The sequence below is a fragment of the Bubalus bubalis genome, chromosome 12, assembly GCF_019923935.1.
Source record: "Bubalus bubalis isolate 160015118507 breed Murrah chromosome 12, NDDB_SH_1, whole genome shotgun sequence".
Taxonomy (NCBI): domain Eukaryota; kingdom Metazoa; phylum Chordata; class Mammalia; order Artiodactyla; family Bovidae; genus Bubalus; species Bubalus bubalis.
In genome coordinates this window covers 60,218,189-60,290,277 of record NC_059168.1, presented here as the reverse complement: position 1 = coordinate 60,290,277, position 72,089 = coordinate 60,218,189, and the positions used below count along the sequence as shown (strand labels likewise).

General features: G+C 45.0%; 1 protein-coding gene and 2 long non-coding RNA genes across 4 annotated transcripts; 1 reads left to right on the top strand and 2 right to left on the bottom strand.

The window, feature by feature from the left end:
- Nucleotides 1–14,556: 14,556 nt before the first annotated feature.
- B3GNT2 (UDP-GlcNAc:betaGal beta-1,3-N-acetylglucosaminyltransferase 2) lies at nt 14,557–47,431 on the bottom strand. Of its 2 annotated transcripts, XM_044926036.2 has the most exons (3): nt 47,297–47,431; nt 46,268–46,393; nt 14,557–17,259 (listed from the first exon to the last, which is right to left on the bottom strand). In XM_044926036.2, the coding sequence occupies exon 3, from the start codon at nt 17,248–17,250 to the stop codon at nt 16,057–16,059; it is 1,194 nt and encodes a 397-aa protein (XP_044781971.1). In that variant the 5' UTR covers nt 17,251–17,259; nt 46,268–46,393; nt 47,297–47,431; the 3' UTR covers nt 14,557–16,056. The 2 variants fall into 2 exon arrangements, with proteins under 2 accessions (XP_044781971.1, XP_006049458.2); XM_006049396.4 differs by lacking the exon at nt 46,268–46,393 and having other exon boundaries at nt 47,297–47,430.
- A 7,874-nt stretch (nt 47,432–55,305) lies between these two features.
- Nucleotides 55,306–60,759, top strand: LOC123328539. The gene is made up of 3 exons (XR_006543423.2): nt 55,306–55,440; nt 59,048–59,245; nt 60,623–60,759. It is a non-coding gene; the product is annotated as an uncharacterized LOC123328539 (long non-coding RNA).
- LOC102398329 lies at nt 57,287–67,576 on the bottom strand. The gene is made up of 3 exons (XR_006543424.2): nt 65,289–67,576; nt 62,684–62,759; nt 57,287–58,081 (listed from the first exon to the last, which is right to left on the bottom strand). It is a non-coding gene; the product is annotated as an uncharacterized LOC102398329 (long non-coding RNA).
- Between the last annotated feature and the right edge of the window lie 4,513 nt (nt 67,577–72,089).

Here is a 72,089-nt window from a genome sequence, read left to right as displayed (position 1 = left end):
TTTATCTGGTGAAAGATGGTAACTAGATTTATGTAATATATAGAAACAGCAAATTACTATGCTGTGCACCAGGAACAAATATAGTATTATAGTTCAATTATACTTCAAAAAACAAACACACAAATAAACTCAGAAAAAGGGATGAAATTTGTGGTTACCAGAGGTAGGGGGTGGGGAAAGAGAGAGCTGGATGAGATGGTCAAAAGATATAAACTTTGGGTTATAAGATAAATAAGTACGAGGGGTATAATGTACAACATAATTTTTATAATTAACTGCTGTATGTTATGTATGAAAATTTTTAAGAGAGTAAATTCTAAGAGTTTTCATCACAAGGAAAAATATTTTTTTCTTTTTATTTTTTATATATATGAGGTGATGAATATTCAGTAAACTTACTGTAGTAATCATTTCATGATGTATGTAAATCAAATCATTATGCTGTACACCTTAAATTTATATGGTCGCTGCTGCTGCTGCTGCTGCTAAGTTGCTTCGGTCGTGTCCGACTCTGTGCGACCCCATAGACGGCAGCCCACCAGGCTCTCCTGTCCCTGGGATTCTCCAGGCAAGAACACTGGAGTGGGTTGCCATTTCCTTCTCCAGTGCATAAAAGTGAAAGTGAAGTCGCTCAGTCGTGTCCGACCCTCAGCCACCCCATGGACTGCAGCCTTCCAGGCTCCTTCATCCATGGGATTTTCCAGGCAAGAGTGCTGGAGTGGGGTGCCATTGCCTTATATGGTGCTGTATGTTAATTACAGGGCTTCCCTGACAGCTCAGTTGGTAAAGAATCCACCTGCAAGGCAGGAGACTCTGGTTCAATTCCTGGATCAGGAAGATCCCCTGGAGAAGGCATAGGCTACCCACTCCAGTATTCTTGGGCTTCCCTTGTGGCTCAGCTGGTAAAGAATCCGCCTGAAATGTGGGAGACCTGGGTTTGATCCCTGCATTGGGAAGATCCCCTGGAGGAGGGAAAGGTACCCACTCCAGTATTTTGGCCTGGAGAATTCCATGGACTGTATAGACCATGAGGTCGCAAAGAGTCAGACACGACTGAGCAACTTTCACTCTTTCAATTATAATCTCAACAAAACTAGGGAAAAGTCAAGTGCCACCCCCTCCCAAATAAAATAAAAAGTGAAGAGTCAGCAACTGTGTGGAAAGAGAAAGGCAAATACCACAAGACAGCTCTTATAATGTGGAATTTCAAATACGATGCAAATAAACTTTTTGGTAAAACAGTAACAGACTCACAGAGATAGAAAACAAATTTATAATTACCAAAGGGGAAAGAGGGTGGGGGTGATAAATTAGGAATTTAGGATTGGCAGATACAAACTCCTATACATTAAAATAAACAACAACAAAAAATAAAATAAAATAAACAACAAAGTCCTACTTATAGCACAGGGAACTATATTCAGTATTGTGTAATAATCCACATGGAAAAGAATATGAAAAAGAATAAAAGTATATATACGTGTGTATATTATGTATGTATATGTGCTGTGTGTGGTTAGTCACTCAGTTGTGTCCAACTCTTTGTGACCCCATGGACTGTAGCCCACCAGGTTCCTCCATCCATGGGAATTCTTCAGGCAAGAATACTGGAGTGGGTTGCCATGCCCTCCTCAAGGGGATCTTCCCAACCCCGGGATCAAACCCAGGTCTCCCACATTGCTGGTGGATTTTTTACTGTCTGAGCCACCAAGGAAGCCTAATATGTGTGTGTGTGTTTGTGTGTGTGTGTGTGTATAACTGAATCACTTTGCTGTACACCAGAAACTAACACAACATTGTAAATCAACTATATTTCAACTTAAAAAAAGAAAAAAAAAAGTTAGCAACTGTGTGGAATAAACACTTCCCTATTCTTCTTCCTTTCCTCTCTGGAGACTTTTTGTTTGTCTCACTACCTTTTCCTCCTTCAACAAATATTACCTGTTCATCTGTGCATTCATTCGGACAACTCTCTATTAAGCTCCTTTATGGACAAGATACACAGATAAACACAACAGAGATCTGCCTCATAGAACTTTGTACTAACTTTCACTAGAAAACTGAGGGGAAGAGAACAAAGATTGAACTCAAATCCATTAATCTGGTTAGTAAAAAAAAGAAACTTAGGAAAAACTTGGGAAATCTGAAACTATTGCCTATTCACTCACATACGTCTTCCTTCGGCAAATATTATTAGTTCGCATATTCATTCATTCAACATCCACCTCTTGAACTCCAGTCACGTGCAGGTTCAGAGGCAATTACGACGGACGCACCTCTATCCTGTGGGTGTGGATAGGAGACAACGTGCAGACAAAGAAACCAGTTCTCCAAAGTCAGTAAAGGGGAGGAACAGGACAGTAGGCACCTGAGACTCAAGGACAAACAAGACGGCACCAGCCTCCTCCTGGGTGAGCACCTAGTCTAACAGCAGGAAGGATGCGAGGTCAGCGAAGCAACTGAGCCCAGAGGCCGACAGCCTTTGCCCTGACTGTACCCCTGATTCCAAGCAACCAGCTCACGGAAAGACAGGGATCTCGTGGCCTCATGAAATCAGAACTATAGAATTTCAGGATCAGAAAAAGTCTTAGGCCTTTGTCTACAGAATTGGGAAGGAGTGTATGGACAACTAGGGTGCGTTTGCATGCTTAAGCCACTCAGTCATGTATGATTCTTAGAGACCCATTGGACTGTAGCCCACCAGACTCCTCTGTCTATGGCATTTTTCAGGCAAGAGTATTGGAGTGAGTTGCCATTTCCTTCTCCCCAGTGGCTCCGTGGTAAAGAACCCGCCTGCAGTTTAGGAGCAGCAGGAGACGTGGGTTCAATCCATGGATCAGGAAGATCCCCTGGAGGAGGAAATGGCAACCCAGTCCAGTATTCTTGCCTAGAGTCACAAAGAGTTTAGATGTGACTAAGCATGCATAGGTGTTAAGAGCCCAGTGGACAAGTGGGCAGGAAGCATTAAAAGGACACACCTAATAGGCAGTAACTATCATAGAGTCTAACGTGTCCGATACTGGTACTGGGGCAACAGTCTGAATCAACTGATTTGCTCTGTTTTTGTGCAAGATTTGGAACCTTTTTTTTTTTTGGAACCTTACCTTTTTTTTCCCCTTAGATTTGGTGAAATTTAATTTTTTTTAGCAGCAACGCTATTGAGATATAACTCACGTGCCACACAATTCACTTTTCTGAAGTGTGCAATTCAGTGGTTTTAGTATATTCACTGAGTTGTGCAACCATCACCACAATGAATTCAATGGTTTTCATCTAAAGAAATCGTATACTCCTTAACAGTCACTGCCCGGTTTCCCCCTCCATCACCTCTAAGCCCCAGGCAGTCACTAACCTGTGCGGCCTTTAACTACCTATTTGAAATGAAAAGGTCACATGCTCTATGAGCCTCAGTTTTCTCACCAACTAACACATCTTCATCAACAAACACTGTGGGTCTTCAAGTAGAGCCCCAGTATCTGCACAGTGGGACACCAAGGTGGGGCTGTGTCAGATCCTCAAATGACAAAACCTGAGCACGGAGGCTGATGGACGCGGAAAAAAATCTCTGGACAGAGGTGTTAAAGTTCAAAGGGCAAACAGAAGCTCTTCCAGGCTGGGGACCTAGACAGGGATGTCACAGTGCTGGTGGCATTTGCTGGGGACAGTGATAGCCTTACACACCCTCCTCTGGAAGGCCAAGGGAGACAGTCTCACAGCACAGTAAAGCCCTTACACTTTGAAGTCAGATACCCCAGGTATAAGTTCTAGGTCCCGAACTTGGGTTGACATAACTTAAGCCTCACTTTCCTCATCTGTAAAATGAAGGAGGAAACCAGGACTCAGTGGAGGATCAATGGATCCATGGCTTAATGGGTTACATCCCACTCAATGGGCTCAAAGGATCATATCCCACAGAGGCACTGAACTTCCCTCCCTACAGCCAGAGTGCTCCCCACAAAACCAGACTCCTAACACTCCTTCCAGCAAGACCTGGAGGTCTCACCTCCCCACATCTGACAACACCAAGCACGCTTTCAAGAATGATCACATCGATTGGAACGATCGATTATTCCAACCTCAGCAGCTGAGACTCTGCTCACTTGGGTCCCGGAAAGCCCCATGCAGTTTGGAGCACAGAACTTCCTAACGAGCGGCCACCCACCTTCTCCTCCCAGCTGGACCCAGCTGCTTGCTAACCCCTGAGGAGCTGCCAGGGTCTCCCTCCGTTGACTGAGATCCCGATATGGGAGGGACCTGCATCCCGCGCCCTGGTTGTAGAGGCAGTAAGCACCTCCCCCTCAATCTTCTCCCAGCCCACCAGCATCTTCTCACAAGGAACTCGATTTTACACGTGCAAACACACATGCTTGCTCACACACATATCTTCCTTTTATTTTTCTGGCTTTTCACATGTCACCAGACCTCTCACTTAAAAACTGAGCTGTTAAACTTGACCCTGAAAGAGAAGTTATAAACTATCTCATCCAGGGATCTCCAGACTGATGCTTGAACACATCCTGGGAGAAAAGAAAGATTACTTCCTATTCCCCACTGCCTGATTCCTAAATTTTTTCACCTGGATTCTTTGGCCTAAGACAAGGACATCAACTCCCACCCCCAGATGCCTCCTGGGAGCCATTGACTTGCAATTGGGAGGCATGGACTTGCCTTGGAGTAAGCGCCTGGAGGCATCCACAGCTGGACTCAACCTAGAACTCAGGGAAGGAACTAGGCTTCATCGTTATCAGCCTTGACCATGAAGCCCAGCTCCAGTGAGCTCGAGAGGAAAGGGAATGCACTGGCTCTCAGAGCCGGGGAGGCCAGTGGTGGGTGTGCACCCATGGCTCAAAGTCTCCCGTGTGTCACCACCGCTCCCTCCACACGTCTTCCTGCTTCACATAAGTCACCCTTATCCTTTTCCTCTACTGGTGGAAAGATTCCAGGGGAGTCAGGGAGCCAGCCAGGCAACTCCACTAGCCACGAAGAAGAACACCCTTCTCCCAGTCCAGGGAGGATGCCCACGGGCCCTGATTGGTCATGTGCTCAACATTCCAGTCCTGGGGCTCAGTCTACCTCCAAAAAGAGGAGAATGGAGGAAAGTGTGCTACAGACATAAACAGTAGCTGCAACGTCCTCCACATGGCAGCTATTTTCAAACATGGAAACTTCATCTCTGCATCAAAATAGAGTTCAAGTGCTCTAAAGTAGGGGAAGAGTCTGGGAGGTCCAAAAGACTGCCAAGGAAAGCCATTCTGTACACAAAGCTGTGTGTGTTAGAAGGACAAGGAACTTCTGGGACAGCACTTTGTAGCAGGCAACCTTGAGTGCACTGGCATCTCCTGACCTTGGCCAAAGACCCCCTGCTCTCATCCAGTGGGAACCAGCATTGCTTTACTTGGGCGTCCTTGTCCCATGCAGGAAGGGAGGGCGGCTCAGGGCTCCCTCCAGCCCTGACCAGACCGTCCACTCTGGGATGACCCTTGAAGATGGCTCAGTGCCGGGAGCAGGAGCTCTGCCCCTGGCAAAGGTCATGAGGAAGGAGGCTCGGCATACGCAAAGGCGGGATCGAGCCTCAGGAGTCCCACTGGAAATTCTCGAGCATCTACCCCCAAAACCAGAGTCTGCCTACTTTCTGCTTTGTGCTCTCACCTACACCTCTGACTTTAAGGGGGGCTGTCCCCCACTACCTCTCTCTGAAAAAAGAATTAACTTACAGCTCCAGTTAATAATTCCTGGGTGTGACAGTGTTTCAACCTACAAACTCCTTTGGAAGTCCTCTAGCCTGCCTGAATAGGTTTTTCCGGCCACATGTGATTGTTCAGAGCCTCCCAACTGTGAGAGGCATGAGATGTTCTAAACTGTCTGAATACAGATTCCTTTGAGCAGTTAAAAGATTGATTAGAAATTGTATTGGTGAAGGGTTTTTCACTTGTTGGGCCGATGTTTGCTGCTAAGTTTCCATATCCCTTACCTGCTGTGTCTCTGGCAGTGTATTGATTAATATAATTGGTGTAAGTAGTAGCTTTAATGTTTGTAATCTTGGACCCTTGAGTTCTTTTTCTTGTTATAGCCCACCACACCTTTGCCTTATAGGAATGCAACTTTATCTAATGCTTTTGGAGGATGGCGCCTGACTTTAGAATAATCACCTTTAGAGAAAAATAAGTTTCTTAAAATGTTAACAGGCCTCCAGGCCAGAAGATGATGCAAATCACCTAAACTTTTGCATATGGTAAGTTTGCAGGAAGAAAGCCTGGCTTACTGCATGACTCTACCCCTTCCCCCATTATCCTCTATGCATAACTTAAGGTATAAAAACTACTTTGGAAAATAAAGTGCGGGCCTTGTTCACCGAAACTTAGTCTCCCCATGTCGTTCTTTCTCTCACCTTCTGGCTGAATTATTCAGCCTCTTTTCTCCACTGAATTTCCTCACTGAGCTATCCTTATTTCAGCCTCTTTTCTCCACTGAATTTCCTCACTGAGCTATCCTTATTTAACCACTCTTTATATCCCTAATTAACGTTTAATTAAGCAATTGTTTCCTGATCCTCGCCGACGCAGTCCCCACTTCGAATTCCCTGGATCCACCGGGGCTGGACCCCGGCAGCTCAGTGCAGCACCCCACTGCTTCACTGTGGTAAACTTCACTGACTTCTATAGCAGGAATCTGCTTCTAGCTCACTCCTACTTCAAGCCTCTGCCAGGTGGGCCCTCCATCATCCTGTCCCTCCAGGTCCACAAGGAGTGTGACCGTGGGTCCTCAGGTTCTGGCCCAGACCTCTACCACGAGGGATATGGGCCAGCTGAGCACCCCTCAGCCAAGGCCACTTCTATAAGCACGTATTATAGAACATTCTATAAGTTCTGTAAGCACTTCCCATAAAGAGAGACACACCCTACTGTTAGCAAGGCTTTCCCCTTGCCCTGGAGTAACAAGAGGCTCTTGGATCACCCCAACCCCGTGAGCCGAGACACCGCCAGCTCTTCCCTGCCACAGATATTTTGAGAGCCAGCCCTAGTGTGAGGAAGTAACCAGTGCGGGTTGGATCGGCAGGGGATGCAGAGGATAATGAAGGGAACAGTAAAGGTAGCCAAGACCAGAGGAAAACCAGGGATAGACCTGGGACAGAGGCAGCAATAATAGTGATGATGAAAAAAACAAGAGCTATCTTCATTAAGCACTTACTACACACCAGGCTTTAAGTGCTTTACATGCACTAACTCAGATATTTGTTCGTTTTAAATGTATAAACTTTTCAATGTACAAATGTCCTCTGAGGCATTTCTTAACTACAAAGGTAAAGAACCTTACAGAGAAGAAATCCAGTGAACAAGGTTAAAATTGCCAGGAATGGGACATCTTGACACCAGGAGCCCCAACAGGATGCACTGAGGACGAAACATCACTTCTGTGGTGTTATTGCCAAAAATGCAAAACCTCACGCTAACCGTGAGTAAACAATCGTGAGACAAGTCCAAGCTGAAGGTCACTGTACAAATATCAAGTTCTCTTCAAAAGGATTTAAGTCAGGAAAGGGAAGGAGAGGTTTAGAAACTAATAGATTGGAGAAGGTCAAAGAAAAACAACAAAATGTAACGTGGGACACTGAATAGGACCCCAGTGGACATTAGTGGAAACAACTGGTAAAGTTCCCATAAGGTCTGTAGCGTAGGAAGTAGAATTAGAGCAGTGTGGATTTTCTGTTGTTGGCTGGCTCAGTGTTCATTTTGATCACTCTGATGTGGTCATGTCAGAAGCTGGGCTTCCCCGGTGGCTCAGATGGTAAAGAATCTGCCTACAACGTGTGAGAGCTGGGTTTGATCCCTGGGTCGGGAAAAACTCCTAGAGAAGGAAATGGCTACCCACTCCAGTATTACCTGAAGAATCCTCATGAACAGAGGAGCCTGGTGGGCTGCAGTCCATGGGGTCCCAAAGAGTCGGACACGACTGAGCCAACTAACGCACACACACACACACCCAAGATGTTAACATGATGGAAAGTTGGGTGGAAATATACAAGTACTCTCTGCTCTACGTTTCTTTAAATAAAAAATTAATTCAAATTTTTATTTTTAAAATTATTTTTGAATCTCAAGTTTTCTAAGTGCAAGAGTCTCCAAACAAGTCAATCCCATCTCAGAAGAGTAACTTATGGGGTTGGTCTAGCAGCAATGAAAAATGCCCATGCTTTGAATAAAGCAGACAATATTTTGTTTGCAATATTATTAAAAATCTGCCACAGCTGGGGTTTTTAGTGGCTCTAATAGGCCCTCTTTGTTGAACAAGTACTCAGTTGCACGGGCCATGCCAGCTCATTCCGCAGTTTCTGGAGGTGTGACCAGCAAGACAGAACATGAAACGCCCCTCCCTGCCTCACAGGCCAATGGGCTCTCCACGGGGTTGTTCTGCATCTTCTGTTCATCTTGTTCTTCAATCTAGTAGGACTCAGTGAAACAGAAGCTTCTCTAGCTTTTCTGACTGTGCATCACACCCCCTCCTTCTTCATTCCTTCCACAGTGACTCACTCTGGGAAGCTTTTGCAATCAAATAAATAAAGGCATTTCCCACCAACTTTAAATGCGACAACTCTACCCCGCAATGCTCATGTCTCACATCCCACAGGAGGAAAGTCACATGTGAGATCACTGCTATTTAAGAGGTTCGGGTTTGTCCAGGTTTGATCAGTTTCTTGGTTCTTTTCTCTTTGTGCCTCTCGGGGGTTCTCCCATCTCACTGGCCGGGAGGATAAGAGCAGATCTGAGGCTGGGGAATCTGGGGCTCTGGCTTCTGGCTGCTTGCCGCTCCAGGTATGTTGGGCCTCAAGGTTTCAACGGGCAGAACAGGCAGGACTTAAGCCTGGTCGCTCTGCTGGACCTCAGTACCTGTTGTCTGACCCTGCGTTTCTGCACAGTGAAGTTCCTGCCAGGCCCCTCCAAGGCTCCCCGAGGCTAACTCATCAGTGTGCCAACAAAGCTCTGTTTCCATTCTCTTCTCTAACCACAGACTGGAAAAAAATCACCCAATGATTAGTTAACATCTCATGACTGTATCCCATTTTGCAATGAGGTAGGACAAGTAGGAAAAGGCATTCTGAACCCAAGGCCTTGAACCTTTGAACAAGAGGAAGAGTTCAGAGAGCCACTGACACAGAGGAGGTGAGGGCCAGGCCTTTGTCCAGGGAGATCTCGATTAGGGCCAGACTCTTGCCTAGAAAATCCATGGATGGAGGAGCCTGGTAGGCTGCAGTCCATGGGGTCGCTAAGAGTCGGACACGACTGAGCAACTTCACCTTCACTTTCACGCATTTAGAGAAGGAAATGGCAACCCACCCCAGTGTCCTTGCCTGGAGAATCCCAGGGACGGGGAAGCCTGGTGGGCTGCCGTCTATGGGGTCGCACAGAGTTGGACACGACTGAAGCGACTTAGCAGCAGCAGCAGCAAGGCTAGGGAAGGCCTAGCCACTTCTCCCCTACTCAGGAATTTCTGGCAGCTGAGGGGGTGCTGTCTGGGTAGGGTCGGGTGTCTGTGAACAAGTCCCCTTCCCCAGGCCACCCCCACCCCTACCCCACCCCTACCCCACCCCTCAGCAGCTTCAAGGGACAGCGTGGAGGACAGGGCAGGGGGAGACAGCTCTGTCCCAGGCCCTCTTGGGCCAGTTCCAGTTGTGACCCTCAGGAGAATACAGACAAATGAAGGAGGGAAGGAGAGGCCTGACATGAAGGCAGTTGGGGGTGCTCTGAAGGGAGCACAGGGCGGATATCAACAAAGACAGGGCAAGGCAGCAAGTGCTCCGACCCCAACAACAAAGGAACTGACCTTCCATACTGATCTTCTTGATCCCAGGGGCATTCACAAGTCTACCACACTCGTGGGCAACTGAAGGTCTCTGCATACCACCCTACCTGCCCCAGAGGTAAGAGCATTCAGAGAGACCAGAAGCCAAGACATAGTCCTTTTAAATCTGGGGGATATTCACTTAGAAACCATAAAATGGAATGCCTTCCATTTCATAAGTCCTCTTCCAGACCTGACAACACAGAGACCCCTTTCCCTAGGATGGCAGTGGGTGCTGGGAGGACATCTGTGGGGCCTGACTGTGACCCTAAGCTACAAAGTCGACAAGTGTGACCCCGAGAGTCTGTCCCAGGTCTCAAGGCAGATCTGTCCCTACAGGGAGAAACAAGGCATGCAGGTTCTGCAGAAGAAGAAGGAGCGAAGGAGAGGAGGGTGGCAGAGGAGAGGTGAGTGAGAAATGAACTTGGAAAGGTTTCCCACTGGTTTCTTCACTAGACTGAAGAGTGGGGCTCAGGGATGGAAATACTGGGGAGGGGGACAGAAGGGAGGAGGCTGTGGGGGCAGTATGGGAAGCTCAGAACCAGGGAGCTGGCAGGACTAAGGGGCAGGAGGACTTCATGATGGCACACACGGGTGAGGAGCGCCTGTCGCACAGGGCGGGAGGGACAGCGTGGAGCGAGATGCTGCAGAGGTCGGGGAGGGGAGGGAGTCAGGGGACCCTGGTTCAGAATAGTGCACAGGCAGAAGTGTTAGCCTCCTCCCACTACTAAAATCACCTTGAAATAACAATAAGGGAGACAAAAGGGAAGAAAGAAACCCCAGCAGCGAGGAAGAGAAAGTTTTCGTCTCTGAAAAATAGAAAATATACAGAGTTGTATTAGTGAGCAAACCAGGAGAGCAGAGTCCAGAACATGAATGACAAAGGCTGCAGGGCATGTGTGGCCGGCCCTCCCAAGGGAGCCCCACAGAAGCTCTCAGCATGGAGGAGGGAATAGGGGTGATCTGACTGAGGGCCCGGCTGTACAACAGCTGGATCAACATCGCCCCACAACCACAACCATAACCACACACACACAAGTTCGGTGAGCATGAGCTCAGCTTACAGGCTAGGAAATGTTCCCTCAACTGAGCAGAGATGCAGGAAAGGCAGCTTCAGCATCTGGGGTCCAATCTTCCTGCTTCCCACCTGCTCAGTCCCTGAAAGGACACCAGCCTAAACCGGGACACACACTCATTATAGATCCTCACTCCAAATGCAGCGAAGTGGCCTTTTGGATGAACAGCCCTGAAAAAGACATCCTTCTCAGGAACTTATACAAGTCAGTTCAGTCCTTCATTCATAAAAACGGCAAGTAATCACTTTACTATTCTCTTCATAACCAAGCCCTGAGAAAATCCATGAATTACCAAAAGTCTATTTTCTTATAAGAAGTCATAGCATCCATAAAGAACAGCCAGCTACAGAAAGACGAGTAATTAGAGAACAAGATACTGTTTTGGAAATTTAAAGAAAAGGAAAAATACAGAGCCAAAATTTAAAAATTCATTAATGGGCTAAGTAATAGAATGGTTACCACTGAAAACCTAATTGTTTCCGTCACGGGCCATGCCGATAGTTACAGCACAGCCCTACTCAAAATCATTGTACACTTGGGTGTCTCAACAGAGCTGTTACCAAAAGACAGCCGAGCCCCTTCAAGCCTGAGAAGTGCTCCTTCAGAGGCAAGCTTTCTGGACTATTCTTTAGAGATGCCCCAGGGACTTAACTCCAGTTCTGTAGTGCCAGTTGGCTTAACACACATTATTGTTGGCTGTCTGCCTTCCCAACATCACTTCACCATGAACCATGCACCTACACTTCCCTAAACAACTTGAGCTGGAATCCTCCTAAGATCTGTTTCTGGAAGAGCCCCAACCAAGAGCAAGATAATACTTTTTTCATTTTGATAAAATTATTTTAAAAGAAGAGGTGGTTGAAGTTGGTACCAGGATCAGGGTTACTGAAGCCAACCTGGGGGAGGACTTGGATGATGAGATGGAAAGTGTCAGTTAAAGACAGGCTAGGGATGGGCTCTATACACGATGGTAGGATTCGAGAGTCACGAGCAAGCCCATGCTGACACTGAGGAGGCAAGCTCCTGGTGCAGTCCGCTTACTGCTTGTGTAAGATGAAAGAGCGTTTTCCTGATACAGGGCAGCTGTTGGGAAGCTGCAAGCACCATTGTTCAACCGCCTGGCCCCTGACTTCAAAATAAGCCCTTGGATTACAATCAAATTAAAAACTCTACTTCTGCTGCTTCAGCACAATCAATACATCCCCTTGCACAATGCACAATGGACAGGAAGAAAACAACTGCCAAAGCTCAGAAGCCACTACTATGATTGCTTGGGTGAAAAATCCTAAACACAGATCAAAGTGAGAGAAGCAGGAAATAAACCTAAATGGGCTCCACCTTTCAAATAAACCTAAACAAGTCTCCATCTTTCAATTTAAGGGCACACACACACACTAATGCGGTACTTCAGTTATCCTAAAATGTAGTAGTTCACATTTTAACACCTCCCACAACTGAGGCATATCATACAATTGATACAATGAGTTTTTTAGTGGTGTATAAATAGTACTGCACCTTATAATTAATAAGTATGGAATTTCATATGTAATGTGAACAAGTAAGATTTTAGGGACTCCTTAAAGACAAAAGGGCCTAATTTTTGGCCTCTACCTTCTGAGATGATATTAAGGGGTGAAAAGACTTTCCTTTCAAATTACTTTGAGACCTGAATACATCATGATAAATACTTTAATTTTTCAGATTTATTGTTAACGCTAATTAGAGGTAAAGTTCGGTTTCAAAGTTATTTGGCAGGTGACCCAGGCATCAGAAAAGTAAAGCCAATACAGAATATTAACATAAAGGAAAAATCAATGTATCCTATACTCTACACAGTCCAGCACATGAACTATTTATTTTCCTGGTCTAAACAAGAATTCTTACTTCTTCTGACATATTTCTTAAGGCAAATCACAGAGAAGTTAACTTTTGGCCCAAATAAAGACTTCATTTCAGCTTTCCTGGAAGTGAAAATAAGCCATCCTTTACTTTAGTAAGGGCAGCCTTCCTTTCTGCATCTGAGAGAAAACAAGATAAGCCAGTACGTATCAGACATTCCAGACCATACCAATCAGAGGTAGAAAAGTAGGAGGTGGTCACACTTTGGGTGTCTTTATTTCTGAATTCAACTTCAAGTGTGACTCAAACATCCTGCCCTTCTTTTCCATTCTTCCCCTCAACCAACTCAAGACAGGAAACCAGGGTCAGGGATGGAAATGAGCCATTCTGGTCTCCTTCATCCTTTTCCTCTTAAAGCCTGGTTGGGTTGATGAAAAGTCCAAACTTTGGCAATGCTCATTTAGCCTTTTTGACCTTCAAACTCAAAATCATCATGACTTGTGAATAACCATGAAAAAGGTTCAAACACCAGTTTCCATTGAGGCCACAGTTATTGAATGTTTCTCTAAGAATGAATTAGATCTGGTACTTACATCCGAGATGGACACTCAGGTAAGAGTCTATCTCAAGGGCACCAAAAGTGCTTCCTGGGTTTAGGATCAGCCAGTACCAATGGTGAGCCCAATACTTAGGATCCCTTTGCTGAAAAAGGGTCATCCCATGAGGTCAATGACCTGTGTTGTGGGCTCAGGTAACGACTGCATGAGAACCTCGGCCAAATAAAGAAGATCTGGAGAGCATTTCACCCACCAAACATCATCAGCACCCAGGACTGATGTTCAAACGAAGCTACATGTGATGAGGAGGCTCACCAAAGGCCCTCTGTGGCTTTTCAAAACATGGTTCAAAACTTGCTGCATCTCTTCTTTCTCTGCAGACTTGAAATCTCAGTGAAGGAGAATCCCTATAAGAAAAAAAATTAAAAGACATCTTCCTCAGGAGAGAAATCTGCTTCTTGAGAACACATGGTCAAGGAACCACATGCTTGTATATGGACACAAGCAATTTGTGAACCAACTGCATATGAATGTTCTGAGAGCTTTATTATTCTTCTCTAAACCTGACGTGGTGGTGTGCGCCACCACCCTTTACTCACAAGCACTGGAGCCGAGAGGTCAGACGCCAGCACGTGAGCCCTTGAGAAGGACCAAACTTACAAGCCTGCAAACCCCACCGTGGGTGAGTATCTGTGTCCTCACATCCACTCACACGTATGCCTCGGCATTCCCAGTAGGAGAGGACAGTGTGCTGTGTTCTCACAATAAGCCTTCTGTTTTTTGAGTTTCATCCAATGCCTACTTGTTTTTAACTGGACGTTAGCAGTTTCTTCTCAACACAAGCCCAGGAAAATGAGTGGTCAAGGCTGCTCTGTTATCACAGATGGAACATACATCTAAGTTTCACAGAAACACACAAATCCCAAAATGGATATGGCTTAGGATGATATAATCTTTAAGATGCTGCTCCATTTCATAAGTTAAATTCTTCATACTACCAGGAAGTGGAAGCATAAATAAATATTCATGCTCCTCTCTAAAGACATTACATGGGGAAGCACTTTTAAAAATATTAAATGCAAAGACAAATGACCCACGGAGACAGAGAAAAAGGTATAGCCCAATATTACTACTGCAGTCAATAGTTTCTGGGGGGAAAAGGCGGCCTTTTTGGGAAAGGCCTTTTGGGGAAAAATGTAATTAAATACAGGAAATAGAGATTATAGATGACACGTTACACATGACAATTAAAAATATGGTGACTTTATTTCCCTCTTCTTACAGTTTCCACTATCACATCTGTAAGAATCTTCATCTCTACAACACAAAAATATCTCAAGAAAGCATGTCACAAGATAGTATATATAAGCAACAGTTTGGCAGAATCCTAGTTTATAGTCCCCCAAAAAAGAACAGATTTTAAAATTCAAAAATAACCATTAGTTTTATTTAACATGTTACTTTACTATTTAAAATACCATGCTCTAGTTAAATAAGTCAACACTGTATACAAATAAAATATTACACAAAATATATTTAAGAAAATGTTTGGTATTTGATCTGAACAATAAATAAAAACACAGGCACTTCTACACTGAAACAGGAAAGCAGTCACTACTTCAGATAATAATTTTGTATAAGTAACATGTAACCATATGGTAAGAATAGAATCCTGCGTTTTAAACTGACAAACCATTCATGAAAAGGTCTGCAATTTCAATCTTTTCACTTAAAGTTCAAAAGTTACATATGCTTTCCTGGTCCACAATGAAAAATTATAAATACAATATGGTTGCCAGGGACAATTCAATCTTCAGTTTGAAGATTATGGAATCATACTCATTATTTTCAAATACTAAAAAAGAGAACTATCATGATACCACCCAGGAGACCAAATGCAAGATAGTTAAGCTTTCTCATGATGATCATAAGACTATAACATGATAAACTGGATAAATGTCACCCAACGATGCTCATTTTGCAAAACTGATTGATTAGGTTAACACAAGGGAATACTGTTGGGGTGGCAGGGCAATTCGGACAAAAGTCAATTTTTTCTAGATGATTTTAAAACTTCATCTAAATTTCATGAAAACAAATTTAATTGCATTTCACTAAAACCATTGAGTCATATAGAACAATGTCTCTCTTGCCAATAGGTTTATGAATACCTAAACTGATAATTTACTCATTATAATGGGAAATAGGATTATCATCGTATGCGGGCAAAACAAAAATATGGTCAAATTCTAGAAACATGATTTCAAATGATGAGGGGGACAAGTTAGAAAATAATGACCACTGGCTAACAGGAAGAGTCAGAATCATTCATTTTGTCATATTCTACATCAAAAATTAGCATCTTCTGCTTTCCCTCTTCAGGAAGTACCACACTGAAGGGTTTGAGTGAATGAGTGAAATCGCTCAGCTGTGTCTAACTCTTTGCGACCCCGTGGACTGTAGCCCCCCAGGCTCCTCCATCCATGGGATTCTCCAGGCAAGAATACTGGAGTGGGTTGTCATTTCCTTCTCCAGGGGATCTTCCCAACCCAGGGATCGAACCCAGGTCTCTCGCATTGCAGGCAGACGCTTTACCGTCTGAACTGAAGGGTTTAGAGGCCGTCAAATGGACATGATCTATAAAGGCAATTCTGATGGTTTTACATAGAAATGACCTCTAATGGAAGAGAACACAAATGGGAACTATTTGAGATACATTTCTATGTAAAATATAGTTTGCACATAATTCAGCATTTTAAATGAGCACTCTGCAACCGAGACCAAATATCAATCATCTCTTGAGGTTTTCTACTATGTACCAACATCAAATCTACATAGGAACAAATGTTACTCCTGCTTTTCTCTTCTATATCAAATGTCCTGAAGCCTTTGTGTCTCTCTGGAGCAAGGCCGAGTTTCTGAAGGCACATTCCAGTATAAACATCATCAATGGGGTAGAGAAGGACCCGGTCAGTCACATTGTACAGTCTCAGGGCCAGGTGGCCGGAGTAGAGGAATCCGCCTCCTCCTGCATAAGGCGGGTAGACGCCAGTGTAAACAACTTCCGGGATGTAGTACTTGAGTTTCTTATCCCGATGAGGTCCAGCATTATGAATCACATCACCAATAAACAAATCTTTGGCTTTGTTCCCGGATAAGCTATTCAAGTAATTCAGGAGATGATGGGTGTTCACAAAAACATCATCATCGCCCTTGAACACGAACTCAGCATTTGGGCAGGAAGTGCTCACCCACCTGAGAAAGAGTACTTCTTTCAGAGACAAGTTGAAGAATGTATCTCTGTAGTTCCACAAAAGAATGTCTTGGTGCTTCTCACTCTCAAATTTCAGCATATCTGAAAGGTCAGGATGGTTGTCCTCTGCGGGGGTCTGGCCCAGTAAGAAGACTCGCACCACTGTTTGGTTCCCCACATGGGTTTCTTTGCCCCAAGATTCCCGAATCGCTTGCCTTCTATCGAAATGTGAAGTTAGGGACTTAATCGCCAGCAATAAGAAGGGCTTCTTTGCACACTTATCTGGTTGGTCTATGAGCAGTGAATAATTTCGACATCTCAAATATAGCAGAAAATCTTTAAATCTGTCTGGCAAACTGTCGAAACCTGAAACCACTGACATGACCCTCAGGTCAGGTTCACAGTAATTGAGATGGCTTATATTGGAGAATCCGGATGCTTCTCCTGTCTGGTTGGCTAACGTGTTCAAAATGGGATTGAACCTCCTGTTCAGCTTTTCTTGTTCCTTGTTCCAATATGCCTGAGGAAGGTCAGAGATCTTCCAGAACCTTTCTTTGGGTATTATTACTTCCCCCTTTCCATTTTTTTCTTGGCTACTGCTTTTGGAGACTTCCACAATCAAATAAATGAAGACATTTACCATCATCAGGATTCCCAACAACTTTATTCTTCGACGTCCAACACTCATTTCTCATATCTGAAATAAAAGAGAGAACCATGGTACTGATTAGATTATTATTCACTGCATTTGCTCACATGTCACTTGTCTCTTTCATGTCCCCTTGTCTCTTTCATGTCCCCCAGAACAGTAGTTTAGAGCACAGTTTCAGGACTTGCAGTACCTGGGTTCAAATCATGGCTCTACCATCCTCGATTTGAGCTCTCTGACCTCAGACAAGTTGTATAACAACTGATGTCTAAACAGCTTCTCCATTTATAAAATGGTGATAATAACCCACTTAAGTCAGGAAGCAACAGTTAGAACTGGACATGGAACAACAGACTGGTTCCAAATAGGAAAAGGAGTACGTCAAGGTTGTATATTGTTACCCTGCTTATTTAACTTATATGAAGAGTACATCATGAGAAACGCTGGGCTGGAGGAAGCACAAGCTGGAATCAAGATCGCCAGGAGAAATATCAATAACCTCAGATATGCAGATGACACCACCCTCACGGCACAAAGTGAAGAAGAACTAAAGAGCCTCTTGATGAAAGTGAAAGAGGAGAGTGAAAAAGTTGGCTTAAAGCTCAACATTCAGAAAACTAAGATCATGGCATCTGGTCCCATCACTTCATGGCAAATTAGATGGGGAAACAGTGGAAACAGTGGCTGACTTTATTTTGGGGGGCTCCAAAATCACTGCAGATGGTGACTGCAGCCATGAAATTAAAAGACACTTACTCCTTGGAAGGAAAGTTATGACCAACCTAGACAGTATATTAAAAAGCAGAGACATTACTTTGCCAACAAAGGTCCATCTAGTCAAGGCTATGGTTTTTCCAGTAGTCATGTATGGATGTGAGAGTTGGACTATAAAGAGGGCTGAGCGCCGAAGAATTGATGCTTTTGAACTGTGGGGTTGGAGAAGACTCTTGAGAGTCCCTTGGACTGCAAGGAGATCCAACCAGTCCATCCTAAAGGAGATCAGTCCTGGGTGTTCATTGGAAGGACTGATGTTGAAGCTGAAACTCCAATACTTTGGCCACCTGATGCGAAGAGCTGACTCATTTGAAAAGACCCTGATGCTGGGAAAGATTGAGCGCAGAAGGGATGGTTGGATAAGATCCAAGATGAGATGGTCGGATGATATCACCGACTCAATGGACACGGATTTGGTAAACTCCGGGAGTTGGTGATGGACAGGCAGGCCTGGCGTGCTGCAGTTCATGGGGTCGCAGAGTCGGATGTGACTGAACTGAACTGAATAGGAAAGTTTCGAGGGCTGTAAGCTTTTGTTCGTAAGCTTTTAAAGTACTGGCTGGTCCACAGTGAGGTGTGAGTAAGTGACCCTTAACACTGTGGCTGTTTTAGACACCTGAGGGCAGAGATACACATTAACTAGACAACTCACAGGTGCTTCAACTTCCTTGCTTATACAAGGACATATACAAACTAGTGTGCTGCAAACAGATGTGCTCACAATTCAAAATAACGAATACAATTTATATTTGTTATTATGTACACACCTGTACACACATAACTATATATATGTGGCCTGCAGCATGTGCAGTTCCATGTCATTCACCATAATCACCTATTTTATTCTATTTCCTTTTTTTTTTTAATAAAAAAATGATGGCCACAACTTTGAACTATTTCCCAACCTACCATTTCACAGATGAAGAAACCAATGTACAAAGATTAAGACACTTGCCCAAGGCTGCAGGGCTAAGAGGAGACACTAACCACACCGAGTGTTCAGAGAGATAAAAAGACACACACCAGCTTCATCCGAATCGCCCACAACTGAGACCAACCCAAATGCCATCAAGAGAAGAATGGATTATGAAGCTGTGGTACATTCATACACTGGAACAACTCCCAGCTATAAAAGGGAAAACTACTGCTAGAGCAGAAAGAGTATAGTGAGGGAGAGGACAGGCCTCATGCTCCCTTTATGTTAGTTCAAGAAGGCAAAAATTAATTTAGGCCCTAGAAATCTGAATGTGATAAGGGTGGGGGTTTTGAATGGAGAGGGTCGGGAGGGGCTTTCTGGGGCACAGAAATGTACTTTGTATCTCTTAATCTAGATGATCGTTTCATGCATGTATACATTTGTCAAAACTCAAACTGTATCCTTGAGAACTCTACTATTTATAGCAAGAAGGAAAAGAGAAATGAAAATGACATGTTAGTGAAATATCAAAGACCAAGAACAGACTTCAGGCTGTGGGCAACGCAACAAAGAAAGAGTACTGAGACAATTTGCGGGTGCTATAACTGCAGAGTTCTGACACTACTGAGATGGATGACCTACCCAAGAACCACCAGTTAGATAAGCCTGACATTAAAAGAGAATCCTCAAAAGTGGAATGGCAATACCCAGTAAAGAATTTTCTTATCAGGTTAATTCTACAGCTGAGAACTCATCCTTGAAAAGAATCCTGAAGAAGGATTGCTTCTCAGGTGCCAGGGCATTATCTTGCTACAGTGAACCTTTGAGGTAGATACTGTTACTTTTATTCCCATTTTACACTTGAGGAAACAGATTTAAAGAAGTAACTATGTTAAGAGCAGAGCTGGAACCCTAACCAAGGTGATGGGGTTTCAAGACCACCATGTCAAATGGTAGCACTCTTCTCTGACCTCTAGAACAAAGTGGGTTTGGGCGGGTTGCAGTTAATAAACATTGATTCTTCTAAAATTTCAATATGAAGCATGGAAATTCAAAAGGAATGACCTAGGACTTCCCTGATGGTCCAGTGGTTGGGAGGCTGCCTGTCAACGAGAGGAAACACAGGTTTGATCCCTGGACCGGGAGGATTCCATAAGTCATGTGGCAACTAAGCCCGCATGCCACAACTACTGGGCCCAGGGTCTACAGTCCATGTTCCGCAACGAGAGAGCCCACCACAGTGAGAAGCCACTCGCCACAACTAGAGAGCAGCCCCCACTCGCCACAACTAGAGAGCAGCCCCCGCTCGCCACAACTAGAGAGTAGCCCCCACCCGCCACAACTAGAGAAAAGCCCCCACTCACCAAACTAGAGAGTAGCCCCCACTCGCCACAACTAGAGAGCAGCCCCCACTCGCCACAACTAGAGAGCAGCCCCCACTCGCCACAACTAGAGAGTAGCCCCCACTCGCCACAACTACAGAAAAGCCCCCACTCACCAAACTAGAGAGTAGCCCACACTCGTCACAACTAGAGAGTAGCCCCTACTCACCACAACTAGAGAAAAGCCCCCACTCACCAAACTAGAGAGTAGCCCCCGCTCGTCACAACTAGAGAAAAGCCCCCGCTCGCCACAACTAGAGAAAAGCCCCCACTCGCCACAACTAGAGAGTAGCCCACGCACAGCAACGAAGACCCAGCACAACCAAAACCAAAAACTTAAAAACTAAACTAGTAATAAAAAAAAAAGAAAGGTGTAAAGGAAACAAATTTAGTATTATTGGAGGAGCACTGGATTTTATTTTTGTTTTTTTAACTGAAGCATAGTTGACTTATAATGTATTGGTTTCAGATATACAGCATAGTGATTTGATGTTTTTATAGATCATACTACATACAAAGTTATAATACAATATTGACTATATTCCCTGTGCTGTCCATTACATCTTTGTAACTTATTTATTATTTACTATATATTTTAATCAAGAGTAGTATTTACTTTTTACTGTAAGATTTTAAAATTCCCTCATTCTAAGAAATAGCCCCACGGTAGAAGAGGTATTTGTCATGCTGAGAATTCTGTGAAGTTATCAGTATATTGAACATCCCAGAAGAGATCGATGGGGATTCACAAACTTTTTGTGTCTCTTAAAATCTGTCCAGTAGATTCTAATCTAGTTATTTGTATTTATTACTGCTGGATAGTTTTGGCTAAGGACATATAAGTGAAAATGTTTTTATAAAGCCAGTCCCTACATCATACCTTCACTCCCCCAGAGCTTTTACACATCTAGAGAACATGGCAGATATAAAGGTATGTGCGTGGTCTCAGCTCACCTGGTAAGCAGTGTCCCATCACCTCATTCTTCCCTCCCTTCTCAAACACTACCCACCCTCCAGCCCTCAAGAATCCCACTACTGAGCTACCAAGGGCCTTCTTAAACTTCCTCCAAAGAAAGTGATTTTAAAAAAACCCAAAAAACCCACAAGGTATTTCCTACTCCTTAATTATAGTTTCAAAGGGTGCCAAATCACATACAACCTGAACAATTCAAAATATCCACACTAAGCCTATGGTCCATGCCCTCCTCCTTAGGTCAGCTCCTTTCAAAGAGCCTTTGAACACACCTATGAGCAAACCTCCAATGGCACCCCACTCCAGTCCTCTTGCCTGGAAAATCCCATGGACGGAGGAGCCTGGTGGGCTGCAGTCCACGGGGTTGCTAAGAGTCGGACGCGACTCAGCGACTTCACTTTCACTTTTCACTTCATGCATTGGAGAAGGAAATGGCAACCCGCTCCAGTGTTCTTGCCTGGAGAATCCCAGGGACGGCGGAGCCTGGTGGGCTGCCGTCTATTGGGTCCTACAGAGTCGGACACGACTGAAGTGACTTAGCAGCAGCAGCATGAGCAAACTGAAGGTCTCAGTCCCACACATCTTTGACAATCTAAACCTCTTTGCTATGGGACTGACTTGCAAGGACAGGAGAGCGTGAATGTGTCTGTGTGGGTACCTGATACAGTTAAAGAATCAGTCATCCTATTAGTAAATAAATCATGGTCTCATTCTGTCTTTTTTTTTTTTTTTTTTTTATCTCCAGATTCCAGACAATATGCTTTCTAGAAACAAACCATTCCTCTAAGTCAGGATAACTCTCCTAAAGTTAAAGTAGCATGTGACCCAATATCTCTGATCTGGAGGGTTGCCCTTCACGTGGACAGGCTGAAAGGAGGACAAGGAAAGGTACGAGGGGGAACAGAGAAACCCTACAATGAGGAAGATCTGGGAGGAAAACAGCACATGCCACGAACAGCTAACTACTTGACAGAAATTTTCAACTCAGAAAAGGAATATGGATATTCCTGAAATTTCTAGAGTAGAAGAGGACAGCTTAAGGAAGAAAAAAAGAGAAGCACAGTACTTTTTGCACAGACTGTGAACCTCTAAGTTAATTTTCCTAGAAAAAGATTCAGGGTGAATAATATGACTCCAAATAAAAAAGCCAGTTATGCATCCTGACCTACAGATACCTGCAATTCAACTGGAACCATCTTTAGTGATGATGTGGGGTTTATCACAGAAAGTACCAATACTTCTTTTGGGAATACTCTGAGGAATACTGATCCTGGCCAAGGTTTCCAGCTTCACTGATGCAACTCAGGCTTTTCCATCTCTGATCAAGAACCAGGCAGGCAGGACGTCCTATCCCCTCAGCCAAGACAGGGCTTCATGGTTGTCAAAGGAACACCATCCTCCCCTTGTTTCAAGGATTCCAGTCCTCGATTCAAGGATTCCAGAACATTTTCCTGTCCATTTCTCATTTGTGCTCCCTAAGAGAAGCTGAGAGGATACCACTTTACCAGGGAGAAAAGTGGAAGCTCAAAGAGGGTTAACTGGGCAAATGAGGGCTTCCCAGGTGGTGAAGTAGTAAAGAATTCGCCTGCAAGGCAGGAGATATGGATTTGATCCCTGGGTCTAGAAGATTCCCTGGAGAAGGAAATGGCAGAACATTTTATTCTTACCTGAAAAATTCCATGAACAGAGGAGCCTGGCAGGCTACAGTACATGGGGTCATAGAGTCAGACACGACTGATCGACTGATCGCACAAATGTTACAGAGTTAGGTGATAAGGCTGAGATGAAACAGTTTTCTGGCTCCAGCCAGCGCTCTTTGGAGCTCCTCCTTTTTCTATAAGGCATGGCCACAGTATTGTAACCTGGTCCAGTTCAACAGTGAAGTCTCAAAGCCTGGTTCAAGACTGAAAAGACCCAAGGCACTGGATCATGGTACATTTGGTGGTTACCAAGACTTTCCAAAGAAAGGGAAATGGGAGGCTAGAAATGCCTGGCCCTGCTTCTGACAAGCGGCCAGTCTTCCTTTCCTAAATTCCCCAAAGTGCAGCTTGGGCCAACTCTTACCACTATTTCTAAAGGGCATTTATTCCAAACCAACCTGAGCAGGAAGGGTGGGAAAACCACCCAGATTCCCAATTTGACATTTCTATCAAGTTTAAATGTCATCTTTCATTTGTGACCAAGGCACAGTCCCTCACATGAGAACTAGACTGTTACAACAAACCAGAGTTCATGGAAAGGAGGAAAAAGCAGTGACCTCCATAAAAATATCTGTGGGAAAAAGCTCTCTGAATATCTGACTAAATATTCCCATTACAGACATAAAACCAATTCCGTGTCCTTTTTTGAGCAGGAAGTTACACTGCTCACAAAGAATTTGAGTAAGAAAATCTACCCTGCAGCTAGGGAAGATGTTATACAACCCTCACTGTGACACACAGAATTTTCACTGTGAGCAACAGAAACAGAAAATCCCACGTGCAAACAAAGAACAGCCTTAGCTTTCACCTTGTACTTTGGAGTAAATTCTCCCCAACAAAGACTGAACAGTATTGAAATTTCTAAAACACTACAGCTGATTTTGTTTGGCAACAATTTCCTTCTTTGCTTCCCTTGTGGCTCAGCTGGTAAAGAATCTGCCTGAAATGTAGGAGATCTGGGTTCGATTTCTGGGTTGAGAAGATACCCTGGAGAAGGGAAAGGCTACCCAATCCAGTATTCTGCCCTGGAGAATTCCATGGACTGTATTAGTCCATGGGGTCACAAAGACTCAAACATGACTGAGCAACTTTCACTTCCACTTTCCTTTATTTTGCAATTAAAATATTTAGAAAAGTAGAGACACACACAAATTTATGTTAGCTGAAGATGGATTACAAAATAGTACAGATGCCATGCTTAAACTATGTGAAAATCCAGATAAAACACCACACAAAACCAAAACCAGTGTAATTAGGGTGGCAGGATTATAGGTAATTTAATTCTTTAATGCTGCCGCACCACCTTTTCCCTTCAACATCCTCTACTGCACACATCCAGACTGCTGGGATGGGGGTGGGGAACATGTCACACACAAATCCTAATGCGAGGTCCCCATTTCTGCAGCCCACATCACTAGCGTGGGCCACGGTCCCACAGTCCCAGACACGCCAACCTTGTACTGGACCCTGCAGTACTCAGCACAAGTTCTGTCACTACATCCACCCACAGATCATTGCACATCTTTCCCTGGGTCCATCCTCTCTGCCTGAAGCCATGTATTAGAGAGGACTCTTAAAAATAATAGCAAAATATGAACATATCGGCTTCATTTTAATAAATACTTAAGTACCACTGGCTATATGCTGGGCACCAATGATGTTATGAGGCAGATACTCAGAGAGGTGACTGAACTTGTCCAAGGTCACACAGCTGGCAGATAGCAGAACCAGGATTCAAATCTAAGCAGTTCAGCTCCATTGTCTGAGTTTTAAAGCATGATACAAGCGAACACTGCAGCACAGGCTTATGACGAAAAGGACTAAAAAAATGATGGTCTGGTTTTCAATGGTTTATCTTCTTAAAAGATTATTTTAAAATGTTAAAGCTTTATATGTATACATTTGAACCCTCAAAACTACCATCAAAGTCAGATATGGGAGGTAGGGTGGTGTCATAAGTAACCCTTACTGAATGATTATGCTATAATCATTTTATTCCCCTAAATGCAGTTTAAATAATCCCAGTGTTTCATTCCTGGATGCCAGACTGGCACCACAAAAGAGGATGATTCTCAAAGGTTCCCTCCAGTTCTGAAAGCGAAGCACTGGCCAGAAGACATTTTAATGTGGCCATCGCCAGCCACAAGGACTTATTCTCACAAAACTCTAAGTCAGGGACTCACTCACCCATCCCAAGGGGTTCAGGTATGTTAGCTAGATGGTCACCAATAGCTAGTCAGGGACAAAGCCAGCAACCACACTGAGACCAAATCCAAAACCTTTGTCTATGCTCTCCCATCCCTAGAACCAATGTAAAGGATAAAAGAAAGGCAGGACCTTCTTGTAATCATGAAATGAAATGACCAGCCATCAATCCAGTCAGGCTGAGGCTTGGAGGCTGGAAATCCAAAGTTGCTGATTCAGTCACAAGAGTTTGATCTAGCAGCCTCCGTGTCTAGGGAGGATCCTGCTTCCTGCTCATTCTCCTGCCCAAACAGGATACACAAATCCTTCAAGGATCTAGAGCCCAAGCCTGCTGCCATATCACACGGAGACAGGGGACTTGGACGTTAATCGGCCCGCCCAACCTCCTCTGTCCTCACTCCAGAAGCCGGACAAAAGTGGCTTTCCTAAATCCTTACCTCCCAGGCTGCTAACATCTGTTGCTTGGTCCTTGCCAGACCTTTTCAGAGAGAGGGATAGCTTGCAGCTAAGTGGTTCTGGGGGAGACGGGGAATACCTTCCAGTGCTCAGGGCAGATGGTTGAGTGATAAGGGTGTAAGTGAAGCATCTTGGTGGGACCAGAAGAGTGAGGCCATACCTAGAGCTTGTTCCTTAATGGGAGCAAGAAGCCTGGCTGCAGTTCTTGTCAGGACTGGAGTTGGGGAGCCCCAAGATGCCCTCAACAACCTCACCTAGAGAGAACGTATGTCTGACATTTTCTGGTCTGTAAGTCAGAACAACGATCAATTGAATTCAAGGAATTTGGTTCATAAGTCAGCAGTAGTACCTTCACGTTCAAAATTTAAAGGGAAAAGTATAAATGATGAATCTATTCACCTATATGTCCCCACAGGCGACATTATACATCTAAGTGTCTGCAGGACATGCTCTGATCCCCACTGATTACAGTTCCCCCAAAGCCCAATGTGGCTGATTTTCTCAAAATGGTGTGTATTTAGCTGCTCAGTAATGTCTGACTCTTTGTGACCCCACAGACCGTAGCCCATCAGGCTCCTCTGCCCATGGAATTCTCCAGGCAAAAGAACTGGAGTGGATAGCCATGCTCTTCTCCAGGGGATCTTCCTGACCTGGGGATCAAACCCAGGTCTTGCACATTGCAGGCAGATCCTTTCCATCTAAGCCACCAGGGAAGCTCCAGGGAAGTCTCAAGTGGTACTTACCATTTAAAATAAAATCAAACACTAAGATCATTCTTCACATAAACATGTTCAGATTTTCAGGAAAGAAGAAAATTTAGTAAACAATGATAGGGATTAACCTTTCCAGAGGCCATCTTGCCCCTGCCTTTACTAAAACTGGTAAGGGTTAGAGATCTTCAGTGTACAAGATTGTGTCATTATAAAACAAAGCTGGTAGATGTTTGAGGACAGGTATGTTCCAGACCCACCTGCACTTTGGAAAATTAGTATAGCACCTGGAGCCAAACAACCCAGAGTTAAATTCTGGTAATGCTACCCTACTACTAGCTGTGTGACCTCAAAGTTACTTGACTTGTCTGAGCCTCAGTTTCCTCACCTGTGAAGTGATGATATAACCTGCCACACCAGGGTGTTGCCTAGTGTACAATAGGCATTCAATAGTTTTCTTTGATGGGTTTGGTTCCTCCACCAAACACTGAGCACATTTCTCAAGTTCTGTCGTTCACTGCCTCTTTATAAATATTCTCCGTCTAGAAACCCTTCTATCCATCACCTTAAATGTTACTCTAAAAGGAGGACCCCCTCCCCAAAACACCCAAACAAACAGGGCTTCCCTGGTGGCTCAGCGATAAAGAATCCGTCGGCCAATGCAGGAGAGACACGGGTTCGACTCCTGATCCAGGAAGACCCCATGTTCCCTGGAGTGACCGAGCTTGTGTGCCACAACTACTGAAGCCTGTGCACCCCAGAGCCTGTGCTCCGCAACAGGAGACCACTGCAGTGAGAGGTCCACACACCGCACGTGAAGAGCAGCCCCCACTCGCCACAACTAGAGGAAAGCCCGCACAGCAGAGAAGACCCAGCACAGACAAAAGTAAATAAACAACAACGGCAACAAAACAAGAAACCAAGGATCACAAGTTGAGCCAGCTAACTCCAGATATTCAATGTGTGTGCAGTCTCTCTTCCTGGGTCCCGCGTTCGCCATGGACCGACGGCCCACGTGCACTCCCCAGCAGCAGTGAGCTGCTTCTTCCTCTGCTCTCCACATCTGTGTTCCCACCTCAGTAATGTCACCGGCACCTCCTCCTCCTCAGCTCTCCTCTATTCCAATCAGGCTCTGCGGCTGGCGACTGTAGGAGCCCAAGGCCTTACTTCCTGCAGCTCCCAAATATCCCTGTTTCCCAACAACTCAGCCTTCAGCCCTTGTACACACACCCCTGCTTGTGCTGTTCCTGGTGTGGTCACCACCACCACCATGGCACTGCTTCCCCACAGCCTAAATATAACTGTGTTGTCTTCTAAAACGCCTCTTTCCTCCACTCCCAGAGCTCAGGGCCTCATGGCCTCTGCCCCTCTTCTGTGAGACCTCTTGCCCAGGGATATGCCCCAGCCTCAACACCAGCCTCACCCTCCACCTTCTCACTCACATGCCCTCTAGTCCCTTTATGATGCTCTGTGCTTCCTCCGCAGCCCCTTCTGCCAGCATCCCCCACCGCCACACCATGGACACTTTCACCTCCGACCACAGCAAACACAGTCCCTTCCAGACAGTCCCAGTTTCCCTCTGCCATCCGCAGAGTGCCTTCTGTCTGCCATGCCTTCCTGAAGAGCTTCTTCTACTCTTCAATTTGGTCAAGTGTCACTCCTGAAGCACCCAGGAGCAAGGGTACCCTCTGTGGTCAGGGTCTTCACCCTGCAACACTAGTACCCCAGGCTGTAGCATCTGAAAGTTATCCCACATTTGTTGAACAAACAGGTATTTTGGTCATCTGGTTGAGTTCACTGAATATAGCTGTTTCAGTAGAAATTAAATAAATATACATGACCCTTCTCCAAAGAGATGACATTGGGAACCATATGTGTGCTGCTCAATGACCTATGTATTTATAGAAACCTGTCTCACTTTTTTAAGTACTAGAGTAGAAAAAATGTAAAGGCTTTTCTAGAGTTATAGGCGATAAGACTATTAGTAGTGAGTCCATACTAGACCTGGGAGGGTAGGGGCTAGATCTGAAGAGGTAAACTGTGGTAAAAGCCCCACCTAGGCCCACAGGCAGCCCTGAACCCACCTGAGTGGGAATGCAGGCATGTGGGATCCAGCAGAGCGTCTATGAAGGCTTCCTCCCTCCACTAGCAGAGCATCCAGGCAATCCCCTCCATTCCAGTCCCAAACAGAGGGACCTCCACACTCCTTTCTGATAGGGGGGTGGACCTCCAGCAATTGCTAGTTCCACCAAGGCCATAATAGCAGAGGGACAAAGTGAACGTGCCTAAATAAAGGCCCCTGGTACAGACTGAAAGCTTAGGGGCACCTATTTACCCAGGCGGGAAACCGTTAGAAATGAAATGTTGCAATGCAGGCAGTCACTTCCTGGGGCGCTTAACATGTTTTGGAGTCCTTGTTAAGAGCCTGTACATGGGTATGGCTTGGGAAGTTTTTCCACGTCAAGCTCTAGAACCTATGTACAAACCAATACAGTCTGGCAGGCTCTCAACAAGTCCTCAGAGAAATTCCTAGACTTCTCTCTGGCTCATCCATCTGTTTGCTGAGTTGGGTTACATGGGATGTATTTCAGTCTGGGTCCAACCAAGAGGCAGAAACCACACCATAATTCAAGCAGGGGAAGTTTAAAAATATGATAATTGAGTAACTATAAAGACAGAACTATAAAATATTATAATTGAGAACTATAAAGGGCTTCCCTGGTGGCTCAGTGGTAATGAATCTCCTGCCAATGCAAGAGACGCAGAAGACCAGGGTTCAATCCCCAGGTTGGGAAGATCCCCTGGAAGAGGGCATGGTAATCCACTCCAGTATTCTTGCCTGGAGAATCCCACGGACAGAGAAGCCTGATGGGCTATAGTCGATAAGGTTGCAAAAAAGTCAGACATGATTTAGTGATTAAACAACAAAGATGGAATAGAACTCTAAAGGGTGCCCTATACTAGATGAAAGTATATGACCCCAAACAGGACAAACACAGAAGCAAGGTTTGTATCTTGTTGAAGAAGGTACAGGAGGCAGTTCCTGGATGCCCAGGATGGTCCAGTCACCAGAAAAGCAGGAATAACCCTCTAGGGTGCCGGTACAAAGCCTGAAATACAAGAATCCCCATGCGGAAGGAGACAGGAAGCAAACCTTGGAGACTGCTGGGAGCTAGGCGGAGAGAACAGGGTGCAGAGGCAGTCAAGTCCACACAGGAAGTCCAGCTACGACTGGACCCAGGAGCTGGAGAGACCTCACTCTTCAGGAGCTTAGCATGACAATGCATGGCCTGGACAGGAAGTGCTCAGGGCCACTGCTCAGGACAAACATACGTGGCCAGCTCTCTAGATGGTCAGGACCACCAGGCTCCCATATATACACGTGGGGACTGAGGAGAAGCAGCAACCTGGGCTGGGCTCAGGCTCCCCAGTCTATCACAGCCATGAGAGCTGCAGACAGGACAAGGTGGGCACACACTGGGGAAAGCTGCAGACTGCAAGCCCATGGGAAAACCAGCAGGCTGTGTAAGAGCCTGGTTTTAGACTCTGGAAAGCAGGAAGGAAAACCTCCTTCTCCTGCAACATCCTCTTCAGAGCCCTCAACTTGAAAGAAGGCAAAGAAAAAATATTTGAAGAGCTCTGATCCATTATCATAGATCAGACAACAAAGGGTGGACTGGGAGCTGACAGACATTAGTTAAAAACTGGTACAAGTTAGAGATCTCTCTATCACCAACCTGAAGTCATTTCCAACCATGAACATCATTATTTGAGTCTGAAGTTAGGTGGAAAGTGTATAAAACATGGGTCCTGTACAGCGATCTCATAAAGAAGTAAGAAACACGTGACAGTACACTTGTCACCAGCAGAGGATGAGGCAGGACCTGAGTGGAGCTTCAAACAGGGTAGATTTCAGAGAAGTGAGGAGAAGCAGGGCAGGCAAGCGGTGGGGTGGGGCTACAGACTGTCTGCTTGCAGAGCAGCAGCCAGTCTGTGGCCAGATAGGTTCTGAGGCGACTGGAGAAAGCAGATAAGCCCAAGGACTCTCCATGGGATAAGCGTGCACCATGCCTATATCTAAGTAACAAGTGCTGTTTCCAAAGAGATAGCCGCAATGTGCTTTCACAGCCCCTCTATTTAAAACAAAACAAAACAAAACAAAAAACCTGACTAAATCACACAGGAATATGAAATAAGGGAAAAAATGAAGAACGGCTCCAAATCTGACCTCCAAGTTCATTACAAACACAATTGGCTATTGTGTTCAGAGATTTAATTTTTGTAAAGCAGATTTGGACCGGGGAAGGCAGCATGATCTGAGTGACTCACCTTCTATCACGCATGCATGCTCAGTTGCTTCAGTCATGTCCGACTCTTTGTGATCCCATGGACTGTAGCCTGCCAGGCTCCTGTGTCCATGGGATTCTCCAGGCAAGAATACCTGAGTGGGTTGCCATGCCCTCCTCCAGGGCATCTTCCCGACCCAGAGACTGAACCTGCATCTCCTGCACTGCAGGAGGATTCTTTACCCATTAAGCCACCAACAGATCTCTAAAGTACCTCTGACGGAGTACAGGCTTTGGCCTGTCTTCCCTGTAGCTCAAACGGTAAAGAATCTGCCTGCAACGCAGGAGACCCAGGTTCTATCCCTGGATCAGGAAGATCCTCTGGAGGAGGGCATGGAAATCCACTCCAGTCAGTATTCTTGCCTGGAGAATCCCATGGACACAGGAGCCTGGCAGGCTACAGTCCATGGGACTGCAAAGAATCAGACACAACTGAGCGAGTAACACTACTACTACCCAATCACTAACCCATGAGTTGTTTCTGACTTTCCCTGCTGCTGCTGCTGCTAAGTCGCTTCAGTCGTGTCTGACTCTGTGCGACCCCATAGATGGCAGCCCACCAGGCTCCCCCGTCCCTGGGATTCTCCAGGTAGGAGTACTGGAGTGGGGTGCCATTGCCTTCTCTGGACTTTCCCTATAATTGGGGGGAAAAAAATCTGATGAACAACCTCATTTGTGTGTCTTTGTACACTGTCTTATTATTCCCTTTGAAAAAATTACAAAGAGAACAATCAAGTTATTCCATGTCCTTCCTCATCAAAAAAAAAAAGCCAGACTGTATAACACCAGAGAGCACAGAGGTCTCCACACTGACTGTGGACCTTGTCCTTCTTTTAAATCTTCACACCAAAACAACCTCTGCATGTTTTAACTGACCCCTCATCATTACTGTACTTCCCTCCTGACTTCCCACTCCTCACACCCTTTGCCCATTTTTTACGTCAGGATATTCTCAACTAACCGTAACAAGCTCAAAAACGTGAAACCATTAGCCTGAGTAGAGCTAATCTGAGTAGAGCCAGGACTTGGACCTTGGACCCTGACCCTGAGTCTAAACTCTTACTCTTTCTACCACACAACCTTGTTGCTCAGAAAATTTCAAGAATCCTCAAATAAAGCTACAATTAAAAAAAAAAAAGACTTAGGAAGTGAAGTCACTGCATTTGTGGATACCCGGGAACATGCAGGTAGTTCCAAAGAAAGCCAGGCGGTCAAGTTTTTTGAGAAGCATGAGAAAGGAATAATGTAGATAAAATCTCCAGCTGGGAGCCCGTCCCTGGTTGAAGGTGCCCAGAGATCCTGGTCCGCTCGGGCGGGCACCACCCCTGCTGAGGGTGGAGTCCCTGCCGCCTGCGTGGCAGGTGTTAATCCACACTGAGGAACGGGAGCCTGGCAACGCTTGCACCGCCTTGTCTAACAAACCTGCTGGGCAAACCCTTCTGTCAAGAGCTTTTACAGAAAGAAAATGCTATCTTTCCTCGCCTTTCCCTTCACTCTCGCACCACAGCCAGAAACGGCAGGGATTCTAGCCTGGTCCTCCCACTGGCCACCTTCTAGATGTGAGCTCCCAGCCGGCCAGCAGCCCAGCTCCCCAGGCTCTGTGAGGAAGGGACACTAGTCTGCATCAAAAAAAAAAAAAAAAAAAAAAAAAGGGTGATGGAAGAGCAATGTTGGTCACAAACTGTACCCTCTCTCCAGAATGTGCACATGGATTCCGCACACAGACCCTATCCTGAGTTTGTTGCCCACGGAAGCTATAAGCATTTCTTTTCCAGGGCCTTAGAGCTCAGGGACTCCAGCCTTCTCCTGTAGAGAAGAAGAAACCAAAGCACAGGAAGGCACACAGCCTCACCCGAGGTCAGCATAGGGAGGAGGCGCACTGAGAATCACCATCACTGACAAAGTCTTCTCACAGCTTTGATTCTGGGCTAGCAACATAAAAAACAAGGCGAGCACCACCTCCTGTGGCGCCTTCCCTGAACAGAAACACCCCCACACCCCACACCCCGCCGCCTGTGGTTTTCTTACTTCCTTTTTGTGTCTTAACACTAAATACACATTTACCTGACTTATCACACCTCGTGGGGAAGGAGTCTGACACACCTCACAGGGCACGTGGGCATTCAGAGCAGGAGCTGAGCCATTCCATTTCTGTCTCTCGAGTGTCTGGCTGACGACAGTAAAACTTGAGGACAAGAAGGACATAACCGGGGAGGGGCAGTAAAGGAACAAGGACTAAATAAAAGTTTTATTCTTTCACCGTTTTCCTCTTTTGCTCCACACAAAGCATTGTTGAGTCATTTCACACACAGGCCATGTAACTCCAGGTCCCCCAGAGACCCTCCCTGGCCCCTGACTGTCTATATGCCAGGCCAGGCCACTTTTCTCCACAACTATCATCCTGGGGTTTCCCTTCCGTGCCTCGTCCACGAGGACAACATCACTGGGTGTCATCTCAACGCAGGACATCACCTAAAAATCCCAGGAGGACTTCCCTGGAGGGCCAGCCATTAGGAATCCACCTGCCAAGGCAGGGGACATGGGTTCGATCCCTAGTCCAGGAAGATTCCATGTGCCACGGAGCAACTAAGCCCAAGTGCCACAATTACTGAGCCTGCGAGCCCTGGAGTTTGTGCTCTGCAACGAGAAGCCACCACAATGAGAAGCCGCGCACACAACTAGAGAGTAGCCCCGGCTCATCCCAGCTAGAGAAAGGCCACACACAGTGACAAAGACCCAGTGTAGTCAAAAGTAAAGAAATAATAATTTAAAAATTGTTTTTAATTAAAAAAAAATCTCTGGAAACATTTGTCTCATATGATTAAACAAATCTGTAAACAAACACAGGTCCAAGGGATGGAAGATGGGAAAAAGGTAATTAAAAATTAATAAAAATACTGGACTGGAAACTAAGTTATCATTATTTAATATAAAGTATATAAACTAAGTTATCAATCTGACCTTGTGTAAGTGCTTCTGGAAACAAGCAGGCTGTTGTCAGCCATGGCCTGGTGATGTAGATGGACAGAGATGGGGAGGGGAGGAGAGAATCTGGTGCTTGCTATGTGGGCTCCTGTCTACAGGTACATATAGAGAAAAGCTGGTGAAATCAACTGAGAAAGAATATTTTCACCTATCACTGAAAAGAGATTATTGTTATTTTACGTAGTAAAATACATGAAAAACTCACAGACTAATTTAACAAAATCAAAAGTTGACGCTCCTCAAAGTTTCTGGACTGACTTTCAAAATCATATCATTCCTCACCACTTAATTTCACAGACAGTAATAAATGACCATAAAGTAAAACTTTTAGATTTTTAAGACAATCACTTTAATGTTAAGCATTTGAGCAGCCAAATTTAATCTAACCATCACAGAGATTCACCTATATCACTTCCAAAAGGTACTCTGTGCTGTGCTGTGCTTAGTCACTCAGTCGTGTCTGACTTTTTGCAACCCCAAGGACTGCAGCCCGCCAGGCTCTTTGGTCCACTGGGATTCTCCAGGCAAGAATACTGGAGTGGGTTGCCATGCTCTCCCCCAGGCAAAAAGTACTCTACAAACTTTCAAATCAACCAATGCCCTTCCCAATTCTATTAAATTTGATAATTCTTGCCCCCATGAATTGTAGGGTTTGAAAACATCTCCATCAACTCTTGCAAAACCAAAGTTTACATCTATGTACATTTATCTCCAAAATAAAAATATAATCTCCCAAAATAAATATTGTTTGAACATGCTGCAAGTTGGGACTGCATTAATACTAGTGATATTCACTGTGTTTAACTTAAGTAATTTAATAAATTGCCTTGGGAAGTCTCAATTTCTTGGCTGTTTGTATGAATGTTTCCCAGTGACAAATTTCCTTAAAGAGTATTTCCCCTTAGGTACAATGAAGGGGACACCAAGGAGCATAAAGTACACCAAGGAGCATAAAGTACCATGCTTCAGGCTCCAGGACTCCCTGCTTAAACATTTGGAGTCTCTTAAAGCAGCAGCTTTGAGATAACTGCCTGAATCACTCAGAATTGTGATTGTCATGTAGTGAACAGTACAAGCTTGGACTCAGTAACACTGGTCCATTTGCCCGGAAGTGTGCCCAAGGCCCAAGAGTAAGACACAACTTTGCAATTAAACCACAACAAAAAGAATGTTGCCTATAGCCTGAAATATACAGGATAGCCCGTTCTCAAAGCTCTAACCCTTAAAGGTATAACACTTCCTAATGATACAAAGATAAAAAGTTGCAGAACAGAGAATACATTTGTCTTGCTGAAGGTGTGCAGGAGCACCATGAACTTTAAGACACCTATGTGGACAGCTGCAAGAACAAAGGATTCTGACACCAAGAAGTCTGCAATAACCTACCACACCCTCTCCCCTTTTACTATGAAAGAAGCCCAAATTCTAACTTGGGTAAGATGATCCTCTGGGACACTAGTCCACCATCTTCTCTGTCTGCTGACTTTCCATATAAAGTCACTCCCCTGCCTCAGCATCTTGCCTCTCAAGATGCCCTATCATGTAGTGAACAGTACAAGCTTGGACTCAGTAACACTGGTTCATGTGCCTGGATGCGTGCCAAAGACCCAAGGGGTATACGGTGGTTACTGAGGTATCCTTATTTTACAGATAAATGATCTGCTTCCAGAAACTTATTCAAGGTTCCCAAGATAGAGAGTGGAGGGAGGGGGCATGAACAGGGACCCCAGATGGGCTGCTCCCAGCCTGCAAGTCCACCTAAGCTACCGCCAAACTTGAGTTCAGGCACAGAGCTGCAGGGTTGGCACAGCCAGGACAGAGGAGCGTGACGCACCCCTTCCTCCTTAAGCACTCTCACAAAGACCCCATCCGAGATCCAAGCATGCCATCCTCAAAACCTCCTGGGACACAGCACCCCTTAAAAACAACCGTGGTCCTCATCCACACCACAACTCATGCTGGCTTCCGGAAACATCCATTCTCTTACTTCTTAATCCTGCCCCCAGGCTTAAAGGTACAGGTTCAAATCCCACCTCCTCCTCCATGAGGACAGGCTCAGTTTCCCCAGTGCACTGTATTTAATCTACTCTCCTTCTAGCATTTGGGATTCCCCAAAACTAAAGCCCCTCAAACGGAGTACCAAGAGCTAGTTATCCAGAACCACCCCACCTACAGCAATACGTCCCAACCTGAACAGTGCCAGGTGAGCTGAGAGCCATTCTCCTCAACCCTGAGGGAGGCATGAACAAGAGGCTCCCCAACCTACAGGCTGTAACTATTAGGTCAAAGCACCCCAAATGGTGAGTGCCAGGCTCTGCGGCTTGCACACAGCACATCCAATTAAAATGCAAGCCCCCTGGGATTCCACTTCTCCTGAGTCAGGGGCAGTCTCGCCCCAGAAGACAACCTTTCTAGTGATAAGTGGCCCTGGGGTGGCAACTTCAGGACAGGATACCAAACAAGCAGAGTGGTTCCCCTCTCTCCCAGCCTCCATCTCCCAGATTTCTTTCCTGCCTCTTCATTTCTCAAATGTTGGTTAATTGTCAACAAGTTACTAACAGGTGCCTGAGGACTGTTTTTAGGTTTTTTAAAAATATCAAAATAAATCATATGGATTTAAAATATACATCCTCAAAACAGTGACATTTTGGCCTTTTGTCCAAATGTTCTATTAAAGGAAAAGCTGTTCAACCAAGACAATGTCTACATATTTAAAGAAGGGATGAAATAGTAACATCGCTTTTTCTGGCCACCTGCCAAGAAAAATTTGTGTTGCCAAAATAAAAGAGAACATGTTGTTTGCTCAGTATATGAGCACACTGCTGAGCAGCTTAGAAATTGGGCCTCTTTAACCAAGCAGTTTAAATCACTCCATTTTATTGTATTTCTATTGGAATATAGTTGATTTACAATGTTGTGTTTCAGGTGTACAGCAAGGAGAATCAGTTATACATATATCCACTCTTTTCTTATCTTCTTTTCCCCTATAGGTCATCACAGAATGTCAAATAGAGCTCCCTGTGCTATATACACAGTAGGTCCTTATTAGTTACCTATTTTGTATCTGCTGCTGCTGCTCAGTCGCTTCAGTCGTGTCCGACTCTATGCGACCCCATAAATGGCAGCCTACCAGGCTCCCCCATCCCTGGGATTCTCCAGGCAAGAACACTGGAGTGGGTTGCCGTTTCCTTCTAGTAGTGTGTATATTATTTCCCTGTAGCTCAAATGGTAAAGAATCTGCCTGTGATGCAGGAGATGAGGGTTCAATCCCTGGGTCAGGAAGATCCTCTGGAGAAGGGCATGGCAACCCACTCCAGTATTCTTGCCTGGAGAATTCCATGGGCGGAGAAGCCTGGCGGGCTACAGTCCGTGGGGTCGCAAAGAGTCAGACACAAGTGAGCGACTACACACACACACAGTGTGTATATGTCAATCCTGATCTCTCAGTTTATCCCTCCACCCCCTTACCCCTTGGGAAACATAAGTTTGTTTTCTTCAATCACCTAATCACCTAATTTTAAGTGTCTCTGTGAATGTCACCTTCATATACCATAGATTACCACCACCTCCTTGAAAACATCTTGGACACAGCAATCCAGGTATTTCTCAGTGCCATATGTACCCCCTGCTCACTCCTTGCTCCCTCGAGGTGTCCAGTCACTCCCAGAACGTCCACCATCTCTACACCGATGACTCCCAACTCCACCATCTCTACACCAATGACTCCAGTTCCACCATCATCTACACTGATGACTCCCACACCCACACCTGGAGGTCCACATGAGCCTGCCCTCTCACTCTCGGTGGTGCCCACACAGCATCTCAGTCACCTATGGGGCAGGGACCAAAAAGGGGAGACCACCTTGCTGAAACCAGTGATGGCTCTGTGGGGCTTCATTACGTCACTCTCTGTATCTGCATTTGTTTAAAAATTTCTGTTATAAAGAGGCTTTTTTTTTTAAGAGGATCCATCAGAACCTTCAAAAAATTCAAAAGAGAGAAGCAGTCAGTTAAAAATAGGAGTATTCATGAGAGATATTTTAAGTTCATTTGAAGAAAAATAACTCCTTATGTCATGAAGGGAGAAGAAAAATAAAAGGGATGCATCTCATTACTTTAAAGAATAAAACCTACATTAAGTTCCTTATAAACAAGCATCAAATTTAGCCATAAAATAAAAAATGTAAAATACATGTTATTAGTTCCAAATGTTAAATAATATAGAGAGGATGGTATTTGTAACAAACCCACTTTGGCCCTTTCATTGTTAGGTACATAGACTTGATCCTGAAAACAACACCAGGTTTCCCACTGAACAATCTACACCCAGACATGAAGCTGGTTTTTGTTTTGCCTTTTTTAAAAAACAACTGTGTTACTTCCTGATCAGGATTCAAAAAAACAAGAAGCACTTTAAGAAGCATTTGGATGTTAAGTGCTTTTCAAAGAAAATAAACAACAACAGAATTCTGAAGCACAAATTATAAGCCTTAGCAAGTTTATGGTCCATGGAAATAACCTTACTGGAGTGATAACACTTTCATATTGGTGGCTGCATAGGATTCAAACAATCCACACATAAGCCTGGCTGCGCAGGTTTTCTCCTATTATGCAGGAGGTGGGGATGAGGAGGGAACAAGCTAAGTGGGTTGCCATGGATACAAAGATACTTAATATCAGCTCAGGGACCGAAACCTACTTCTAGTTCTCCACATGGACCAGTCTCCCTTTTCAGTAAGTCACTCCCCAGCCCCCACAAGACCGCCCTCCCCTGCAACAGCCCTTGCTGCTGCCTGGGCTCCTGTATCAGTGACAATCTCCACTTCATCCCCCACCTCAACGTGCTCCCTCTCCAGTGGCTCCAGGCACAGGCTGCGCTTTCCCTTCTCCATCAACTTCCGCTTTCCCTTCTCCATCAACTTCCGGAAAATGTTCTCCGCCTCACCACACCCCTTTGTTGTGCCTTGACTTTCCCATCCCCTTCACCCTCTAGAAACTTCAAAGTCCGCAGCCTCTCCTGACTTCCCAGAGCACCCAACACTGCTGGCCACCACCCCTACCCCACCACAAGTTCAAGACCATCTCCTATCCCCAATTCTCTAATGGTTCTTGCGCATCTTGGCAGCCTCTGATCCTGACCCCATCGCCTCAAGTGGGCCCTCTCCAGTTCTGGGCTCAAGCCTACACTGGGTCTTCCTTCACCTTACACTCCTGTCCTCCAGACCCTCTGCCACACACTGCTGCCTCCAGTGTCCCGCTAAGAAACGTCCAGATGTACTCGGATATGCAGCCCACTTCCTTCACATCTGCCTTCCAAATCTCCAGCCATCCACTATGAGAATCTTTTCCTTTCTCACTTTCAAATAAATCTCTCTCTCTCACACACACACACACACACACACACACTTTAATACTGTACCATCCCTGACCTGGTTTGGGCCCTCAGTTTTCCCCCAGCAGGTCTGATGAAGTGACCTAATTCAACACATATCAAGCACCTACTTAAACCAAGCAATGTTTCAAACAGACCAAGAAGAATGAAGTTATGTGGCTGATTATCACAAGGTTGATAATGCTTAGACGAAATAGAAGGCACAATATGGGGGAAAGGAAGGAAAGGGTTAGAGATAGCCTCTCTTTTCAGCGAGTAGGTTGCAGGGCAGGAGCGAGGGGAGGCAATTCCAAGAAGAGGGGACAGCTGATGTAAAGGCCAGAGACAGGAGAGCCCGAAGGCCAGCATGGCTGCAGAGACTTGAGTCGGGGGAGAGCTAATGTCATCAAGTCCAAGTTTGTTCTCCTCGCCACTACAAACGCCAATAAATCCAAGAGACGAGGTGTTGGGCCAAGGAACACGACTTTATTCAGAGAGCCGGCTGACCAAGAAGATGGCAGACTAAAGTCTCAAATAACCACCTCGTCAGTTTGGATGCCAGGTTCTTTTATGGATCAGAGATGGGAGGAGGGAGGGGAGGAAACAAAGTTGAAAGGCAAATATCTTCTAGAATGGCAAGCCTCGGACAGGGTGGGTGGGGGGGGTTTGTTAATTTCTTTCTTCCTGCCATCTCCAGGAGGACAGGGTTCTGAACAAAGGCACTTTAGCTTAACAGTCAGGCAGAGGGCAGGTTTCTCTGAGACAGGCCATCATGTATGACTACAATAACAAAAGCAACAGAAAGCAAGTCAAAGAAACAGTTTCAACGTGGAGTCAGAATTGACTTCCAGCTGCAACACTAGAAGAGGAGGTGAACTGAACCAAGGGCCCAAAAGGTGGCAGAGAGTGTTGGCTTTACTGAGGGAGACTTGGGGCCACTGGAGGGTTCCGAGTAAAGAAGTTATGTAATGCAGTTTCCGTTTTTAAAGATGCCCCCAGCTTCTTCCTGAGAACAGACTGTTGTGGGGCAAACAGGAAGCAGGGAGCCCCATTAGGAGACCATGAAATGACCTGGGCCCACAATCACAACTCCCTCACCCCCACCTCTCTGGCTCAAGCTCATCTTCCTAATAAATGCAAGCCTGACCATGACATGTCATCATGTCCTCTCCTCAAGGACTCTTCATGGCTCCCCTCGACCTTCCTGACCAGGCACCACTTCTTCACACAGTCATCAAGGCTGCATGGTGTCCTATGACCTCTCTCTAAAGGACCCTGCCCTCCAAACCCACGGGATCACCTACTACTTCCCTGAAAAAGGGCCACAAGCCTGCGATCCCCACCGCCTCTGCCCTCCTTTCTCTGCCCCTAAGTTATTTATTCATCCATCAAGGCTAAGCCCAAACTCAACTTCCTCCGGAGCCTTTCTTGGCTGCCCCCAACTCTGCACTCTTCTTGCACCTCTCTCTATCAGAGTACTCCTTCAACAGTTTCTGGTTAGAGTTCCAACCAGATTGCTAACTCCTTAATGGCAAGCACTGTGCCTGGCCCATTGAGGAATACACAAGGAGCCAAGCATCATGCTAGACATCCACTAAGTGCTCATTCACTGCATGCTGGCTAAGTGAACGAAGCGACCCTTTTGTTATAAATCATCTTGAGATCTTGGGTGACAGGTTTTCCCCCTTGGCCACTGTAATCTGGAGGCCAGGGGTCTCCATGATGGAGCCTCTGGGGACTGCATGGTCCAGACACAAGTAGGGCCAGAGTGAGGATGAACCTGAATCCAGGCCTTCAAAACCTCCTGTCCTCTCAGCCAGGCACCACTAGCAAGACCCATAAAATCTGCTTTATATTTGACTAAAGCATTGGCAACGGGCTTTTCCTAGTCTCATTCTGCAAGTATACAGATGTAGAAAAAAAGCACCTAGAAGGATCTCAACCAATTAACAGCAATTACAGTATTAAGAGATGGAATTAACTTTATTCTCTTCACTTGATCTTGATTGCTTCCCTAAATAAACATAACAAAAAAAGTCTTTTAGAAAGAATGCCATAGTACCCCAAGATACACTTAAAAAACGGTTCCAAAAATACAAAGTATATATATATTTTTAAAAAGCACAAACACTGGCAACATGAGACCACTGAATATACAATATCATTTATAAAGGAAGACTATAAAACTTGAAACTGTTTCAAATGGGCTGTCTGAAGCATGTAATTAACTGGCCCTGTGCTTTCACTCTGAAATAATTATTTTACAAAACATAAGGCAGTAAAATATTGTTCTGGATACCCTGGGCACTTAATGATGTCTCTTATCCAAATCAAACTCTTCCACGGGTTTCATAGACATGTGTGAACCAGCTGTCATCACTGCATCTTAGCTCACATCACACAGGTGACTAGTCAGCTCTAAAAGGAACATTTCAAAGACTGGTATTTTATGACTTACAGAGGAAATATCAAAAATGATAGGTGATCAACTATCAACAAATAATAGGTCCTATTTAAGCTGAATGCTACAACAGCAAAGTGTTGACTCGACAAAGATGTGGCTTCTAATTTTCAATAGAAGACCTACACAGCTTTTATTTAGTGAAACAGTACATTAAAACACAGACGATATAGTTGCTTTAGTTACCATCTTTTTAAAGAAATAAAAGGACAAAGAAAACTGTATGTCAGGCACAGTGCTAGGTATTTTAGGTGTATCATCAAATTAATTTTCTTAGCCAATCTGAGATAATCTCTGCTATTTCTCTAATGAGGAAACTGAGGCTTAGAGTAATCATCACACAGTAATCACATCAGAGTAAGTGGCAAAAATGAAACTCAAATCCAGGTCTGTCTCACAAGACTACACACTGTATGAGTCTGGAAATGCCACTTAAATGGAGTTTAGCTAAGGTAAGTCACTTCAGTCGTGTCCAACTCTGTGTGACCCCATAGACGGCAGCCCACCAGGCTCTCCGTCCCTGGGATTCTCCAGGCAAGAACACTGGAGTGGGTTGCCATTTCCTTCTCCAATGCATGAAAGTGAAAAGTGAAAGTGAAGTCGCTCAGTCATGTTCGACTTAGCAACCCCATGGACGGCAGCCTACCAGGCTCCTCCATCCATGGGATATTCCAGGCAAGAGTACTGGAGTGGGGTGCCATCGCCTTCTCCCAAAATGGAGTTTAAGAACAGGCAAAACCAACATATGATGATATGCATAACACCTAAGATGATGTAAGTCAGAATAATGGTTCCCTCTAGGGGCTGGAGACTGACTAGAAAGTGGCACCGGGACCTTTTGGGCTACTGAAATAATTTTCTTGATTTAGCAGTGGACACCCATGAGCTGCACACTTAATATTAGAGCACTTTACATACTTTAAGGGTTTCCCAGGTGGCTCAGCAGTAAAGAATCCATCTGTCAATTCAGGAGACACGGGTTCAATCCCTGAGTGGGGAAGATCCCCTGGAGACAGAAATGGCAATCCATTCCAGTATTCTTGTCTAGGAAATCCCATGGACAGAGGAGCCTGGAGGGCTACAGTCCATGGGGTCCCAGAAAGTTGCACATGATTTAGCAACTAAACATCACCACCACCTCCAAGTTCATGCTCTTTAACCACTAAATATCACACAACCACTCGACAGAACTGACCACACTCTAGAATTGACTCCCTTGGACAGTCGGTTTTTCAAAACATTTTGGTAAATGAAGTACATTCTAATTCCACCAGAGTGGAGGCATTAGAACAATAAATCTATTTTTTAATGTTACAGAATTAAAAGTATAAAGTATCAATTTCCTTACTACTGGGAATTTCCCCTCTGTAGCCACATCAGAATGAATATAATTTTAAACCTTGCTCTAAAGGAATGTTCATAGATGCAGAGAAAGTAATTTGTAACAAAATCCTTAGAGTTATCTATGGAAGTACCTAAATAAAACTACACAAAATATTTCAAGACATATGTTGTAACTTTATCAACAGTGCCGACCCCCACCCAAGAGAAGTTTGGATTTTGCTACAAAAATTAAGGCAAGGCAAGAAGACAAAGTTGGTGGGCAAAGAGCATAAAACTCACAGTAGCGGCATTAAGGCAGTGAGTGTAAAATCTCAATGCAAGTTGTAACAGAAAACTCAAACAACTTTTCCCAGCAGTAAAGTCATTGTGCCGCATATGGCCGATTAATAAACTCTCCATCAAGTAACAAGTTCTTCCCACGAAAGCTTTGTTCAGACTAGCAAAATCTCATCATCACCTGGTGATGATGAAATTGTTACATCAATTGCTCCAAGCCTTACCCCACACATCCATGTTCCTCTTCAGTCAAGAGGTAATTGCCTCTCCTGAGAGAGGAATTTATTCACCCACAATTTGGAGACAGTTTGGCAAGCGTCTAGTTACAGTTATCCCATCTCGGGGGAAGTGGTGAGGGACAGCTGACTCCACACATGTTGGGTGTATGTCTTTACTAGGTGCCGTGGATTATGCAAGCCAGGAAACCCAACTTTCAAATTCAGAGCCCAGTTTAATTCATGTTTTAACAACCTGTACACACCAAAAAGGCCAGGCAATTGACTGAAATGATTTTAATTCCTCCTGAGTATTTGCAAATAAGACCAAAAGGACTTTATGAGAATTTTTCAGCATTGGTAACTCATGCACCACTGTTGGGCATGCTGCAAGATTACATAACCCAATATTATCTCAGATGCAAGAGTTGCAACATTTCTAAAAGTAACCATTTGCATGTATTAATTTTTAAAGTATTTAAGAACCTGCCTAATAAAACTGTTAAAAAAAAATAAATAAAACCTAAGTCGAGTCAAATATGGCCAATTAAGCCTGGGTTCGATGCCTGGGTTGGGAGGATACCCTGGAAGAGGGCAAGGCAACCCACGAAGATGGCAAGGCAACCCACTCCAGTATTCTACCTGGAGAATCCCTGGGACAGAGGAGTCTGGAGGGATGCAGTTCATGGGGTCGCGGAGAGTTGGAAACTGAGCAACTAAGCACAGCCAACAGGCCAGCTATATTGAATGGAAAGCACTGACCTAGTATGTTATGAACAGGGTGTGCCTTAAATACATTCACAGCCCTGGTTCAGCATTCCTAAATTATGCAGTTCATGGGGTCCCAAAGAGTCGGACACGACTGAGCAAATGAACTGAAATTATGATTGGGGGAAACCCCCCCAAAAACAGCATTGTCAGAAAACATTAAAACTTTGAAGTTTTGAAGGGGAACAGAATATGCCACCCTTAAATATGTCAGTTTGACACAATGATTATTTTGAATTAATTCCTAGTTACTTGAGAGACCAGCCAGTATAATGACACTCTGACTCCCTCTGTTCCCTTGAAAGCAGATCAATCTTCCACAAGAAGGTACCCTCCCTGCACCAGGAGGGCAGAAGGCATCCTTATCACCAGAGATAGGGAATTCAGGGCTGAGAAGGTTGCACAAACAAACCTTGTTACTCCTTTGCTGATTAGTTACCCTAAACCCAAACCCCTTTGTTTTATCAATTCTTCACAAATTTGTTTCCTTGTAGAAAAGGTATGAAAAAGCTGTGGTCACTTCTTTGGGTTGCATGTTTTTAATCCCCGTACATAGAAATGTTTTTCTCCAATTAATCTGTCTGAGATCAATTTAATTATTAGATCAGCCAAAGAACTTAGAAAGGAAAAAAAATTTTCCTCTCCTACAGTTTAAAAGTTTGTGAAACAAAGGATTCACTTTTTCGCTTAACCCTGCATCAGCTGAAAAAGTTCTGGTAGAAACCCAGAACATCTTAGTTTTATACCAACAATGCATCAGGTAAGATAAAGCAAAATAATATTAACTTTTTTGGATTTCATTCATTTCCTAGTGTAACCTTTAAAAAAAAAATAGCCACACATCTGAGTAAATTGTACAATGAAAAATCAACCATGAATTATCAGTTTCACTTTCTTATTTTTAGCAAACCTTTAGCATCTCAGAGAAATCTAAATTGTGGGCTTTAAAAAGCAAAAAACAAGGAAATCTTTAAAATTACAAGCCACCTATATACACTCAACTCTCCATCAGAAACCCAGGAAAAAATTTATAACTTTTACAAGCATATTATGCTTATTTTCCTCAAAAGATTACCTCATTCCCTGGATTTCAAAAACTATCTGCCATCTGCCAAATTTGGCTGATTTCAGTCTCCAACAAATCTAAATGGTTACTGTTTTTGTTAAGGGGAAGTTGCCGCCTGGAGAAACTTCTGTACTGATTATACAATGACCACCACTTACTAAGCATTTCTTAACCCCCCCATGATGGGTTTCCCAAGTGGCTCAGTGATAAAAGAATCTGTCTGCCAATGCAGAAGCCACAGGAGACATAAGTTTGATCCCTGGGTTGGGAGGATCACTTGGAGGAGGAAATGGCAACCCAATCCAGTATTCTTGCTGGGATAATCCCATGGACAGAGGAGCCTGGTGGGCTACACGCAGTCCATGGCTTCCATTGACTCTCATAAAGAATCAGACAACACTGAGCAACTGAGAACGCACACAACCCCCCATGATGTAGAGCAAGGAGTCTGGCAAACATCATCCTGTTGTTGTTTAGTTGCTAAATAGTGTGGGACTCTTCCCTGGTCTTAAAATCTAATCTGGTTTAAGAGCCCTGGGACTCTGTGTGACACTCTCCCAAATTCTACCAAGCTTATTAATAACTTCTATTAAAAAGAAGGTGGCTTCCCTGGTGGCTCAGATGCTAAAGAATTGGCCGGCAATTCAAAAGAAACAGAAGAGGGAACTAGGACTGAGGGAAGAAGTGACGGCCCAGCCCTACCCTCCCTCTGGGTCAGCTGTCAGATCCACAGGGGAGAAACCAGGAGACGGCTCCCGGTTGAGAGCCTCAGGGCTGAGCTGGGCTGGGTCTCCGCCTTCCCAGTTGGTCCAGGCCCTGTCGGCCACTTCTTTAACTATCCCCTTACCTCCCGGGGCTACATTACACTGGAAGGATTTGTTATAACAAGTAGAAGCCCATATTCACCAATTGGCTTTACAATCTGAAAATTTACAGCAAGGCTACAACAAGAGAGCGGCAGGTGACTGGTAGAATTGCTCCAAACTACCATTCTGCGAAGTTAGGGAGGTTCAGGAGGCCATGGGTGGAGAGCAGGGGAGAAAAGACAATCACCCCTCTATTTTAAGGAGAAGGAGCCTCCTCTTTAGTCCAGGTTTAAAATACATACATTATTTTCAGAGATCTGGTTTCATGCCGTGACACTCGTGCTGAGTTATCTCGGCCGCTCCTCCTCACTTGATGGGGAGACAGTGGGTTCTGGGGCTCCCCAGACCTGAGTGGAAAATACCGTGGCCTGGAAATTAAGGTAACTCGGTTATACAGGCTCCGGAAGGGTCCGCCTGGCGTCGCGGGGCAGCCTCCAGGACCTGCGGTCGCGGCCTTCGCAGAGTCCGCACCCCTCCATGCCCACACCCCCACGCAAGGTGGTTCGCAGAGGCCGGCTAGACCCGCTCCCGCAGCACCCACCCTTCCCCCCATCCCAGGTTTCGGTCAAGTAGCCTGGTTAATCATTCAACGCCGGCGGCGTGGAATATTTCTGTAGAGGTCAACGCGAAAGGTTTCTCCTAAGTTTCACAGAAACCAGCCTTTAGGGACCCAGAGGTTGGCCGTGGCGGGTGGATGGGGGTGGGGAGCGACTGCTCGCGGCTCTCGGAACACCTGATCTCCCCATGCGGCACCGGAGGCAGCGCAGTACGAGGGTGGGGTGCGGGGGTGCAGCGTGAGATCAAGCAGGGCCCCCTCCCCAAAACACCTGTGCAACCCAGATGAGGACGCCAGGGCCTCTGACGCCCCCCTTTCCCAACGCCTGCATCACCCCGGCAAGGGCTCCCCCGGAAGTTGGGGTGCAGCGGGGAGGAGGGGGGATGTTCCCGAGTCCTAGGAGGGGAGGAGTGGAATGAGGCAAGAGGCTCGAAAGACACGCTACCGCGGGTTTCGTTAACCTCTTCCTCTAGGACCAGGAAGGTAGCGGGAGGTGGGGGGGGTGCGAGGGAGAGGACCCGGACGCCAAGATGCGGCAGGAAGACACCTAGAGTCTGATTCCTCCGCTGGGGCGCCGGTACGAAGCCGGCACCCTCGAGGAAGCGGATGGTGGAGGGAGAGAGGAGGGTCCCGTGGCGGGGAAACCGGGGACCACAGAGAAGACGGCGCGGGGCCGGCCTGCGGAGGTAAGGCGTGCACACCCGCCCGGCCATACCTTGTCCGGGAGCAGCTCCTGCTCGGCGGGGCGGGGGCGGGAGATCGCGGCTGCATCCACGTCCCGGCCGCTCCGCGCGGCTCAGCCCGGCGACCACCGCCGCTCTCGCTCCATGCGTGGCGCCCGCTATGGGGCAGCCCGGCGGCGTCGGCGGCGGGGTGGCTCCGCCTCGACTCGGCTCGGCCCCAGCCTCGGCTCAGCGCCGGCACTTGTTGCCTCCTCAGCCGCTGCCTGGCTCCCGGCTCTGGCTCCAGCTCCCGGCTCCGTCGCCGCCGCTGCGGAGCTCTCCTGGCCCCACCCCCATCCAACGCACCAATCAGGCCCGGCACCGCCCCTCACGTCGCCGCCCCGCCCGGCCCGAGGCCCGGCGCCCGGAGTTTGGGTAAGGCTCAGCTCCAGCCTGTCTAGCTGTGCGCGCCCACTGTCAGCCGGAGCTCGGCGTTCCTGCTGATTTCCGGGGAACCTCGGCGCCCTCACCTGGAAAGCAGTCTTAAGCTGGGGGGAGGGAGACTCCCCCCAACCCCGCCAAGAACTAGACCCTCAGTGGGGAAAGGGCAGCTCTCAGTTCAAAAGAACTATTTTCTGACTCCAGTCTAACCCAAATCCCTCGTGTTGTCGCCCCTCTTGTAATACATCCGGTGTTGGGAAACTGAGCACCTGAGCGAGGACTCCAGTGGTGTCTTCTGGCCGGAATCAGTTCGTGACAGGTCCTAGACCGAACCCCGGCGGCCCAAACGCCTGGGCTGAACTTGGGGTTCCACTATGGAAGATGGGGGTAGGGAGAAACAAGGCCAAAAGGGGACTTGACAATTGCTCTCTGCCCATCCAGTACCTGCCACCATCTCTTAGGTGCCCGAATGACGCCTACTTGGCACCGGCACCGGATCTTCGGTTTTATGAAAGCGGCCCAGGACGTGGGGAGAGGAGTTTTGGTGGTTCCTCCAGGTCCCACGGGAGACTCGGGAAGCCAGAAACACAAGATGTCCAGACGCTGGGCCTCGAACCCGCGCCGCGGCCCCAGAGGGCAGGGCGGACACCTAGGTGCAGCCTTAATGGCTGAACTGTGACACACATCCCTCCGGCAAGATGGGGTTTTGGCGCTAACCGCAAGCACCCGCCGGAATTCCGGGGACCACTGACCCACCCTCCTATCCCAGCGCCCCCGCCGGCTTGCCAGCGCATTGCATTCTTACGTGAGTCTAAGTTGTTATTGACACAAGTTTGAGGGCCCCAGATAAACCCGGCGCGACCGGATGGAGAGGTTGCGCTGGTTTGAAAGGGCCAGCGCAGGCAACTCGTCCCCTTGCACAACGCCAGGAGGTAAGCCTGGCCAGAGGCGCACCTGAAAGCCCCCTCCTCCCCCAGGTATTTATCTCTCCAGAAAGAAAGCAACCCCCCCTTAGATAATCAGACTAAGAAATTAAGAACACCACACCCGCAATTATGTGCATTTTTCAGGAGACCTTCAGAAGCTAAATTACCTGAAAGTGAAGAAATTGCGAAAGTAGTCATTTCAAGAACCTTTGAGCTCGGCCAGCTCAACTGTGGGCCCTTACTCTTAATCCAAACTCAGAGCAAAAGGGCACCTGGTTGCTGCTGGATGCACAGAGGCTCACCTCATGGGTGCGGTCCTCCACAAACAGGAATTCTGAGTCAGATCTGGGAAAGCTTTGATTTGCAGCCTTCAGTCCTTTTTGCTTTTACGTTGATCACATGATTCTCCTAAGACTGGGACATAAAGTCCAAACAGTCAGACTTTTGATAATTCATAGAAAAACATCTGGAAGCATGCAGACAAGCAGTCAACCACCATTACTCCAGATGTGGGGTTGGGGTGTCAGAAGGAAGGGAGATGAGTTCTATAACCTTACTGACTCTGAATTTTTTTTTTTTTCCCCAGTTATATTAACTTTCATGGGGCTTCCCTGGTGGTAAAGAATCTGCCTTCATTGTGGAAGACCCAGGTTCAATCCCCGGGTGGGGAAGATCCCCTGGAGAAGGAAATGACAACCCACTCCAGTTTTCTTACGTGGAAAATCTCATGGAGAGAGGAGCCTGGTGGACTACAGTCCACAGGGTTGAAATGAGTCGGGCATGACTGAGGGACTAACACACATATTAACTTTCATAATTTAGAAAACTAATAAAACATTTTTAAAGAATTCAAGATATTAGAAAAAATTTTAAGAGCTCTACAGAATATATAAATTAATAAACAAATGAGCCTGTGTCTTTCATTCTGTGTCAAAATACTTAATTCCAAGTCCATGTTCCTGGGAAAGAAATATGTCAAGGCTGTCTATTGTCACCCTGTTTATTTAACTTCTATGCAGAGTACATCATGTGAAATGCTGGGCTGGATGACTCACAAGCTGGAATCAAGATATCCCGGAGAAATATCAACTACCTCAGATATGCAGATACCGCTTTAATGGCAGAAACTGAATTGGAACTAAAGAGCCTCTTGATGAAAGTGAAAGAGGAGAGGGGAAAAGCTGGCTTAAAACTTAACATTCAAAAAACTAAGCTCATGGCATCTGGTCCCATCACTTCATGGCAAATAGATGGGGGGAAAGTGGAAACTGTGATAAATTTTATTTTCTTGGACTCCAAAATCACTGTGGATGATGACTGCAGCCATGAAATTAAAAGACACTTGCTCCTTGGAAGAAAAGCTATGACAAACCTAGAGAGCATATTAAAAAGCAGAGACTTCACTTTGCTGACAAAGGCCTATAGTCAAAGCTCAAAGCTATGGTTTTTCCAGTAGTCATGTATGGATGTGAGAGGTAGACCATAAAGAAGGCTGAGCACCAAAGAATTGATGCTTTTTGTGGTGTTGGAGAAGACTCCTGAGAGTCCCTTGGACAGCAAGGAGATCAAACCAGTCAATCCTAAAGGAAATCAGCCCTGCATTCATTGGAAGGACTGATGCTGAAGCTGAAGCTCCAATACTTTGGCCATCTGATGTGAAGAGCTGACTCATTGGAAGAGACCCTGATGCTGGGAAAGATTAAGGGCAGAAGGAGAAGAGGGCAGCAGAGGATGAAATGGTTGGATGGTATCACTGACTCAATGCACATGAGTTTGAGCAAACTCCAGGGGATAGTGAAGGATAGGGAAGCCTGGCGTCCTGCAGTTCATGTAGTCGCAAAGAGTCAGACACAAGTTAGCAACTGAACAACAACCATGTTTATGGTTTAAATAAAAATATCTCTACGCTGCTTTTCTGATCTTTAAAGGCTGTGATCGGACAAGACTGACATCTGAAGATTTTTTTCTGCCATCAGATCATTATATTGTTTCTACACATATGCCTTCCCTTTAAATCCACTCTTAGTAGTCACAAACGTATTTCCAGAGACTGTCAGCCAAGGGGTTTTAGTAAAGGAGCTACTACAATGTCAGCTGGCAACCAACAGGAAATTAAGCAGTATCCTCTGCAGCTGCCAAAAGCTGCCCAGGCCCTGAAATTTAAAAAATAAGCACATTCTCTCCATAGTGCCATTAATTAACGCAGCTGGGAGTGTATCTGTAACTATTATAGTGTGTCTTGGGGGAAATTACTCAATGCTGAATTCCACTCTTCCGCTAAATTACTCAATGCTAAATGCCCATTTGGCTGCAGTCTCTGCCCTAGGGTTGGGGCTTGGGTCCATCATGAGTAGGTAAATATGTATTATTCATTTATTTAACAAATATGAGCTGACCACCTACCAGGTGCATGACACAGGGCTAGTCACTGTGTGACTAGCGGAACACAGACACACTCTTCCATTTTGGAGCTCACAGTCTAGCAGGAGAAAGAGGAACTTAACAATTAAATGCACTACTAATTGTATGATTACAATGGTGATATTGGTCAAAGGGAGTGCAAGGTGGAGGGACCACTTGTCTGGGGAACCCAAAAGGAGGTAACATTTGAGTTGAGCTCTGAAGGGCGAGCTGGATTTACTCAGGCAAAGAGGAGAAGAGAGTGGAGAAGAGTTCCTGGCAGGTTCAGGCTACATAAGGGGTGTGGTTGAGGAGGAGGCTGGAGAAGTAAGCAGAGACCGGTAGACAGATCATCCACGGCCTACTATACCATTTTCAGGGGGATCACTCTGACTTAGATGTGAAGAAGGAGCAGGGAAGAGGGAGAAGTTCTGTGGAGGAACTGTTTAGGGGCTGCTGCTATAAAGCAAAGGGCTGTTTGTCTTTGCCGGAGAACAAATAGAAAGAAGTAGATAACAGACAAGACCACAAGACGTGGCAACTGCTCAGCTAGGGAAGAAGCAAGAAGTTCCAGGTCTCTGCTTCTTCAAACAGATGGGTGGTGGTGCCATGTTCTGAGTTGGGGGACCTTCGAGAAAGGAGGATTGAGAAAACCTTCCAAAGGTTCACATTTGGTCAAGGTGGGTTTGAGGTGCCTATAACATGTCCAAGTGGAGACCTTGAGTAGGTGGTTGGCTGTACGGTCTGGTTCTCTGTGGAGAGGCTGGGGATGAAATGGCTATTAGAGAGGTGGCAGTGAAGTCCCAAGAATGAGATGGCATCCTGGAAATGTATAGAGCCTACCAGAAGAGGACCTACAACTGAGCCTGAGAAACCCTTATCTAAAAGGCTCGTGCGCATGCTCAGTCGTTAAGTCATGTCTTTGCAACTCCTTGCAGCTCCATAGACTGTAGCCTGCCAGGCCTCTCTGTCCGTGGGATTTTCCAGGCAAGAATACTGGAGTGGGTTGCCATTTCCTCCTCCAGGGGATCTTCCCAACCCAGGGATCAAACCCACCTCTCCTGCATTAGCAGGTGGATTCTTTACCGCTGAGCCACCAGGGCTTCCCTATCTAAAGGCTGGCCAGAGGCCAGAGGTGGAGGAGCATCCAGAGAGGCAGGGGGAAAAAAAAAATAGGAGTTTGCAGAAGTGGGGCCATGGAGCCCAAGGAAAGAATGTGTCATAAAGAGGCAGTAGCCAGCAACACTCAAAATGGCTGAGAGACCCAAGGAAGTGAAACCTGAATATATCCACTGGATTGAGTGTCCTTGGTGTCACTGGGACTTTTACAAGCAACATCTGGTGGGGTGAAGGGATGAGAGATAAACTGGAGTGGATTGAGAAGTGAGTGAGAGGTGAAGAAATGGAGAAAGGGGCTAACTACAGGCAAATCTTCAAAGGTTTGACTGTGAAGGTTCAGAGATGGAAATAACTGGGGAAGAATGTTATGCCAACAATGGGTTTATTTTAGTTTATTTTAAGGTAGAATAAATTGAATGTGTTTAAATGCTGATGGGAAAGACCTTATAGAGAAGAAGAAGATGAAGGTACAGCAGAGAGAGGACAATGAATAAAGGTGGTCCCTGTGACCACGGGAGAGGGTGAAACAGAGTCTGAGTGGAAAGGCTGACCTCATGCAGTAGGCTGCCTCCTCTATTATAACAGGAGCGGGGAGGTTGGAGACCAACTGGACCAGCAGGTTTGGTATATGACGATGCATCTTTCCACCACATACCTTTCTCTCAGTTTGGGGAGGAGGTTGGGAGCAGGGCAAGGAGGGATCTGAAGAGAGTGGAGAACATTTGACATTGTCAGTGCAGAAGGTGGGAGGGCTGAGGTGACCAGAGATACCGCTGGATGGCAAGGGAGCATGGCAACCCTCCTAAGATTGGTGGTTTGAACTTGTGAGGCACCCTTTGGCCCTCCTCTGTGATTTCCTCCAGCAGAGCTCAGCTGTCTGCTCTGGTGCAGGCTCACATGAAGGAATTGCTAGTGCAGAGGAGCAAATTCTTTTTGCCAAGGAATTGAGAACCTTGGCAAAAGTAGGGCTGACATGATGTGTGACCAGAGAGAAAGGACAGAAGTGAATGGGCTGGAAGGACCAAAGCGGGCAAGGCTCAGTCATGCTGGAAGGAGAGGGGATGGAGTCAGAGTTTGGATGCTTAGGTTTGTGGTTCAGAAGGTGGAGAAGTTTAGGATGATGACAAAGCCAGGATGTGATGGGGGAGAGTAGAGGAGAAAGTCACTGGAGAATATAAGGTCAAGAGATTGAGAGGCAGGGTATTGGGTGCATCCTCTGGGCGGATAGTGAAGCCATCCAGGAAGCTGTGGGCAAGAACTGGGGTCAGGGTCGTGGTGTGAAAGGCCACAGAGCCAGGAGCTAAAGTCTTAAAAGAGTGAGGAAGAAGGAGTGACCAGTTCAGAAGATGGGAAACTTCCAGAAACGGGAGGGCACTGTGGGTTGATGGCAGCATAGAGGATCTGGGGGTAGGGCGGGGTGGCATGGGGAGGTGGGAGACGGTGGGGGGAGGGGAGGGCATGAAAGCAAACACAGTGGGTCCAGTGGGGTTGCCCTAGTTGTCTCTATGGAGCCTGTCAGAGGAGCCCTGCAAGCCAGGGCCACATCCCCTCACGTCTTTCTCCTCCCTGAGATTCCCATCAGGGAGAAAGGCCTGTGGAGGCCTCCCTTCCTCCTCCCCCTCTTCTCCACTGGGGGCTTTTTTGTCCAGCAAAAGAACCCCTATGAGGCACTGGCTGTAAATCAGGAATCCCAGGCTTGCCTCACCTCTGCTACTTATGTTCTCTCTTCTTCAGGGCAATTGTAAGGAATAGAGGAGACAACTTTCTAAATTGCAAAGTGCTATAGGAATGTGAGTGATTTCACTCCTTCAGAAGCCCCTTATGTGCACCCACACCTCTCCCAGGAGCTCTCTCCCAAAGATTGTGAGTCCCTGGCCCAGAGGAAGCCGTAATCTTGCCCCGGAGACAGGACAAACACACCCAAACAATTAGAGAGGAATGCACAGCTGTGTCTGATTAAGTGCTAAACTGTAGGGTGCAGACAAGAAGAGCTCGGAGCTCAGACAAGGGAACAATTAACCAGAGTTGGGGGAAGTCTGGGAACCTTCCTGGAGAAGGTGGGGTGGAAGGGGCTCAGACTGTTCATTTATCCTGAGGAGAATAGTTGCAAATATGTCCATTCCTTTGTGGCTGCAAAGTTGTCAGTCTGACATGGGTCTACAGAAAGTTTCCAGGTCGAGAGTTCTCTCTTGGCGCCCCTGCTTCTGTTATCACCCTTGTCATTCATAAGTCCCAGGCTCCCTTGAGCTGGCTGGGTAGCCTGGGGACTACACAGTGGATCCTATGCTTTGCCCTAGGCCTCTCGTGTTTGGGTCTCTCATGTCACCCATTTCCTGGTGAAGAAACAGTGGTTGATCTTCAGCAAGTTTCCGGTGCCCTTTGGTGCCAGCACACATGTGGTATTTTTGCCCAGCCAGACTGTAGGCTTTTGACCATAGAGTCCTGGGTGCCCCTCCTTCTGCCATCTGCCTAGGACACCTGCATGTCCATAAACAAAAGCCTTGAGCCCATTCCCACACCTGCCTCCTTTGCTCTTTCCTGCCCTTACCTATCATGCCCCAGAAGCATTCAGCCACCTGCTGTTCAGATACAGGCCCCATGAAACTGCCCAAGAATCCAAAACCTGCAGCCCCAGGGCGGGCTTCCACCCACATCATTATACGGAAGCCAACTCCTGCAGCTCTGTGGACACTGTTCATAATGAGGGCCTTCTTGCTTGGGGGCTAGCCCCCATGGCCTGGTTGGTGCCTCTGTCCTGGGCCTCCCTCCTCCCTTCACTGCAGGCCTGGAAAAGATCCCTTCATGCCACAGAGCCAAGCACACATGTGTAGCATCAGAAGCAGAAATCCCCAGATCTCATATATGCTCTGGACAAAGGTTTCTTCAGCAAGACAGCAGTGAGTTGCTAGCCTGTTAATCAGTTCCAGCTGGGACCATGAAAACAATAGCCACCTCCTGTCAATAGCTAAAAATATGAATTCCTGATGGCAAGTGTAAAGTTCTTAGAATTCTAGTCCAAACTGCTTGGAACTTACAGCTGAGAAAATGAAGGTCCCAGAAGTAGTTTTCTAGAGGCCAAACACCTGATACTAGAGATAATATCTTGAATGTTGACAATTAAGTCACATGTTAAAAATCACCTGACTCCTAAAGCAGACCCTCTCTCCCAAGGTTACTTTGACTTTGCAACAGCAGAAAAACATAAAGCCTCTTTATTGGATGCAGATGCTAGAAACCAATGTCATGATCCCCAGGGGATTTGTTCCATAGCCCACAAGAGCCCTGATGCTGGAAGAACTCTGAATTCCCAGGTGAGTAAGTCTAGTTTGTTCATGACATTGTGGTGAGGTATAAGGTCAGCAGTTTGAAAGGGCATGAACAATCATCTCTTAGGGTCACTGTGTTGCTTTAGGGAATAGAACTCTTGTCACAGAGAAATGCAAAATCATATTCTCAATTATTATCAAACTCCAAAATTACATTTAAGAGGAGAGGCCCATAATTGCAGCATCAAGCATGAGACAGTGCCATTAATACGATTATCAGGGCATAAGCTTATTAGAGGACTTAATGCCTCTTTGCTGGCATCATCCTTTCTAAAGCTTCCCCGGGTCTGGAAACCATCTCAATTGGAAACACAGCTGTTACACAACAGTGATTTCCAAGGGACATAACAAAGATATCCTGGCCTTTACCAAAGGTCAGAGCTGCCTGGCTAAGAAGAGCTGAGAACACTTTCAAAAAGGAAGACTCACCTGCATATTCTAGTGGGCATTACTGAGAAAGGAAGTACATCCAGCCCTGAGTCCTCCCCAGCCCTGCAGCAAACCAGTCATGGCCAAAACTGTCCCTGGTGATATGCATGCGCCACCTTAAATGGACACAGGAACTTACATTTTGGCTGCTGCTGGTGAAAAATCATGATATGGAGTCCTGCCAATCCAGGTTCAAGACCTACATTCAGATTTAGCCCTGTGCATCCTTGTGAGTATAGTAAGACCTATCTCAAAGAGTTCCCAGGAAGGGAAGTTAAGATCACTTATGACCAAGTGCCTTTAGGCACATGGTGCTTAATGTTCATTTTTCCCGTGGCCTTGGCAGTGGTAATAAGGTCACGACTCACTAGGTCGAAATTCAGGTAGTATCTTGGCATAGAATCCTGGGAATTATCAGCCTTTGTCCTGGGAGCCCACAGAAGGAGTTGTCTGTTCTCACTTCAAAGAATTCAGACATCAGCTGTCATTATCTCCACATAGCATGGAAAGATTAATTGACTGTCCCTGGAAGAAACCACCTGCTTGGTCTTCAGGAACCAGTGACTTACGAAACTCACTTGGCAAACTGTCTTACAATAAAACCACCACCAGGACGGGTAGGATCTCCTCTTTAAACATGATAGAGAAATCCAAGAGCAGTGGACACCATGTAAAAAGTGAAAGCATTAGTCACTCAGTCGTGTCCAACTCTTTGCAACCCCATGGACTGTAGCCCACAAGGCTCCTCTGTCCATGGGATTCTACAGGCAAGAATACTGGAGTGGGTTGCCATTCCCTTCTCCAGGGGATCTTCCGGAACCTGGGTGTCCCACATTGCAGGCAGATTCTTTACCATCTGAGCCACGAGGGAAGCCCCAATGGACCCCATGGATAGTCTCTAAAAGGGAAGCAAGATACATGCAACAATGTGGGTGAATCTCAAAACCACATCTTTCATGTTGAATGAAAGAAGTCATACACCAAAGAATATATATACATGAAGTACAAGAAGACGTGAAGACTAACTTATAGTTACAGGTGGGTTTCCCTGGCCCTGTATGTAGGAAGTTTACTGGGAAGTACTCTCAGCATCAACAACTGGGAGAAGTGAAGTACGCAGGAATGCACAAAGGGAGAAGTTGAGCTACAATTGAAATCACAATAAAAACCTTAGCTGATCCTTCAGGGGAAGGGATAGTTAGTTTGGGTTCGACATGTCCACACTGCTATATTTAAAATGGACAATCAACAAGGCCTACTGTATAGCACAGGGAACTCTGCTCAATGTTATGTGGCAGCCTGGATGGGAGGGGAGTTTGGGAGAGAATGGATACATGTATATATATGGCTGAGCCCCCTTACTGTACACCTGAAACTATTATAAGATTATTAATCAGCTATACTCCAGTATAAAACTAAAAGTTAAAAAAAAGTTTCCAAAAATAAAGGGAGAGATTAATTTACTAAAAAAAATAAATCATTTGGAAAAAATAAAAACAAACCTTAGCTGATCTTTTAGACAGCTCTGGGGCTGGGATGGCTCAGAGTTGTCTCAACTGAGGTAAGGGAGCTGGATCTTTTTACTCCTGCACAGATCAGACATTAGATGTGGGCTGCCTCTGGGAAGGGAGCACTACCATGGACAAGGTGACTCTTTTCAGCCTCAGAAAAATCTCAGCTGATAATTGCTGCTGTCATCCCTCCCAGGAGATGGAGAAATGAGTGCTTCAGTCTTGGAGTGGGGATCTGGGTGGCTCCATGTGTCAGCCACTGTAGGAATGATGGATGTTGCAATACAATACCTCAGGCCCTCTAGAAACCAACGAGGAGTCCACACTCATGTCTAGAGAAAGCCTTATATGTCAGCCTTTACCTGAATCATCTCTAGAACCCAATTACCTCATTACCCTTCCACTTCCTTAGGCAGAGGTGTCAGAGGAGCCTCCAACTGTCAGCTACCATCCTGGTTTTAAGAGGACAGCAGGGACATGGCTATGGGCACTGAGTCTGGGTGGGACCCAGGCCCTCAGACTTGAGGAGCTTGATGCCCACAAGAATGAAAATCCACAGGAACAGCCTTGAACAAGCTGGGAGCCTGCTAAGCCCTGGCATCCGCTGAACTTCCCAAATTACACACATTAAGCTGTTCAGCTCCACATTTCCATAGTGTGCTTCCTGCCAAGCTTCGCAGCAGCATCTACACAATGGGAAAATCAAAACGAACAGTTAGGCCAATTACGGATATGACAGGTCAAACAAATAAGCCTTTATCTAGGACTTAAGCAGACATAGTCAACAGGGGTCTAATCCAAAAATTGAGATTTGGACAAAGAAAGGCTTTATAAAACAAAGAGGGAGGTGTAGTGAGAGCGGAGATATTTGCATGAATTTTTCCTCTGTCTCAGTGAAAATACTAAAATAACATTTTATCCTGCCTTTCCATGCTGCCCTGTGCCCCCATCCCCACCCCTAGCCTCTTGAACATTCTCTGGGTCTGTTTCTGATCTGGCTTTAGAGCCAACCCACAGAAAAGTTTTAAACTAGGGTGTGAAAACAGCTGTCATTGAATTGAAAGGAGCTGGAGAATTTACTTTGTTAATTATTATGTATCTAGTTAAATGCCCAAGAATTAAAGTCAATCACAGGTATGATTGTGTATATGTGCAGGAAGTACAGACTGTGTATTACAGAAACCCCAAGCATTTCAGCTAAGTGAGAAACTCTAGGTGGAGTGAGGGACTTGCATCTGATAATGCCACTATTACAGTAGAGGGCCAGATATGATAGAACTTTATTATCTTATTACTTTAACAAGAAAAACTGTTTACAAGTTTCTGGTCACTTTCATTCTAGCAGGAAAGACCTCAAGTCTTATGGATACTCATTGTTCTATGGAAAGGAAAATGCAGAATAGTTTTCTTTATCCTTTTTCCCCCTCTGGACTAACAAAGGCCACTCCTTTTCATACAGGCCCATAATCTTTTTTGCAATTCTGAAATCCATAAAGCTTTGGAAAATCAAAAAAAAAATTTTTCATAGTGGTGTTACAAATAACTTGGTTAGTTTGGCAGCAAAACCTGACTGGAATTTATAGGCAGGGGTAGTTATAGTTTTCATTTTTTCCCATATTTCACCACAAATATGTTAATGTGTTTGATCACAGGCGCTGCCCCAGGCATATTAATATATCGGAATGAAGACACATATTTCAGGGAATTATCAGCATACAGATGGTATCTGAAGTCATGGGAATGGTTGAAATGGTCCAAGGAATGAAAAGAAACTGAGAAGTGAAGAAGGCTGAGGACCAAATTTAGTGAATGGGCCTGAAGGAGGATCAGGAAGAAGTGAGAGAGAATGTGTAAGCAGCTCCTTTGCCCCTTATTCTATTTGCCTATTTCTGTTTCCCTCAAACTGTAAAATCTCAGTACAGATGTGAGATTACTAGGCAATATTTAACCTAACCCCTATAGCATGTACTCCATGCCTCACTAATCAGATAGTTTTGTAATCCCTGATCACACAATGTCTTGCCTAAAACATGTAGATTCTTTTCTTAAAGATGTAGAAATGAAGAATAAGTAATTAACAGATAACTAGATCTTTCCCCCAGCTCCCCCTGCAGTAATCCCATGAGCAAACTCTGTGAACAAGGTAGAGTCTAAAGAAAGGTCACAAAGAATCAACAAGTCTGCACATAGTGAAAGATGATGAAGACAATGACCCCCTCCTCGAATGATTAACTGAGGCTAGCTAAGAGTCGGACACAACTGAGCGACTTCACTTTCACTTTTCACTTTCATGTATTGGAGAAGGAAATGGCAACCCACTCCAGTGTTCTTGCCTGGAGAATCCCAGGGGTGGGGGAGCCTGGTGGGCTGACGTCTATGGGGTCGCACAGAGTCGGACATGACCGAAGTGACTTGGCAGCAGCAGCAGCTTCTTCTTTTTTTGCCCTTTAAAAACTCGCATGGCCAAGCAGAATGTTTGGAATTGGTTCTGGGACATGAGTCCACCTTCTCCTTAGGTTGCCAGCCTCCCAGATAAATAATCTTTCCTTTTCCAACCAATACTTGTCTCTTGAGTACTGGCTTTTGGGAATATGCAGTTGAACTTGAGTTTGGAAACAGAAGGCAGAAAACAGGATGTGGGGATGTAGCAGCCCAGGGAAGAGAAGGTTTCAACATGACAGGTGGCCATCAGTGTTGGCTGCATGGAAGTCAGCAGTAGACCAGAACACAGCAAAGGGCTTTGCAGCCTCAGAGGTCTTGTCCCTTGGGAGGCTGAGGCTGAGGCTATCTTAAACCTATTTTGTGTTTTTAAGAGTGCCAAACTCTGCTGCGTTCATTGTAGGTGTATATTAAAGACTTGTTAATTAACTGAATATGTCAATTAAAACCATTGATTAGAGGGGCAAGCCTGCTTTTGTGAGGTCTCATTTGGAATAAAAGGCTGGGAACACAACAGATGTATTGGGTGGGGGACAGTTTATTCTCTTTTCTAAATGGTATTTATTACTTTCATAATCAGAACACATTCCTTAAAAAAAAAAACAAAAACAAACTTTTTTCAGTGAGAGTGGACAGTTGGAGAGAAAGCATTAGGGTGAAAAAAGCTTCTTGCCAGTGTAACCAGCAACCTCTTAGAACCAAGTTGTGCCAGAAGAAAACAAGGCAGGGCTCAAGGGAAACAAATTTTATTTCTCTTCCCTCTTATTCTCTTTTGGTTTGATTTGCAGGTAAACTATGGTGCAAGTCAGCAACTTACATAGGGAAGACTATGAATGTGTTTTCTTGACTTGGTGAGACAGGAGATAAGTTACAGGAGCGAAAGAGGAAGAAAACAGACACCGGATAGTGGAAAAAGCTGTGACTTTGGGGGGACCATTTCAGCGAAATAGTACGTGAACGTCTGTTACAAGCAAGACCAAGGAGGATGAAACATGGCCCTTGCCCTTAAAATGTGTGACTGCTGCTCTTTCCTTCAACCACCAGTACTGATGGTCCTGATGGACAGAGGGGCTCAGTCAACCTCCTATGAGTGAGGGAACCAGATATCCACTCATGAAAAGATGTGGTGCATCCTTCAGGTGGAGAAAAAAATTCCATTCCTTGATTTTTTTGGATTCACTAGTCCCAACAGGTACCCTCTGCTTCAAGATTTCAGGAAAACCAGGCCTTAGGGTACTAAAGGGCCAACATTTCCCCCTCTCTTGGATCTCAACTCTGCCTGGCTGGCTATTCATTTTTTGCCAGCTTCCCCTTAGAGTTGCAGATATTGGGAGAAGACCCAGACCCTAGCAGAGTCTGCTCCAAGGCTGCCAAGTCCTCATGACATTCTGGCCCCAAGGAGACCCCAGAGACAGTTTTTCCTCATTTAGTGGCAAGATCCAGGCCTGGCTGATGTGCTGTGATATTGGGGTCCAAAAGCTGTTCCTATTTTGCTTCCAAAAGTCACTTACGGATGCCAGAAAAAGGGAAGTTTTAATCTCTAAAGCCTGGAACACAACATTCCAAAACAGCTGGAAAGGCCTTGGAAATTTCTCAGATGAAGTTAATTAAAACCTTCCTCTGCCCTAAGGGTCAAATTCTGTTGTTCATGGATAACCTTCAAGTTGTTGTCCAGTGTAGTTTCCGGATGAGCTAGTCTCCTGAGGACTTCAGTATTTGGTCTGGAAAGCTGTGTCCTGTAGAAAGGGCCAGCTGTTTCTGCAAGGGAAACAGTTGTTTTCTGCCTCAGAGGTTCTCAGCCAGAAATGTAAGGAAAGCCCAAAGACATTTCTGCTAGCAGTTTCTGGTATGGTTCATACCCCATTTTTCAGCCAAAAGAAATCTATTCCTCATATCCACCCAGGAGGAAAATGTCCCCACGATACACAATGTTGAGGCTGAGAAATTGAATATTCCCTACCATGTCAGTAAACAAGGATGTCACCGTCATCAGGAACTGCAGCCCTCCAATGTGAGGTGGTGAGTCCTAAGGGCACTCAGGAAGGAGAAGAATACTTGCTATCTAGCAGCCATCTGACTGCTGCAGTCACTCCCTACAGTGAGCCCCAAGGAAGCTCAGGATGTGAAAATCACAGGATACTAGCCCCATGGTTGAGATGCATATGAAAGGAACGATTTAAGTTAGCCCAAACTCTTGCAGTTCCCCATACATAGAAAAGTACTAAATTCCTTAACTTGGGATATCTAGTTTTCTTTCTTTTCTTAAAATTCATTTATTTGGCTATGCCAGGTCTTAGTTGCAGCATGTGGGATCTAGTTGCCTGACCAGGGATTGAATCCAGGGCCCCTGCATTGGGAGCATGGAGTCCTAACTACTGGATCACCAGGGAATCCTAGGATATCTGGTTTTCTTTAATTAGCAATAATCATTTGATGTTCAGACTACCTGCCCTTTATTGCAAAATTTCTATAGAACCTGGTTCCTCCCCCGCCTCCATGGGGCAATTCTCTCAGGACTATTTGAGATGCTGCCTCCCGAGCTTAAGTCCTAAAAATTTCCACTGAATAAAACATAACTCTCAACTTTTGTGCTCAGTCGCTCATTTGTGTCCAACTCTTTGTAACCCCATGGACTGCAGCCTGCCAGGCACCTCTGTCAATGGAATTTTCCAGGCAAGAATACTGGAGGGGGTTGCTATTTCCAATTCCAGGGGATCTTCCTCACTCAGGGATTGAACCCCCGTCTCCTCCTGCACTAGCAGGCAGATTCTTTACCACCAAGCCACCTGGGAAGCCCTCTCAACTTTTAGGTTGTGACTATTTTTTAAGTCGACAAGGCCCATGCTCACCATCAGAAAGGCCATCTTTGCTCTGGGAAGAACTGATGGTGTCTGTCTCTCTGCACAAGGTCAATAACTTGTATCACTGAAACGAAATAAGAGGATTACCATAGCAGAAAAGCAGAGCCTCACTTTCTCTCCTGCTGCTGTGAGAAACTTAGTGCAAGAAACTGAGCCTAGCCCTGGCTTGGCCACACACAGCTGGCAGGCATTTCAGGAAAAAGGGAGCCATTGTCCCCAACAGGATATATGCTTTGCCAGCATGTCTTTTCATCAGCCCAACACAGGTCACCTTCTCTGCCTGTGGATCAACAAAGTCCTTCTCAACAAATATCAAATGTCTTTATGTGTTAAAAGATCTCCAAGAACAGATGTGGTTGAGGTATCCAATTGTTAAGTCAAGGGTTATTTTTTGCTCAGTCTGCTTCAGTAAATATTGACTAAGAAGCTGACTTAAAAGAAACGATGCCATGGGCTACTGGAAAACCAATGTAAGACCCAGGTCCCTGACCTTGGATCTCCAGGAACTTTTCATATGAGGCTTATCTGCTGTGGGTTCTACCACACTCAATATCTCCTATAGAGGGGGAGCCTCCCCCAGCCAGAGCCCCCTGCTCAGAAAAATAGCACCAACTGTTCTATGTCCAATAATGGTCACTAATTGCCCAGGACCATGGCCTAGACCAAGGGCCACGCAGATAGCAAGGCAGTGGCCTGGAGTGAACTGGCATGGAAAGACCTCAACATCTACAGAAGCTGGTGTATGTGGAGGAAGCAGAGTACACAATTGTAGGTAGAAGCTCGGTCCTTCAAGACCAGGTCCTGGAGTGAAGCTCCTTTGACTCAGCTTTACCACTATTCCCCCCTTTCCTGATGTCCAACTATTTTCCTTTTTCTGGGCTCCTCTGTATATGTACCTTTCAATACCCACACCTTAGCACACACACCTACACATACATACTCTTGTTACCACCACTACTTATAGTAACAAGAGAATTTCTATTCCTGACCAAGAGGAAAGAGAAGAAAGAGAAGTCATGCAGTCACCACGGTAGGAGTTGGAGGGCTTGTGTGACCTCAGACCTTTAATAATGGAGATGATGTAGTTTGAAGCTTGCCCAGGCCTGACACAGCCACAGGGATCATAAGCTCCGGAAGGGCTGCCTTGTTTGCTGCTGTATCTCCTAGCTCTGTACCTGCACAAAGCTGGTGATCAGTAATGCTGGCTGAATGAATGATTGAAAAGACTGGGAACCAGAGAGATTAATGAAGGCTTACCCTTGGTTGTCTTTCATGTCACAGTCTCTCTTCCCATGCTCCATACCTGGGAGGCTGACCAATACTGACTACATTCAAACACTTCCTTATCCCCTGACTTCCAGTGGGGTTCAGCAAATGGGGAACCCTAGCCAGAGATCAGAGACAAGGAGGCAAGTGATACCAGGGAATACATACCCCCACGAGGGCTACATTCTTATAAGGAGGCCCCCTCCATACCATTGCTCTGCTTCCCAATTCTCTCTCTTCTTCAGGCCTTAGACCTGTAATGACTCCCAACCCAATGTTACCATCCCCAGGTAACACCAATCCTTTATGGTTCCCCCACCAACCCTTGTAAATAATGCCTTTATTAAACATTCCTCAAAGCACCCGGTTTGAATGTAGCATCTATTTCCTGCTGAGACTGCAAACGATAGAGGCTCCAAAGATCAAGTACACCCTTTTTGCTATCTTGTTTTCTCCACATTCTAGTACATTCTGCTCAGCTCTATCAGCAAACACTCTTTGCTTTACAGAGGCAAGCTGGTTGGGAGGGTGTTTGCTCAGAGTGACCCAGTATGAGCTGAGGGGGTGGGTGGAAGAGGGAAAGCAAGAGAGGGTCCTGCCTCAAGGTTAGTAAATATACTGCATAAACACTTAGTGAGGAAGACACCTATCTTTGTAGCAGGAAGTTAGAGTCAGACCTTCCATTCAGGAAGAAAGTTTTCCTTCTCTAATAACATTAGTTTCTTTGGCTAAAAATGTTTTGTTTTGAGATATATTTTATTGTACAACCATATAATAATAATCCAAAAGGTTCTTTTGAGGAGAAGGATATTGCTCAACACTAACCACATAGTTGATTAACCCAAATTAATGCAGTGGAAGCAGAGTGGGGGTGGAATCATCTTTTCTGTGTCATTTATGCCTTTTTAATATTGATAAGTTCTCAAAAAGCAAGGGTTATTGAGCATATCAAGCTGTGCTCTTTCAGCCTTTAGAGTGGAGTTAGGGAGAGTGGGCGGAGGCAATAGGGATATTTTCGTTTTATGATAATGTGCCCTCTCTGAACATACCAAGAGAGAAAAGTACATTTAAAATTTTCCGAGAAGGAGATTAACAGGGTCTCATGTGATCTGAAGCTTTCTCTCACCTCTAAAAAAAACTACCTTTCCATGGTTCTCTGATGTATATTATCTCATCTACTTGGGATCTACTATTAAAGCAGGTTTCCTACCAGGCAAATTCAACAGCAGTTTAAGATGCCCGATTTCCTACCTAAAATGCAAATGGAAAAACACAGCCTCTGAATATACTTGTTCTGTTTTTTCCGCCCCCCCCCCCGCCTCCTCACCTCTTTTAAAAGAAGGATATATTGGTTTCTTCAGTTCTCAGTCTTTTGGCAGCAGCCATTTAAAAGAAAGAATCATGCGGTAATTATTAATTTTGCATGGGATCAACTCTGTCCTCAGCTTTCATTTGAGATGCAGTTACATGAAAAACAGACTGCGTTAATTTCATCCTCTCTGGGGTTGCTTAGCAACAAGGCCTTGTTCCAGATCATTTCTTCTTCTTGGCCCAGAGTGCTCTCTTTGGGGCATCGCTCATGCTAAGGCAATCATCATCCTGTTGCTGTCCCTTCTGAATGTGTCCCTGTGGTCCTGATGGCCCATGGGGTTGGTGGCTTTGCTCCAGTTACACTGGCTGGGGTCTGTAAAAGCCCTGAGCTTGTCAGCACAGAGAATGAACTATGCTTGGGGAACTGGGGATTTAAATAGAGGTTAGACAGGAAAGTGAGCGAGGAAGCAAGAAGTATGTCTAAAGCGATGCTGGAAGACAGTGGGGGCAAAGATGAGATAAATACTGAAGTCCTTTTCAATTAAAAAAATAGCATTACTATGTTCTAATTTGAAAATCTTTCTAAGCTATATTGTTAAATGATAAATGTGAGGTCCAGAACAGTATGCATAGAATACTGTTTTTGGACGGGAAAGAGAAGAAGAGGAGATATGAAAATATTTTGATTACTTTTGCTCAAAGAAACATACAGATGGGAATTCTCTGGCGGTCCAGTGGCTAGCACTTCACACTTTCACTGTCCAGGAGCCGGGTTCAATCCCTAGTCAAGGAACTAAGATCCCACAAGCTGTGCAGCACAACCAAAAAAAAAAGAAAAAAATACAGATGATTATGAGTGTTTGTGAGGGGTGAGACTGATACAGTAGAATGGCAGGGGCAAAAATGAGATTTTTCACCTATGTACCTCTTTATATTGTTTTACTTTATAAACTAAAAGAATATATTACCTAGTCCAAAAATTTTTTTTTAGTAAACATTAAAAGGAGTTAGCAATCCAACGTTAAGTTGTTAACCTTTGGGACAGTTGGGAAAGTTGGGTGAAGGGTATCTGGAGTTCTGTTAACTGTTTTTGCAACTTTTTTTTGGTGAATCTGGAATTTTTAAAAAATTAAAGTTAAAAGAAATTTTAAAAAATATCAGCAACCCCAACAAATTTTCTAGTTTTTGCTTCCTGTTTAAATACCATTATTGTTATCTTTTAAAGGCAGTCAGTCTACCCATGCTGAACATTTTGAGTGACTTGGTAGGAGACGGGGTATCTTTGAGCATTCTGAGCATCAGAGAAAAAGACCTCAGGTGGGAACATTAGCTTTAATCAGAGTGTGGTTCCATCCCTGCCCCAAATGGCTTCAGCTGTGGTACCTAAAGATTGACAAGAAATAAGTGCCAGCCTCCTTAGGAACTGGTTTCTCTGAGTATGAAACTCCCATGATAAAAGCATCACTCTCCAGTTTATATAGGCCCTCAACTGTGCCTGCGTGGTTTCCCTGGACATTCTTCAGTGTTTTCATCTCTGCAGCCATCTCATCTTTTAAATCACTCTATATGTATCTTTCTCCATGAATCTCCCTGAGGCTATGAGAATGACTGAGTCATTCTCACACGCAACTCGTCTGGCAGAGCATACTTTTTTCCTTATGTTTTTATTTAAAATAAAAACTTGAAATAATTATGGATTCACAGGAAACTGCAAAAGAATATACAAAGAAGTTATAAGTGCCTCTCTTTAAAAAGAAAAATCTTAAATCAATAACCTAACTTTTCACCCAAAGTAACTAGAAAAAGAAGAGCAAACTAGATTCAAAGCAAGTGAAGGAAGGGAGAAAAAAAGATTATAAAGGAAATAAACAGACTAGAAAAACAATAGAGAAAATCAACAAAACCAAAAGTTGGTTCATTGTCAAGATCAATAAAACTGACAAACATTTAGCTAGACTGAAAAAGATACGACTCAAAATGACTAAAATCAGCAATGAAAGAGTAAACATTATTATTAACCTTGCAAAAATAAAAAGGACTATAAGGGGAAATTATGAATAATTGTATGCCAACAAATTAGATAACATAGATGGAATAGACAGATTCCTAGGAAGACAAAGGCTACTGAAACTGAGTCAATAAGAAATAGAAAATCAAAACCACAATAAGATATCAGTTTACACCCACTTGAATGGCTATCATCAGAGACAGACAATAACATGTGTTAGTGAGGATGTGGAAAAATTGAAACTTTCATACACTGATGGTGGGAAAGTAAAATGGCAAAGCATCTTAAAATTCCACTTGTAGGTATGTCTTCAAGAAAATGAAAAATGTATGTTTTTTAAAAAAGATTATACATAAATATTCATAGCAGCGTTATTCATAATAGTCAAAAAGTAGAAACAATCTATATGCTGATCAATGAATGAATAAATAAACAAAATGTGGCGTATCTATATAATGGAATATTATTCAACCACAGAAAGGAATAAAGTACTGATACATGCTCCAAGATGGATGATTCTGGAAAACATGCTAGACAAAAGGAGATAGACACAAAAGAACACATATTGTATGATTCCACATATACGAAATATCAAGAATAAGCAAATCTACAGATGCAGAATGTAGATTAATAGTTTCTAGAGGATGGGGGTGGAGAATGGGGAGCAACTACTAATGGATATGGGCTTTCTTTTGGAGAAATGAAAGTGTTCTGGAATTAATGGTGATAGTTACAAACACTAAGAACCATTGAATTGTAAGCTTTAAATGGTGAGTTTTCTAGTATAAAAATTATATGTCAATTTTTTTAAAAGGATGAGTAAAAACAATAGTTATTGCCTTTATAAAATGTAATGAGAGGGACTTCCCTGGTAGTCAAATGGTTGAGAATCCACTTTCCAATGTAGGGAATGCAGGTTTGATCTCTGATCTGGGAACAAGATCCCACATGCTGCAGAGCAACTAAGCCCGCACGCTGCAAACTACAGAATCCATGTGCTCCAGAGCCCGTGCTCCACAACAAAGAGCCTGCATGCTGCAACTAAGACTGGATGCAGCCAAAAATTAATAAATAAAAATAAATATAGTTTTGAAAATGTAATGAGAGATTCTATTTACCTTTTACTCATTTACTCTTGACCCATTTACCCCAGTGGTAACATCTTGCATGACTTTAGTACCAAATCACAACCAGGAAGATGATTTACAACAACCCACAAAGCTTATTCCAATTTCATTAGGTTAACATGCACTTGTGCATATGTGCGTGCACACACATGGATGTAGTATTAATTCTATGAAATTTTATCATATGTATGTTCATGTAACTACTACCACAGTCAAGATAAGGACCATTCCAGCTCCCTGTTGGCACTCATGCTCTTCCTCGCTCTCCATCTCTAGAACCCCTGCTGCTGCTGCTGCTAAGCCGCTTCAGTCGTGTCCAACTCTATGCAACCCCATAGACAGCAGCCCACCAGGCTCCTCCGTCCATTCCTCCTCCTCCGGATTTTCCAGGCAAGAGTACCTAGCAAACATCAATTTATGCTCCATCTCTATAATTTTGTTATTAAAAAATTTTAATATAAGTTGCTATATGTCATACAAAATGCTACGTAAATGTAATATTTTGAGTTTGACTTTTTCCACTCAACATAATTTGAGATCTATCCAAATTGTTGGGTATATCAATAGTTCATTCCTTTTATCTTTAACTTTATTTATTTATGTTCAAAATAATTAATATATAAGAACATTTACAATATTGATAGAACTTAATCTAAGAGAAGTTCAACTCACTTTTTTTACATATCAATACTGGGTATTAATAGAAGACAGAGTGAAAATAATTGTGGTATATATATATATACCTACATATAATATAATATATGCCTACATATAACTAAGTTTGGAGTATAAAGTTTTTTGGCTGCAAGAAAGAACATGTGTTTTACTTCACCAAGAGGGATATCTCTTAATACTGGGGTGACTTCTCTTGGTATTTGTTCTGCTGTGATTTTTAGCATGTGAAAGTGAAAGTGAAGTGGCTCAGTCATGTCCAACTCTTTGCTGACCCCATGGACTGTAGCCTACCAGGCTCCTCAGTCCATGGAATTTTCCAGGCAAGAGTACTGGAGTGGGTTGCTATTTCCTTCTCCAGGGATCTTCCCGACCCAGGGATCGAACCCAGGTCTTCCACATTGCAGGAAGACGCTTTAGCGTCTAAGCCACCAGGGAATCAGATTAGATCAGATCAGTCGCTCAGTCGTGTCCGACTCTTTGCGACCCCATGAATTGCAGCACGCCAGGCCTCCCTGTCCATCACCAACTCCCGGAGTTCACTGAGACTCACGTCCATGGAGTCAGTGATGCCATCCAGCCATCTCATCCTCTGTCAGTCCCCTTCTCCTCCTGCCCCCAATCCCTCCCAGCATCAGAGTCATTTCCAATGAGTCAACTCTTCGCGTGAGGTGGCCAAAGTACTGGAGTTTCAGCTTTAGCATCATTCCTTCCAAAGAAATCCCAGGGCTGATCTCCTTCAGAATGGACTGGTTGGATCTCCTTGCAGTCCAAGGGACTCTCAAGAGTCTTCTCCAACACCACAGTTCAAAAGTGTCAATTCTTCGGTGCTCAGCCTTCTTCACAGTCCAACTCTCACATCCATACATGACCACAGGAAAAACCATAGCCTTGACTAGATGAACCTTTGTTGGCAAAGTAATGTCTCTGCTTTTGAATATGCTATCTAGGTTGGTCATAACTTTCCTTCCAAGGAGAAAGCGACTTTTAATTTCATGGCTGCAGTCACCATCTGTAGTGATTTTGGAGCCCTAAAAAATAAAGTCTGACACTGTTTCCACTGTTTCCCCATCTATTTCCCATGAAGTGATGGGACCTGGATGCCATGATCTTAGTTTTCTGAATGTTGAGCTTTAAGCCAACTTTTCCACTCTCCACTTTCACTTTCATCAAGAGGCTTTTGAGTTCCTCTTCACTTTCTGCTGTAAGGGTGGTGTCATCTGCATATCTGAGGTTATTGATATTTCTCCCGGCAATCTTGATTCCAGTTTGTGTTTCTTCCAGCCCAGTGTTTCTCATGATGTTCTCTGCATATAAGTTAAATAAACAGGGTGACAATATACAGCCTTGACGAACTCCTTTTCCTATTTGGAACCAGTCGGTTGTTCCATGTCCAGTTCTAACTGTTGCTTCTTGACCTGCATACAAATTTCTCAAGAGGCAGATCAGGTGGTCTGGGACTCCCATCTTTTTCAGAATTTTCCACAGTTTATTGTGATCCACACAGTCAAAGGCTTTGGCATAGTCAATAAAGCAGAAATAGATGTTTTTCTGGAACTCTCTTGCTTTTTCTATGATCCAGTGGATGTTGGCAATTTGATCTCTGGTTCCTCTGCCTTTTCTAAAACCAGCTTGAAAATAAATAAATAAATAAATAAAACCAGCTTGAGCATCAGGAAGTTCACGGTTCACATATTGCTGAAGCCTGGCTTGGAGAATTTTGAGCATTACTTTACTAGCGTGTGAGATGAGTGCAATCGTGCGGTAGTTTGAGCTGTAATTGTATGAGCTCCAGATAAGAGTACATAGCTGGTTACTGTAGCTCCTTACTATAGAAATAGGAAGTGGACAGATAATGTAACTGTCCAATGTTTTTGAGGCCAAAAGCTTAAGCCTGAGGAGTTTAGCCAAGATTCAGAAATAAAAGCCCGCAGGAGATAAGAGTGTGAAGCCAAATTGGGAACTTAAGAATAAAGCCATAAATTGCTTTATCTGGCAACGATGATAGTGAATTTCCACCATTTTCCCAGTGGCTTTAGGCAGTCTCAGAACTGAATCCTCTGCACAAGCACTGCAGAGGGAAAGGGGAAAGAGAAAAAACTGAAGCAGAGACCAAGAGGTGATGTTGCACCCAGCCTGGGCACAGGTGCACTGGGACCTTCTCCAGTGTGGCACAAGAACCACACCAGTTCCTGTTATTTCAAAATAAGTTTTTATTTTTAGAACAGTTTTAAATGTACAGAATTATTATGAAAATAGTACAGAGAGTTCTCATACACTCCATGTCCTATTTCCCCTATCATTAGCATTTCACAATTAAGGGCCAATCTTGATGCTTTCTTATTAACTAAAGCTCATACTTGGGATTTCCTCATTTTACCCTAATGTCCCTTTTGTGTATCAAGATCCCATCTGGGATACCCTGTGGCTCAGAAGGTAAAAGAATCTGCCTGCAATGCAGGAGACCCAGATTCTATCCCTGGGTCAGGAAGATCCCCTGCAGAAGGGAATGGAATGGCATCCCACTCCAGTATACTTGCCTGGATAATTCCATGGACAGAGGAGCCTGGTGGGTTACAGTCCATGGGGTTGCAAAGAGTTGGACACAACTGAGTGGCTAACACTTTCACTCTGTATTCACAGCATATCTCCTTAGATTCCTCTTGGCTGTGACTGTTTCTTGGACTTTTCTTTTTTCGTTGTTGTTAGCGTTCTTGTTTTCTGATGACCCATAAGACTTTTAAGGGGTCCTGGTCTAATATTTAGGACTTCCTAGTCTAATATTTTGCAGGATATCTGTTAGTTGTGGTTTGTCCCATGTTTTCCTCACAGTGAGACTGGTGTAATGTGTTTTGGGGAGGAAGACCACAGTGGTAAAGTGCTGCCCTCATCACATCTAGTATGGACTGGAACATACTAACAATATGATTTATCACTGCTGATGTTACCTTTGCTCACCTGGTTGAGACAGTGTTTGTCAGGTTTTTCTTCTATAAAACTAGAGACTTCC

Excerpts from the sequence above, each read along its gene's own strand:
- B3GNT2 (XM_044926036.2), bottom strand. The coding sequence starts at position 17,250 with ATGAGTGTTGGACGTCGAAGAATAAAGTTGTTGGGAATCCTGATGATG.